Source organism: Schistocerca americana, chromosome 1 (assembly GCF_021461395.2).
Source record: "Schistocerca americana isolate TAMUIC-IGC-003095 chromosome 1, iqSchAmer2.1, whole genome shotgun sequence".
NCBI lineage: Eukaryota > Metazoa > Arthropoda > Insecta > Orthoptera > Acrididae > Schistocerca > Schistocerca americana.
Window position 1 is genome coordinate 350,904,072 of NC_060119.1, and position 72,089 is coordinate 350,976,160.

Sequence of the window (72,089 nt, forward strand, 5' to 3'; positions counted from 1 at the left end):
TACACCTCGTACAAAATAGATACGTGTTTCAAAGCTTTACTGACCTTCAATGTAATCACCAGAATTGTGTATAACCCGTTGCCAGCGATGTGGAAGTCGTAGGATACTCTCAGCAGTGCTAGTTGTGTTGACAGTTCGAGCGGCGCGGTCAATTGCCGGACGAATTTGTAACAGTTCTGAAGCGAATGCCGTGAAGTGTTTCCTTCAGTTTAGAAATCGAGTTGAACTTACGAGGGCTTAAGTCAGGGGAGTGCAGTAGGTGGTATAGCACTCAGCAGCCCCATCAGTCAAACAAATCAGTAACAGCTGGCACTGTACGTGGTTGAGCACTGTCCTGCAAAGTGATGGTCAGATCCTGCAGAAAGTGTCGTCACTTCTGTCTCTGTGCTGTTCTTTTTTGGAACACAACCTACTACCAGCTTAGAAGTAATGACACTTTCTGCAGGGCCAGACCATCATTTTGCAGGACAATGCTCAAGCACGTACATTGCAAGCTGTTACTGATTTGTTTGGCTGATGGGGCTGTTAAGTGCTATACCACCTACTGCACTCCCCTCACTTAAGCCCTCGTGAGTTCAGTTCGATTTCTAAACTGAAGGAAACACTTCACGGCATTCGCTTCAGAATTGCTACCAATTCGTCGGACAATAGACCGCGCCGCTCAAACTGTCAACATAACTGGCACTGCCAAGAGTATCCTACGACTTCCACATCGCTGTCAAAGGGTTATACGCAATGCTGGTGACTGCTTTGAAGGTCAGTAAAACCTTGAAACACGTACCTATTTTGCACGAGCTGTAAATAAATAGTTGCCACTGTTAAAGTTCCAACCCTCGTATTTCACTGAGATGGTATTAAGTCATTGTTCCGTGGTATAAAGGCAACAGCCAGCACACCTAAATATCTTCAAACAGTGCGTAGTAGAATGCGCTGCAGACCGGCGTCACCCCCTCGCTTAGCTGGTCCGAGCAGTCAGTGTTGTTCGCCGTCTGGTTCGCGGCACAGGCCGCCCACGTTCCCCAGCTGGCCAAAACCGCACGGCATGTGTGGAGCGCTGATGAAGTTGCGCAGCAGGTCTTCCCAATGCGGCAGGCCGACGGCTTCTTCCGTTGTGGCAGACCCCAACCCACGTTTCCCCGTTGACGCCACCTGCAAGAAGAGGCAAATACACTGAGGTGGCAAAAGTCGTGAGATAGCGATGTGCACATATACACATGGCGGTAGTATCGCATGCACGAGGGATAAAAGGGCAATTCACTCGCGGAGCTGTCATTTGCACTGCAATGATTCATGTGAAAAGATTTCCGACGTGGTTATGGCCGTACAACGAGAATTACCTGACTTTCAACGCGGAATGATAGTTGAAGCTGAAAGTTTGGGACACTCCATTTCGGAAATCGTCAGGGAATTCAACATTCCGAGACCTACAGTGTCTAGAGTGTGTCGAGAATGCCACATTTCAGGCATTATCTCTCCCCACGGACAACCCCTTCACTTAACGACCGAGAGCAACGGCGGTTGCGTAGAATGATTAGTGCTACACTGCATGAAACAGCCGCAGAAATCAATGTCGAAAATGCAACGAACGTGTCCGTTAAGACAGTCCGGCGAAATCGGACTATGCCAGCAGACGACCGACACGAGGGCCTTTGCTAAAAGCACGACATCGCCTGCAGCGCCTCTCCTGAGCTCGTGACCATATGGGTTGCACCCTAAACGACTGGAAAAACGTGGCCTGGTCAGATGAGTTCCGATTTCAGTTAGTAAGAGCTGATGGTACGTTTCTAGTGTGAAGATCACCCCACGAAGCCAATGGACCCAAGTTGTCAACAAGGCGCTGCACACGGTAATAGTGGCTCCATAATGGTGTGAGCTGTGTTTACGTGGAGTATACTGGAACCTCTGGTCCAGATGAACAGACCGTTGACTGGGAATAGTTATGTTTGGCTTTTTGGAGTCAATTTGCAGCCCTTCTTGGACTCCCTGTTCCCAAACAAACGGATCAAATGGCTCTGACCACTATGGGACTTAACTTCTGAGGTCATCAGTCCCCTAGAACTTAGAACTACTTAAACCTAACTAACCTAAGGACATCACACACATCCATGCCAGCGGCAGGATTCGAACCTGCGACAGTAGCGGTCGCGCGGTTCCAGACTGAAGCGCCTAGAAATGCTCGGCCACAGCAACGATGGAATTTTCTAGATGACAAAGCGCCTTGTCATCGAGCCACAATTGTTCGTGATTGGACGATGCGATATGAATGATTTGACCACCCTGCTCGCCATACATGAATCCCATCGAACACTTATGGGACGTAATTGAGAAGTTAGTTCTTATAGAAAATCTTGCACCAGCAAGAATTTCGCAGTTATGGACAGCCATAGACGCTGCATGGTTCAATATCTGTGCAGGGAACCTCCAACGACTTGTTGAGTCCGTGCTACTTCAAGCTGTTGCACTACGCCTGACAAAAAGGAGGTACGACACGATATTAGGAGGTATCCCATGATTTTTTTCATCTCAGCCGTATTAGGAGAGTAGCATGTTGGTCAGTAGTGCTGTAGTACGAGGGACGTTTATACAGTCTGCGGAAACATATTATGAAAATACACTCCTGGAAATGGAAAAAAGAACACATTGACACCGGTGTGTCAGACCCACCATACTTGCTCCGGACACTGCGAGAGGGCTGTACAAGCAATGATCACACGCACGGCACAGCGGACACACCAGGAACCGCGGTGTTGGCCGTCGAATGGCGCTAGCTGCGCAGCATTTGTGCACCGCCGCCGTCAGTGTCAGTCAGTTTACCGTCGCATACGGAGCTCTATCGCAGTCTTTAACACTGGTAGCATGCCACGACAGCGTGGACGTGAACCGTATGTGCAGTTGACGGACTTTGAGCGAGGGCGTATAGTGGGCATGCGGGAGGCCAGGTGGACGTACCGCCGAATTGCTCAACACGTGGGGCGTGAGGTCTCCACAGTACATCGATGTTGTCGCCAGTGGTCGGCGGAAGGTGCACGTGCCCGTCGACCTGGGACCGGACCGCAGCGACTCACGGATGCACGCCAAGACCGTAGGATCCTACGCAGTGCCGTAGGGGACCGCACCGCCACTTCCCAGCAAATTAGGGACACTGTTGCTCCTGGGGTATCGGCGAGGACCATTCGCAACCGTCTCCATGAAGCTGGGCTACGGTCCCGCACACCGTTAGGCCGTCTTCCGCTCACGCCCCAACATCGTGCAGCCCGCCTCCAGTGGTGTCGCGACAGGCGTGAATGGAGGGACGAATGGAGACGTGTCGTCTTCAGCGATGAGAGTCGCTTCTGCCTTGGTGCCAATGATGGTCGTATGCGTGTTTGGCGCCGTGCAGGTGAGCGCCACAATCAGGACTGCATACGACCGAGGCACACAGGGCCAACACCCGGCATCATGGTGTGGGGAGCGATCTCCTACACTGGCCGTACACCACTGGTGATCGTCGAGGGGACACTGAATAGTGCACGGTACATCCAAACCGTCATCGAACCCATCGTTCTACCATTCCTAGACCGGCAAGGGAACTTGCTGTTCCAACAGGACAATGCACGTCCGCATGTATCCCGTGCCACACAACGTGCTCTAGAAGGTGTAAGTCAACTACCCTGGCCAGCAAGATCTCCGGATCTGTCCCCCATTGAGCATGTTTGGGACTGGATGAAGCGTCGTCTCACGCGGTCTGCACGTCCAGCACGAACGCTGGTCCAACTGAGGCGCCAGGTGGAAATGGCATGGCAAGCCGTTCCACAGGACTACATCCAGCATCTCTACGATCGTCTCCATGGGAGAATAGCAGCCTGCATTGCTGCGAAAGGTGGATATACACTGTACTAGTGCCGACATTGTGCATGCTCTGTTGCCTGTGTCTATGTGCCTGTGGTCCTGTCAGTGTGATCATGTGATGTATCTGACCCCAGGAATGTGTCAATAAAGTTTCCCCTTCCTGGGACAATGAATTCACGGTGTTCTTATTTCAATTTCCAGGAGTGTACGAATATAACCCTAGCTTATTATTCAGCAAATACGAACTACTTCGGAAGCAGTCAACAATGGTGTAAAAAGCGGCAAGATTTTCGATGTAAGCAACACACAGATAACTCAGCACTTATCTTGATAAACTTTTTCAAATTCTCAGTTCCAATTATGCTTAAGCAGTCAAGTGGCTTTTTAAAATTATTATCTACTTATTAAATCTTCGCAGCTTTGAAGAAATGGAAGCCGTCTTAACATCTGATTCGAAGATGGAGACTGAAACCAAACCCCAGAAAGACAGAGACGGCTTACTTTCATTTATACAACAGAGTGGCGAATAGACAGCTCCAGGCCTATTTTGGTGACAGACTACTTGACACTATCAGCACCCAAAATATCTAGGGCTTACATTCGACAAGACATTCTACTACAACAATCATTTGGAAAACAACATTGTGAAGATACGAACTAGGAACAACGCCCTGCATGAGCCCTGCGAAACAACCTGGGGCGTCGCTGCTGAAACCCTGTACACTTCAGTACTCGGGCTAGTCTACTCTGCTGCGGAATCTGGTGCTCCTCTATGACTCCATAGCCAGCGCATACACACAAAACCTCGGCGCACAGCTGAACAAAACAATGAGAATTAGTAGTGGTGCACTAAGATCAGTCCCCGTCGAATCGCTGTCCATATTGACGCACACTACGTTCCCACTTCGACGAACAGCATCTCTACTCCGCGAATTTAAACGCTTACAAGGCAACCCACAACGTTCTATCAATCAAGATGAGATTGTCCTTGAAAGAAAACTTCTATACTCACACATCAAAACAAGTTTTGCATCACCTCGGTTCCGTGAGTTCCGGAACCTGTACAGAAAATTGGAATAGAGATCACACACACATCATTTCCGCCCGTTTCATTACTCATGATAAACACACATTGCATGTTGTACTACCATACAGCGAGACCTTGAGAGGTGGTGGTCTAGATTGCTGTACACACCTGTACCTCTAATACCCAGTCGTCCTCTTGCATTGATGCATGCCTGTATTCGTCGTGGCATACTACCCACAAGTTCATCAAGTCTTTGTTGGTCCAGATTGTCCCACTCCTCAACGGTGATTGAGCGTAGATTCTCAGAGTGGTTGGTGGGCCACGTCGTCCATAAACAGCCCTTTTCAATCTATCTCAGGCATGTTCGTTAGGGTTCATGTCTGGAGAACATGCTGGCCGCTCTAGTTGAGCGATGTTGTTATCCTGAAGGAAGGCATTCACAAGATGTGCACGATGGCGGCGCGAATTGTCGTCCATGAAAACGAATGTCTCGCCAATATGCTGCCAATATTGTTGCACTCTTTGTCGGAGTATGGCATACACGAATCGTACAGCCGTTACGGCGTTCCATGACCACCAGCCGTGTACGTCGGTCCCACATAATGCCGGGAACTTTCACCTTGTTGCACTCGCTGGACAGTATGTATAAAGCGTTCAGCCCGACCGAGTTGCCTCCAAACATGTCTCCGACGATTGTCTGGTTGAAGGCATATGCGGCACCCATCGATGAAGAGAACTTGATGCCAATCCTGAGCGCTCAATTCGGCATGTTGTTGGGCCCATCTGCACCGCGTTGAATAGTGTCGTGGTTGCAAAAATGGACCTCGCCATGGACGTCGGGAGTTAAGTTTCGCATCATGCATCATATTGCGCACAGTTTCAGTCGGAACACGACGTCCTTTGGCGGCACGAAAAGCATTATTCAACATGGTGGTGCTGCTGTCTGGTTCCTCCAAGCCATAATCTGTAGGTACCGGTCATCCATTGCAATAGTAGCCCTTGGGCTGCCTGAGCGAGGCATGTCATTTACAGTTCCTGTCTCTCTGTATCTCCTCCATGTCAGAACAACATCGCTTTGGTTCACTCCTAGACGCCTGGACACTTCCCTTGATAAGAGCCCTTCCTGGCACAAAGTAACAATGCGGACGCGATCGAACCGCGGTATTGACCGTCTAGGCATGGTTGAACTACAGACAACACGACCCATGTACCTCCTTTCTGGTGGAACGACTGGAACTGATCGGCTGTCGGACCCCGTCCGTCTAATAGGCGTTCCTTTGCATGGTTGTTTACATGTCTGGGCGTGTTTAGTGACTTCTCTGAACAGTCAAAGGGACTGTCTGTTATACAATACCCCCAGACAACGTCTATCTTCAGGAGTTGTCGGAACCGGGATGATGCATAATTCTTTTTTGATGTGTGTAGAAAACCATGCTTGAAAACAGCCATTGAACTGCATGTATCTTGGTTCGATCTAAAAGTCTCATGGGAACGAGACTGGACGGAGGCTTGCCCTCCACATTGCCAAAACATTCCATGAATAAGAAATAAACCTCCTGCCTTTGACCAATAGCCCACAACATGGACAATGTTTAACAGAATACGCACCAATCATGGCAGAAACATGGATTCTCTTCATACATGATATGAGGCTCCAGCTCCAAATTGCGATTTCGGAGCAGTCAGGCAAACTGTTCGTCAAGTAGTTCCAACAGGACCTATCGTGGTACTTCCGACGATTTCCTGATCGCAAGGAATGATGCAGTTGATTATATTAAAATTTAGATGTTTGTTTGTAAATTACATATCTTATTGTCTGTGTTATATTAACTTTTGTGCTTAAAAACCATGCGATATATCAATAAATACAGTAAAAAAATTACGACCTATTACCTTGAATGTTAACAATGGTCGCACAAGTAACATTTCTCTATATAGTAAAAGATGTACATTGTACAACGCAAGTTCAGAAAGTAAGTGTACTGTTACCATAAAGGGCGGCAGATTTTGTTTTTTGAGTGTTGGTAACACTGAACGATAGCGGGTGGACCCCTGAACAGATCAAGCGTGGGAGGAACACGGTAATATGTAAACTCGCGTTGTAGTATCCAGTTGTGTGAAAGATGTCGGTAAGAAATCCCACCAAGTGCGAGCTACATTCTGTAATCCGTTTCCAAGTCGTGAAAGGAATAACATCTACACAAATCTTTCGCCAATCAAAGTGGTTTACGGTGAAAGTGTTATGAATAGAACATGTGTTTTTAAGTGGTGTAGGGAGTTTAGCAGAGGCTGAATAAATGTTCACGATTAACATAGGAGTGGAAGACCTTTCATTTCGACAGATGAATTGGTCCAAAAAGTCGAGGAAACTGTTCTTGAAGAGCGCCAATTGACAGTGTATGAAATTTCTCTGATGATTCCGCAACTCTCCAGAAATCTCTACAGAAACGAAGGAACTTTGCACAAGACGTGTCCCAAAACAACTGGCAGAGCAGCACTCGAAGGTTCCAATCAGTAGCATCTGTGAGTTTCTTGAGCGATCTAAATTCCAAGGTGAGGAATTTCCGAGCTGTATTGTTACTCGAGATGAAACGTGGTTGGCTCGTTACACGCCTGAGACAGAAAGACAACCGTCACGGTGGCGTCACACCAATCCCTCCTCTCCCAAGTAATTCAAAACTACAATTTCTGTCTCAGGGAGAGACGTCAGTGTAAAATGATATCGAGATTCCTTTTTTTTAAAAAAAAGCAGTATTCAAAACAAAAGGAGAGGAATGCTGCTTGTTTCACGACAACGTCCGTTCTCACACAACCTGAGCCACCAAGGTGCTCCTGTACTCGTTTGGTTGGGATGATATGAACTAACCCCTGTATTCCCCTGACTTGACGCCTTTTAGGTTTTCATCTTTTCACCTTCCTGATGGCATACATGAGTGGAATTAAAATTTCAATCGACGAGCAGGTGCAGAAAGAGGCACTAAACCGCCGGAAAGAGGTGGCAGGTGAGTTCTTCTACCAGGGCGTGAAGAAGTTTGTGCCACCGCTCACCAAATATATGGAACGGAATGGCGTTTATGAGAAAAAACAGTCAACAAGTGTATCGACAATTTCTGTTTCATTTTTTTCAAATATAGTTTTTCTTAAAAAATATAAAAATTTAGTACACTTACTTTCAGAACATGCCCCATAATCATTTCTACAGACAACAGGAAAAATCAAGACAAAGTAGAAAATTTATGGGAAGATCTGCAAAACACAGTGTCGACGTTTCGCAAGAACAACGTAGTAATCATGACTTAATAGTATCAGATGCCAGACAAGGAAACGGCTTGTCATCATCATAATTCAACTGTGTGATGGGAAAATTATAAAAAATAGAGTAAGAATGGAACCCCAGAGAATGAAAAGAAAAAACTAGAACTTCTGAAATAAACAGCTTAGAAGATAGCTTTAGAAATATCGTTTTAAAAGACAGAATACATGATCAAAGTAACTCACCAAGAATTTTAAAAACCAGTTATGGCAACATGAAGAAAGCGGACAACTTTAAATATCTGGGTGAGAATATGAACATAATAGGAGAAACAGAACCAATTAAAATCAGAACTGAAAAAATTGAAAAGAGCGTACATGAACGTGAGAAATCCATAATTTTTCTAAAGAAGTTAAATTGAGGCATTATAATACTGTGTGAAACCAGAAGTCCTCTGTGGATCGGAAGGACTGTTTTTATACGGTTTTGGAAAAGACAGAAAGAAGTCTCGTGCGAAAAATATTAGGTCCAATCAAGAACAAACATGGCAACTGGGTTTTGAGACCAAATAAGAAAATATACTCATTCTGCCCTAAAAAAAACAGACGAGATCAGGAATCTAAAGAGAATGAAGGAAGAAATATTAACATAGAAGATCGACACATTCTTCCAAAACGGGAAAATACACTCCTGGAAATGGAAAAAAGAACACATTGACACCGGTGTGTCAGACCCACCATATTTGCTCCGGACACTGCGAGTGGGCTGTACAAGCAATGATCACACGCACGGCACAGCGGACACACCAGGAACCGCGGTGTTGGCCGTCGAATGGCGCTAGCTGCGCAGCATTTGTGCACCGCCGCCGTCAGTGTCAGACAGTTTGCCGTGGCATACGGAGCTCCATCGCAGTCTTTAACACTGGTAGCATGCCGCGACAGCGTGGACGTGAACCGTATGTGCAGTTGACGGACTTTGAGCGAGGGCGTATAGTGGGCATGCGGGAGGCCGGGTGGACGTACCGCCGAATTGCGCAACACGTGGGGCGTGAGGTCTCCACAGTACATCGATGTTGTCGCCAGTGGTCGGCGGAAGGTGCACGTGCCCGTCGACCTGGGACCGGACCGCAGCGACGCACGGATGCACGCCAAGACCGTAGGATCCTACCCAGTGCCGTAGGGGACCGCACCGCCACTTCCCAGCAAATTAGGGACACTGTTGCTCCTGGGGTATCGGCGAGGACCATTCGCAACCGTCTCCATGAAGCTGGGCTACGGTCCCGCACACCGTTAGGCCGTCTTCCGCTCACGCCCCAACATCGTGCAGCCCGCCTCCAGTGGTGTCGCAACAGGCGTGAATGGAGGGACGAATGGAGACGTGTCGTCTTCAGCGATGAGAGTCGCTTCTGCCTTGGTTCAAATGATGGTCGTATGCGTGTTTGGCGCCGTGCAGGTGAGCGCCACAATCAGGACTGCATACGACCGAGGCACACAGGGCCAACACCCGGCATCATGGTGTGGGGAGCGATCTCCTACACTGGCCGTACACCACTGGTGATCGTCGAGGGGACACTGAATAGTGCACGGTACATCCAAACCGTCATCGAACCCATCGTTCTACCATTCCTAGACCGGCAAGGGAACTTGCTGTTCCAACAGGACAATGCACGTCCGCATGTATCCCGTGCCACACAACGTGCTCTAGAAGGTGTAAGTCAACTACCCTGGCCAGCAAGATCTCCGGATCTGTCCCCCGTTGAGCATGTTTGGGACTGGATGAAGCGTCGTCTCACGCGGTCTACACGTCCAGCACGAACACTGGTCCAACTGAGGCGCCAGGTGGAAATGGCATGGCAAGCCGTTCCACAGGACTACATCCAGCATCTCTACGATCGTCTCCATGGGAGAATAGCAGCCTGCATTGCTGCGAAAGGTGGATATACACTGTACTAGTGCTGACATTGTGCATGCTCTGTTGCCTGTGTCTATGTGCCTGTGGTTCTGCCAGTGTGATCATGTATCTGACCCCAGGAATGTGTCAATAAAGTTTCCCCTTCCTGGGACAATGAATTCACGGTGTTGTTATTTCAATTTCCAGGAGTGTAGATAAAGAAAATGGGAGGAGAGGTAAGACGAAAAAGGACTTATATAAACTGCAGATTGAACAGGAGGCCTTATTCGACGGAGACAAATTCAGACTAGAAGTCAAGAAATACAAAGTTTTCAGTAAGCTAAAGCAAACAGAAAAACAACTGATGTGAAATGATCAAATGATAGGAAAAGAGTTTATTGTAAGAAAATGAATGAGTTTTGGAGGAAGATGAAAAAAAGCATTTGTATGTGGTACTTCTATGTTGCAGTATTAGATTTTTAGGTAGTATTGTTATAATATTATGATCTTTTTGGAATTGTTTGAAAGTACTAATGCAGAAAGATACTAATATGACAACAATAGTAGGTAATAAATCTAATACTGCAACAAAGAATCAAAAAGGCAAAAAAAACTACTTTCTAGTACTACTACTTTCTCCTACTATTACTCCCCTTAACCAATAACTCAACTACTAATTCTACTCTTGGTACTACATATCCCACGAATAAAATCAGTACGCTTCTGTTTTCAGCCTTAATAACTGGCATTATTAACAGTACTAGGTTGCTTTTTTCACTTTACAGTAAGAATTAAACTGTATTTCACACACCCACGGTATTTCCAGGCCAACTTTGTACAAAACTTCATCAACGGCGTCTGTATTATATAAGATAAAACTTCTTTTTCTTGGCCTGACTCCCGCATCTTCACGGGCTCGACTTGTTAATTATTGTCTTTGACATTGATGGCTGGCTGTCGTTTCTGTCGCAACCCCCTCTCACCCCCCCCCCTCCCCCTTCTCCGGACGGAATTTGTGTACCCATATTATGTTATACCATGTGAAAATGTAAGTACGTTTTCTAAACGCTTCGAATCGTGTGATTCAGATGAGACATGGGCAGAAGCGTGTTATTCACCTTGGCGGGTGCCGGAAGCCTCCTAAGATCCTCAGGCGGTCATCTTTAATTTGTCGGGCGGATTCGATCCGGGTCCGGGGCGCTTCCCTGAATCACGGGAGCGGGGTGCTAACACGCGTAGGTATCCGGTCAGGTTTACTTCTTACAATATGTTGGTTACGATATAGCGTTTTACGGATATGTGGTCTCCCATATTATCACAACCTGACTTGCCTTATACGAGGGTTATTCGGAAAGTAAGGTGAAGCCTCAATGAAAATTAGATGAAGCTTTACATAGATGTGTCGGGCAGTGTGTCTAGCATGTCCGTCGATCGCGTCACGTTGCTCTTTTCAGTTCTCAGCGCATAAAGAGCACGTAAACATGTCTAGAAAATGGTGTCTCCCGCCTAGTATGAAGGTCTGTGAGAGATATCGCTTGATTTCAGGCAACCCCAAACAACATAACTGTTAAGCATGTCCTTTTTCATGACACTTCTAGGCCGCACACTGCAGGAGAAACGAGGACGCTCCCTCAGAGTTTCCGATAGGAAGTGTTTGATCACGCTCGATATAGCCCGGATATGGCTGATTTTGTTCTCTATTTACATGAACCGCTGGCTATGAAGACAACATTTTGGCACAGACAAAAAGCTGCAGATCAGCGTAGAGAATTGGCAGAAAGCACAGGTGGCAGCCTTGTATGATGAGGGTGTTGGAAGGCTTGTACAATGCTACGAATGTCGCAGTCGGAGTGGAGACTATATAGAGAAGTAGCTGCAACGTGTAGCTAACTGTTGCAAATAAAACACTTTTGATTTTTCTTGTGGTTTCAATTCGCGACGATTGGTCCTACTTTCCGAATAGCCCTCGTCTGTACTCTTTTATAGCGTATGCCAATAAAATGTTTTGTAAGAAATTTTTACGAGAATATGCACTTGTCTGTACCAGTTGCTGTTCATGTAAATACAGAGATAATACAAACTAGAAGAAATATTATATATAGCCCATAGTAAACAAAACATGATGGTCTTTGCACGTACAGCAGTCGCCACTGACAGCTGCATATTCTCATAAAAATTTCTTATTCTGATTGCATATATATTCGCGTATACATCACACAATCGTATTATTATATGATTACAATGAAAGATCGTCTTTGGGATACGCTAAAAAAGTAGTGCATATAAGGCAAGTCACATAATGATGATATAGAAAACCAAAACGTCATAGAACAATACTGTAGGGCCGCCAATAAATTTTGGGTGGTGCCACGGAAAACGGCAGCAGCGTCACAGTGGCCGCAAGATGGCCGCGAGAACAAGCGAAGTCAGAACGTGACTGCAACAGCAGCCGGCCCGACACTTGTTACATCGCGGACAGCTGCACATCCCCAGTCTGGCGAATCAGCTGAACTACGAGCCGGCGTCTGAAACAGTGACCTCTTACCATTCCCACGGGCTGCCGTAGTATTTCGAGTTGGTTGGTTGAGTGATTTGAGGGAGAGGACTAAACATCGGTCCCACCGGATTAGGGAAGGATGCGGAAGGAAGTCGGCCGTGCCCTTTCAAAGGAACCATCCCGGCATTTGCCTGAAGCGATTTAGGGAAATCATGTAAAACCTAAATCAGTATGGCCTGACGCGGGTTTGAACCGTCGTTCTCCCGAATGCGAGTCCAGTGTGCTAATCACTGCGCCACCTCGCTCGGGGTGTTTCGATTACGTGAGGGCAAACGACATCTCGGCACATTGAGTAGGTTACAGCTTAGTGTAAATGTTCTGCGATTTTAGCAATATATGGATCTGTCCGGCAGTGGGGCCTTGCAGCCCCTGTCTATTTCATTATATACTATAAATAACATACTATAAGAAGTATTTGTCTTCTTGCCCGAAACTAGTCCGACAAAATAAACTATATCAAAATGCAGCTTACGTAAAAAACCCTTTTTATGTGATAATTGCAATTTCTCCAACTGCAGAGCACCAAACGCACAAGAATAAGTAAGATTTAATGTCCCTTCTCTGGCGGCGATGTCATTAGACGTTACGCAACCTCGGATTTGGGAAGGACGGGATATTTGCCTTCAACTTTTTAAGGAAACCATGTAAAAATCTAAATCTGGAAGTCTGAAAAAGACATTTGAACCGCCGTCCTCTCTAATGCGAGTCCAGAGTCGTCTCAGCTGCGTCATATAGCCCGTTGGCTTTCACGTACCCGCAGAAAGTGTCTCGCTATCCCTTCATTTCATACACGAAGTTCCGAACAATGAAGTATATTAATCAAGATTTATATCTAGTGCGTACATTTGGTATTGCAGTACCTTAATGTTTCGGTATAATATCTGCAGCATTCGCAGATTACTTTTAGTTAAATTCACCGTAAAAGTTACCCAATGCAACGCTAATACGACCGACCATAATTCTGTCAATTATCGTAAGTTCAACTAACCTACATTTCCCAGACATATTTACACGTAGGGCATGCCTTGTAAAACGCCTCGTATGCATATACGCACCGGTAGCTGCTAAATGGGGTAATACAGCCGTCATGACAGCAGTTTTCAACTGCTAAGTACTTCTAAAAGTGCAGCTGTATGTCCAAGACAAAAGTGACTTTGCTCCTTAGCCACACGCCCGATGTTCAGATCGCTTGACGGGCGTGGTTAGTTCAAATGGTTCAAATGGCTCTGAGCATTATGGGACTTAACATCTTAGGTCATCAGTCCCCTAGAACTTAGAACTACTTAAACCTAACTAACCTAAGGACATCACACAACACCCAGTCGGCGTGGTTAGTTGTTCAAATAGCTCTGAGCACTATGGGACTTAACACCTTAGGTTATCAGAACCCTAGGACTTATAACTACTTAAACCTAACTAACCTAAGGACATCACACACATCCATGCCCGAGGCAGGATTCGAACCTGCGAACGTAGCAGTCCCGCGGTTCCGGACTGCAGCGCCTAGAACCGCACGGCCACCACAGCCGGCTTGGTTAGTTGTCACAGCTTCGATTGTTGCTTGAAAGTGCTGTTGTTAGTGTCTTTTCATCGTTATGTGGTTTATTCAAGCAACTTTTGTCGTATTCAAACAGATAGTAGTTTCATTTCTTATTTTACTGTTTTGCAAGAAAGAATATTTGAAGTTAAGCGATTTTCACAGTGAAATCAGTTACCTATATTTGTTCTGGTATGTATGAAATTATTTGTGAGTAAAATGCAAAATGGTTTGTTTACTTATTATATACTACACTTTTGGAACGTGAAATCACTATTTTTGACATAAAACGCGTTGAATACTGTGATGTGCGTGAAGCATCTGCTGTTGCAAATAGAGTTCATGAAATGGCACAACAGACGAACTGTCATCACCTGACGTTTTCAGAAGATTTTCGGCAACTGCTCACTCCATCAAACGCCACATTAGGGGAGAAGACCATAGGACGAGGTGTGTTAGAAAAGTAGTGAGACTGATAACACTGCGAGCTGTGTGGAACGCGTCGTTGTCCTGCTTGTGTAGACCGGTGTGTTCATCCCTTCCAGAAAGGGCTTCTGAATATCAACTCAATACAGCCATCAGGTGATTTTTGAGAGCGCCATCAGTGAAGTTGTGTTTTTGCTACGTATTACGCAAATGGAACAGCGGAATTTAGAGCAATGTTGTGCGATCACGTTTTGTGTTAAACTTGGGGAAATAGCGAGTGTGACCTTTTAAAAGTTGAAACAGGCCTTTGGGGGAACGTTCCTTATCAAGAGCACAAGCTTTTCGCTAAGAAAAATCATTTTTGGAAGGCCGACACCACGATGAACCTCGCTCAGAGAGATCTTCAACTTCAAAAACCGACGAAAACGTCGAACGTGTGCTTCCTTTTGTGATATCAAAACGATGTTTAACAGTAAGAAGGATGGGTGACCAGGGAGGCAAAATGGTTCGGAAAAACCTCTCAGCTCAGAGGAAGGGTAATCGAAGAAACGTGTGTTGACCTTCTTGAGAGAAATGCCAATGACCACGAATGGTTCAGCCGTGTGAACACAGGTGGTGAATCCTCGATTTCTGAGTACGATCCTGAGACAAAGCTGCATCTCCTCGTTCGAAAGAAGCTCGAAGGAGCAAGTCAAAGATTAAAACAATGCTGATTTGCATTTTTGAAAGAAGTGGCGTCGTGCACAAACTATTTGTTCCTCAAGTACAAACTCTCAATCAATCTTTTGCAAAGATGTCCTTGGAAGCCTCAGGAAAAAGGTGAATCGAGTGAGACAAGAGGATGCCGCATCATGACAACGCTCCATGACACACGCCTACTTCCATCACGGAATTTTTGACCTCAAAAAGCATTCCTGTTGTTCCACAGCCCCATTATTCACCTAACTGGAGTCCTTGTGACTTTTTTCTTTTCCCGAAATTGCAAAATGTCGTAAAAGGATGTCATTTTGGGACTCCGGAGAACATTCAAAAGATTGTGACCGACATGTTAAAGGCCCTATCAGTTGAAGAATTGCAGAACTGCTACCAAGACTCTACCGCTGTACAGCCGGCGAAGGGAACTACTTTGAAGTGGAAAATACTGTTGTCTGAAAAAAACAAAGAGTTTGGTAGATTAAAAATCCGTCTCATTACTTTTTTCACGTACCTCGTACAAGTTTTACATTGTAAAAATATAACTGACGTTATTGACTGCTTGGTGTTGCTTTTTTATTAGTTTCAGTGTTAGGCTTAGCTGAGGCTCTGTTCCACTGCGGTTGATAATAGTTGTTCTTATCAACATGATGAATATAACTGAAGTAGAAACTGAAGAAGAAGGCTGCGAATGTCGATAATACTATTACTGCCTGCCAATCATTTTCGTCGTAGACCTACTGCACGCAGAAAATGACCTCCACCCAACTTCACAGGACAAGAAACAATATGAAATTCAAGAAAAAGGAAGTGTTTAGTTGAAGCTTACATGTGTATTGTTTCAGTCAAGATTTGTGAAATTTTTCCTGAACAGTTCATGAACTCCATTATTTCTGCAAAAATCTGTGTTCAGAAATTGATATAATGGCTATTCAGCGGCGATGTCCCTAATTCTAAGCGTTACTGCAAACCTTCATTTCGAACTTAGGTAGCGACTGCAAACACTTCGCTGAAAATTACTGCTAGCCAGAAAAATTATTTCAGGCTGATTTCGAACAGACATACGTCAAAAGTTCAAATCCTCACTCTGTACTGAAGGTCTTACACCTGAAATCTTAGTGCGTTTCATGTGGTCAGACACTCCTTCCAGAACATACGGAAAAGACGGTTAAGTATTGCGAGTGGTCCCTTAAAAACATTGTGGCTGCGCGAACTTGACCTGACACTGCAATTTACACTACTGTCGATTAAAACTGCTACATCAAGAAGAAATACAGATGATACACGGGTATTCATTGGACAAATATATTATACTAGAACTGACATGTGATTACATTTTCACGCAATTTGGGTGCATAGACCCTGAGAAATCAGTAAACGGAACAACCACCTCCGGGCGTAATAACGGCCTTGATACGCCTGGGCATTGAGTCAAACAGAGCTTGGATGGCGTGTACAGGTACAGCTGTCCATGCAGATTCAACACGACACCAAGTTCATCAATAATAATGACTGGCGTATTGTGACGAGCCAGTTGCTCGGCCACCTTTGACCAGACGTTTCCAATTGGTGAGAGATCTGGAAAACGTGCTGGCCAGGGCAGCAGTCGAACATTTTCTGTATCCAGAAAGGCCCGTACAGGACCTGCAACATGCGGTCGTGCATTATCCTGCTGAAATGTAGGTTTCGCAGGGGTCAAATGAAGGGTAGAACCACGGGTCGTAACACACCTGAAATGTAACATTCATTGTTAAAAGTGCCGTCAATGCGAACAAGATGTGACCGAGACGTGTAACCAATGGCACCCCATACCATCACGCCGGGTGATACACCAGTATGGCGATGACAAATACACGCTTCCAATGTGCGTTCACCGCGATGTCGCCAAACACGGACGCGACCATCATGATGCTGTAAACAGAATCTGGGTTCATCGGAAAAAATGACGTTTTGCCATTCGTGCACCCAGGTTCGTCGTTAAGTACACCATCGCAGGCGCTCCTGTCTATGATGCAGCGTCAAGGGTAACCGCAGCCATGTTGTCCGAGCTGATAGTCCATGCTGCTGTAAACGTCGTCCAACTGTTCGTGCAGATGGCTGTTGTCTTGCAAACGTCCCCATCTGTTGACTCAGGGATCGAGACGTGGCTGCACGATCCGTTACAGGCATGCGAATAAGATGCCTGTCATCTCTACTGCTAGTGATACCAGGCCGTTGGGATCCAGCACGGCGTTCCGTATTACCCTCCTGAAACCACCGGTTCCATATTCTGCTAACAGTCATTGGATCTCGACCAACGCGAGCAGCAATGTCGCAATACGATCAACCGCAATCGCGATAGGCTACAATCCAACCTTTATCAAAGTCGGAAACGTGATGGTTCGCATTTCTCCTCCTTACACGAGGCATCACAACAACGTTTCACCAGGCAACGCCGGTCAACTGCTGTTTGTGTGCCACCGGCGCCAACCTTGCGTAAATGCTCTGAAAAACTAATCATTTGCATATCACATCATCTTCCTCCTGTCGATTAAATTTCGCGTCTGTAGCACGTCATCTTCATGCTGTAGCAATTTTAATGGCCAGTAGTGTATGAAGGCTGGTTTCGCCTTTCTGGCTACTGTGCATCAATTTCCTCTTTGCGAAAAAAAGAAATTGGTATTTGGTGCTCGGTTTCTGGTAATCGAACTACAGGCCAGATGTTCTTCGGAATCATTGTCGTTAAAGACATTTATTTTCAAATGTTCTTGAACTTATACAGTGGATTAAAGTAACATCTAAGGCAGCGCTGTTTTTTCCTGCAAAATGAAGCTGCGTGCCAGTCGCTGTCTCGCACTCATGATGTCTTCTCTGGAGAATAGACATTTAGCAAAGGTTCTAGCCGTCTCGTTTGTCTGGCTTGTCTGTTTGTGATTTTTGTACCTATGGTCGTACTTAAAAGAAAGATTGTACGAAAAAACCGCGTAACGTAGACCAACGGATGGGAAAATACACTGGGATATAGAAACAATCGATGTTACAATTGTGCATAGTGTGAATCTGAACGAGATTTCACGAGTACAAACAATTCATAGACGAAGGGGGCTACTAGTCTCAACTAGTAGCATTCTTGTTTTGCTTGTTCGTTTTTCCGTTGTTATGGCTCTATTTATCAACTGTTATTTTTAATTGCTGTTGCAGTTTACATATAATCGTTTTGTCTTTTGGAAGTAGTGAGTGGAACTGTGGCGGTAGCAAATGGAGTGTCAAATGCAGAAATCGGAACATTTCTGACGTACTCCACCGTCTAAGTTCAATGGAGGGGTGACATCCGCGGAGGCAGCCAGAAGCATTTGAGCCATGTATGGGAATAATGCCATTGGACAAAAACGACAAGAAAACGGTTAAGGAGGATCGCTTTGACGTTAGTGATTTTCCACGTTCAGAAGACTTTCGGGGTTTATGAAGACCGTTTAGTCACATTAACCCCCAATGATACACGTCAGTATACTCGAGAACTGGCAAATTTGATAAATTGTGATCATTCCGCCATCGTGCAACATTTGCATGCAGTGGGGACGTTTTGGTGGGTCTCAGAGACAGTGAGTCTTGAGAAGTCGTGAGACACGGACGATTTTGAGAAAGGTCGTGTTGTTGAACATTTTTGAGACAACGACTGACGTTGGAAAAGTTTATATTGGTGAACTACTGATTATTATGAAGATGATATTACGAAAATATATAATATGGAAGGCTTTAACAGTATCAGTCCTTACGTAGCATATTACAAACCCAAGGACCCATTGTAGTAACAATTGCAGCAAATCCAGAAGTTACCCATAGACAACGAGCAAGCAACAACGAGTATTCAAGGTGAGGTCATGAAATTATTTCATGTTCGTACTGTGAAGTCACCTTCTCTTTGTCAAATACTTCAGTCTCTTATGCTCTGTTAATAGAGTGAACAGACTGACGGGGACTTGTGATCCACTACTGAAACCAGGAAGACCACACAGGTTTTTAAACACGTGTCATAATTTGATATAAAATAATTGATGATATTTAATATTTGTTCCCCGGACGAGAAACGTACAATACATATGGGTACCGCATGCTCTAAGCCAAAATCACAAAAATCAGTGCGTGGCCATATGTATATCTCTGCTTGTATGTCATCAATTGGCTCGTGAACAGTACCGACCACTCCTATTCTGTATGGTTACCGGTAACGTGAACTGGTGTCCTTATGCTGACACGACGAGAAGAAAGGAATGGTTCAGCCCAAATGGCGCAACAATTTCCCGTACAAAGACCTTCACCATCCACAAAAGATAATGTAATGCATCTGGTGGAACAGCGATGGCGTGGTATACTATGAATTGCTTCCCCGAGGTGTAACCATCACTTCTGACATTTATTGTCAACAACTGAGACTCTTGCAAACGCATTCCTAGAACAGCGACCAGGAAGATTGCGTGAAGGGATGCTAGTCCGCGGTAGCGCTCGCCCGCATTCTGCACTATCGACAAAAACATACTCAGGAGTTGTGTTGGGAAGTCATTCCACACCCACCTTATTCACCGGATCTTACACCCCCATATTTTCACCTTTCTGCTTTCTAACGAACAACCTTTAATGAACTGCCCTTCCACATGAAAACGCGCTCCGAACTCGGCTCGACAAGTTTTTCGCCTCAAAACCACGTGATTTTTACGGTCTACCAGTCGAAAAGTTATCCCAGCGTTGGCAGACTGTGTTCGTTAAACTTGTGCAAAACCGCTACGAACTTACGCATCAAACCCAGTACTTCATTAGTCAGTCTCCTATTGGCGACAGAGATAACGGCTAAGCGATTATCCATTTCCCGTTATAAATTCTGAAGCATGTAGTGGAATCACTGCCGTGAGCGCCTTAGAAATGAGCACTTTGTGTTCCGAAATTATTTTTGACAAAGGAGGCACACACACAATGTCTTTCACCTGTTGTTGTTGTGGTCTTCAGCCAGAAGATTGGTTTGATGCAGCTCTTCATGATACTCCACCTTGTGCGAGCCTCCTCCTCTCCGACTAACCATTGAAACCTACATCTTTCTGAATCTTCTGAATCTGCTTCCTATAATCATCTCTTGGTCTCCCCTCTACGACTTCCCCCCCCCCCCCCCCGCCACACACACACACACACACACACACACACACACACACACACATACACACACTGCGCTTCAATATTAAGTTGGTGATCGCTTGATGTCTCGGATGTGTCCTATCAACTGGTCCTTTCTTTTGGTCAACTTGTACCATAAATTTCATGTCTCCCCAATTCTAATCAGTACCTCCTCATTAGGTACGTGATCTACTCATCTAATCTTCAACATATCCGTGTAGCACCACATTTGCAATGCCTAAACTGTTTATCGTCCATGTTTCAATTCCATACATGGCTATACTCTATAAATACTTTCAGAAAAGACTTCGTAACACTTAAATCTACTGCGTGATCAAAAAGTCAGTATCAATTTGAAAACTTAATAAACCACGGAATAATGTAGATAGAGAGGTAAAAATTGACACACATGCTTGGAATGACATGGGGTTTCATTAGAACCAAAAGAAAATAAAGTTCACAAAATGTCCGACAGATGGCGCTGGATAGCAAAACGTCAGTGATTGCGCATGACAATCGTGTATAAAAGGAGCTGTAATGAGAGAGAGAATCAGATGCGCCAGCAGTCGCAGCATGTTGACGTTACCTGATAAGGCGCTTTTAGTGAAGCTGTATTATCAGACGCGTGAAAGATCTCTTGCGCGCGTCATTTGGTGATGATCGTGTGCTCAGCCGCCACTTTCGACATGCTTGGCCTCCCAGGTCCCCAGACCTCAGTCCGTGCGATTATTGGCTTTGGGGTTACCTGAAGTCGCAAGTGTATCGTGATTAACCGACATCTCTAGGGATGCTGAAAGACAACATCCGACGCCAATGCCTCATCATAACTCCGGATATGCTTACAGTGCTGTTCACAACAATATTCCCCGACTACAGCTATTGTTGAGGAATGATGGTGGACATATTGAGCATTTCCTGTAAAGAACATCATCTTTGCTTTGTCTTACTTTGTTATGCTAATTATTGTTATTCTGATCAGATGAAGCGCCATCTGTCGGACATTTTTCGAACTTTTGTATTTTTTGGTTCTAATAAAAGCCCATGTCATTCCAAGCATGTGTGTCAATTTGTACCTCTCTATCTACATTATTCCGTGATTTATTCAGTTTTCAAATTTATACAGACTTTTTAATCACCCGGTATATTCGATGTTAACAAATTTCTCTTCTTCAGAAATGCTTTTCTTGCCATTGCCAGTCTACATTTTAATATCCTCTCTACTTCTGCCATCATCAGTTATTTTGCTACCCAAATAGGAAAATTCATCCACTACATTAAGTGTATCGTTTCCTGATCTTATTCCCTCGGTATCACTTGATTTACATTTCATTATCCTTGTTTTGCTTTTGTTGATGTTCGTCTTATATCCTCCTTTCAAGACAATATTCATTCCGTTCAACTGCTCGTCCGAGTCCTTTGCTGTCTCTGACAGAATTACACTGTTACCTGCAAACCTCAAAATTTCTATTTCTTTTCCACGTACTTTAATTCCTATTCCAAATTTTTCATTTGCTTGTTCAATGTACAGACTGAATAACATTGCGGATATGCTACAAACCTGTCACACTTCCGTCTCAACCACTGCTTCCCTTTCATGCCCCTCGACTCATTACTGTCGTCTTTTTTCTGTACAAGTTGAATATAGCCTTTCGTGCCCTGTATTTTATCCCTGCTACCTTCAGAATTTCAAATAGAGTATTCCCGTCAACATTCTCAAAAGTTTTCTGTAGGTCTACAAATGCTATAAGCGGAGGTATGTCTTTCCTTAACCTATCTTCTAAAATAAGTCGTAAAGTCAGTATTGCCTTGTATATTCCTACATTTCTCCAGAATCCAACTCGATCTTCCCCGAGGTCGGATTCAACCAGTTTTTCCATTTTTCTGTGCAGAATTCGGTTTAGCATTTTGCAACCGTGAGTTATTAGACTGATATTTCGGCTTGTCAATTATAGATTGCAGCGATCAGTCGTCCTTTTTAAATTTTATTGTGCAAATCTATATTTCGGCTAGAAGTTAACCATTCTCAATGCACTATTATTTTCGCTCAATGCATGTAATGCCTGTTGGTCGAGCTTCATCCATAGTTCATTGAATACAAGTCAATATAACAGTCGCTGAGTGCAACAGCCTTCTGACTGGAAGGTAACCTGATGATATTTCGGCTGTTTTCACAACTGGCAGCGCCTGCTTTCTTCAGAATCGGAATTATTATATTCTTCTTTACGTATGGAGCTATTTCACCTCTCTCATATGTCTTTCTCACCAAATTGAAGAGTTTTGTCATGACTGGCTCTCCCAAGGCTATCAGTAGGTCTAATGGAATGTTGTCTATTCCCGGGGCCTTATTCCGACTTAGGTCTTTCATTGCTCTGTCAAACTCTTCACGCAGCATCGTATCTCCCATTTCATCTTCATATACGTCCTCTTTCATTTCCATGATATTGCCCTCAAATACATCTCCATTGTATAGATCCTCTATATACTCCTTCCACCTTCTTGCTTTCCATTCCTTGGTTAGGACTGGTTTTCCATCTGGTCTCTTGATATTCATACAGCTGCTTCTCTTTCCCCAAAGGGCTCTTTAATTTTCCTCTAGGCAGCATCTATTTTTCGCCTAATGAAATATGCTTCTAAATCCTTACACTTGCACTCTAGCCATGCTTGCTTACCCATTTTGCACTTCCCATCAATCTGATTTTTTAAACGTTTGTATTCCCTTCGGCCTGCTTCGTTCGCTGCATTATTATATTTTCTCCTTTCATCAGTTAAATTCAATATCTCTTGCGCTATCCAAGGATTTCTACTAGGCCTTGTCTTTTTACCTATTTGATCCTCTGCTGCCTCCACTATTTCATAACTTAAAGCTACCCATCGTCTTCTACTGCAGTCCTTTCCCTTGGTCTACTCAACCGATGCCTAATGCTCCCTCTGAAACATTATCAATGTCTGGTTCCTTCGTTTTATCCGAGTTCCATCTCCTTAATTTCCTATCTTTATGCAACTTCTTCAGTTTTAATCTACAATTCATAGCCAGTAAATTGTGGTCAGAGTCCACATCTGCCTCTGATTATATTTTACAGTTTCCCTAAAACTCTCCTCCACGCAGACAGCCTTATTTCATGATTCTGAACCAAGTGTTAGCAATGATTAAATTATGCCCTATGGAAAACTTTATCAGGTGGCTTCCTCTTTCATTCCTTTCGCCCAGTCCACATTCACCTAATGTGTTTCCTTCTCTTCCTTTTCCTACTATATAATTTCAATCCTCAATACTATTAAATTTTTTTCTCTCTTAACTATCTGAGTAAATTCTTTTATTTCGTCGTACATTTCTTCAGTCTCTTCATCATCTGTGGAGCTAGCTAGCATATAAACTGGTACTAAAACTGTGCGTGTGGACTTCGTATCTATCTTGGCTGCAATAATGCGTTCACTATGCTATTCGTAGGAGCTTACCCTCATTCCTATCTTCTTCTTTATTATTAAACCTACTGCTTCATTAACCCTATTTGATTTTACATTTATAGCCCTGTATTCACCTGACAAGAAGTCCTATTCCTCCTGCTACCGAATGTCACTAATTCGCCTCTATATCTAGCTTCAACCGATCCATTTCCCTTCTCAAATTTTCTAACCTACCTGTCCGATTAATAGATCTAACATTCCACCACGATCCGTAGAATGCCAGTATTGTTTCTCGTCATGACGACATCCTCCTGAGTAGCCCCCGAGCGGAGATCCAGATGGGGGACTATTTTACCTCCGAAATGTTTTACCCAAGATGACGCCATCGTCATTTAACCACACACTACAGCTGCATGCCTTCGGGAAGAATTACGGCTGTAGTTTCCCATTGTTTTCAGCCGTTCGCTGGAAAATGGTTCAAATGGCTCTGAGCACTATGGGACTTAACATCTATGGTCATCAGTCCCATAGAACTTAGAACTACTTAAACCTAACTAACCTAAGGCCATCACACAACACCCAGTCATAACGAGGCAAAGAAAATCCCTGACCCCGCCGGGAATCGAACCCGGGAACCCGGGCGCGGGAAGCGAGAACGCTACCGCACGACCACGAGTTGCGGGCCGTTCGCAGGACTAGCATAACTCCATAAAAAGAAATCCGTTGGTGTCAGGTCCGAAAATCCGGGTTGGAAAGAGCAGTACACAGCGTCGCCATGTCCACACAATCGATCCAACAGTTGGGAAGAGGTTAATTCGGAAATGTGCGAAGGTCCACACCCCAATATGGGGGTGCTCCATCTTGCTGAAAGATGTAATCCGTGGAAACCGAATCAAGCTATCCACGTGAATGTTGAAACACTGAGTGCAATGAAGAAAAATAAACTGTACACTGTTGTGCTGACTTCATACACAACACTTAACTTTCCATGAGCCACGCTTCCAATTTACTGTTCCTGCACAGCGATGGAAATTTTAAGTCTTCTTTTACGTTTTCTGTAATTATCATTGATTTATCGTTATGCACTACACAGTTATAGGCGTTTGGATTGCTATACGCATTTTGAGTCATCCTACATTGTCTGATTTTAAACAAAATATGCTTTCTGTGGTTTCCTTTGTATATTATTGCCACAGGGTCACTTTTATCTTGATATGATATATTTTAATTATTTATTTGCGTATTTACTTCGCAAGCTAAACCATCTCGATTTTTTTTTCAGTCAACATAAAAGGCGCCCACTGTTATCAGCTATGAAAAACGTCTAAATATTGTTAATTGCCACTACGGAGGGACACTCTTTTGTCACATGACATGGGTTTTTTGTATCCTTGAGCTTCCTACCGAAGAAAACAGTGCTTACTATTCTTTCAATTGTTCTAAATGAAAAGACGTCTGAAGTCACATAGACATTGATTGATTTAGCCCTATATCCTATCATCAAGAAACCGCGCAATGGAAATTTAACCAATAGACTTCGGATCGACCTACCAGGGATTTACCTTTACCAAATTCTTACTGGTATCTTTCTCTTACATGGTACACGAGGTTAATGACCACATCAGGGGCAATGTTGTACTTGCAGGCACATTGGGAAAAAGCTTAATGAACTATGTTGATTCAAAATCGAGTTTTAATCACAAACAGGAGAACACTCCACAACTTAACACGTATAAACTCCTATTGGTGGGTTTTAGTAAAGGGAAACTGATGGTCGTAGTCGTTATTTATTGAAGATTGGATTTACTGAGGAACGTAACATGGACGCTGAAATGTTCACTCACAGCATAACCTAAAGTGAAATTCACCATTGTCCGGTAATGACTGAGTCGTCAAAGCTGGCTTACGACTCGCAGCGATGCGTGGCTTGCATCGTGACCAGATATAGCTCAAAATCGACCCCATCTAAATCTACTTAGACGAATTCCGTACTGCTCCTAACGACTGACTTTCAAAATCACAGGGAATCCTAACTCTAAAGAAACTGAACTATCTCATCGAGCAAGATAGCGCAGTGCTTAACAAAATGGATTCACAGTCGAGAGGACGACGGTTCAAATCTGGGTCCGGAAATCCAGATTTAGACTTAACGTGATTTCACTAAATCGCTTAAGGCAAATGCCGGGATGGTTCCTTCGAAAGAGTACACTAAGTGACACTTCATACTCACCTGACCGCAGAGCAGCGCCTGGCTACTACTGACTATGTACAAAATCCAACCTTTCTCACCTCTGAGGGGGCGAACTGACCAGACTGTAAAATGAAGTTTTCAGCCGTGCCAAGAATCTCCTCCATTCAAAAGACAGGAGAGAAAACGCTTGTTTCCCTCGCTCAAAATCTTCCATCGTTTCAATGTCCAAAAATTGAAATATGTCGTGTCTTGTGTGTGAATCTGAACGAACCAGTTGCAAAGAGTCACGTTTAAGAAAGCGCGTCAGACATGGTGCTGCCGGACTGGCGTCCCGAGGCAGCTTCGAAATTAGACTCAGTTACCGTTCCCAGGACTCTGCCACAAGGCTGAAGCCGTGTGCAAGTGTTTGCAATAACTCCCACAGTCATACCATCCAGTAATTAACGATGTCTAAGAAAGGGGTTTAAACGTACGTGATGTGCTGAATATTAAATGCAATAAAAATAAAACCCTTTGAGTTCGGTTCCCAGCGTGATCTTCCGTCTAACATGGTAAAAATTATGAGAACTCATGGATATAGGAAAGACATTAAGCCGAACTTGACGAAACTACAAAAATCACATGAAAGGTGGACTGAATTCCACAAAAATCACACGAACCATAGATTGACTGTCTCCGTTCAGTTAGTCCTCTGACAGATTCGATGCGGCCAGCCACGGCTTCCTCTACTGCGCTAACCCGTTTATCTCAAAGTAGCGCATGAGCCCAATGTCTGTAATTATATTCTAAACGTATTTTAATCTCAATTCTAATACGTTCTGATACATATCATTTATTACTCTGTACAACTTATACCTATTTTTCTGAGAATTTCGATGGCCTCACACCGTTTTACATCGAACGTTTTTTCTAGGTCGACAAGTCGTATGAACATGTCTTGATCGTTTCTTAAATAGTGCCCCCATTATGCAGTGCAACGTCGTAACTGTCTGTCATACGCCTTAACCTTTCCTAAAACAAACAGTCTCCTAAGAGATTGTCAATTTTCTTTTCTATTCTTCTGCATATCATTCTTGTCAGTAACTTTAATGCATGAGCTGTCAAGCTAATTGTATGGTAGTTTTGGCACTTATCAACTCTTGCTACCTTTCGGAGCGTGTGATTGATATTTTTTTGAAATTCTGATGGTACATCTTGCGCCTCATTGACTCTATAAACCAACTGCAGTAGTGGTTTGATTCCTGCTTCCCCCATTGATTATAGAAATCACTTTTTAACGTTATCTCCGCCTTCCGCCTTATTTAATACCAAGTTTTCCAAAGTTCAGTTAAACTCTAATACTCGCTCCACAATATCTTCCATGTCGATTCCCACTTCTTCTTGTGTCATGTCTTCAGACATTTCCTCTTCCTCGAAGAGACCTCCGCTGTATTATTTCCACCCATCGGCTGATTCCTCTGCGTTTGACAATGGAATTACTCTTTCCCTCCTGATGCTGACACCTTTTTCTTTTAATGTCATCGAAGGTGGTCAGAAAAAGCCTGAAAAGGTTGTAAGGGTGTTGCAGGCAGGTTGTGGTGAGAAATAATAGCTAAGAAAAAAATTCGGCATGTTGCGCTATTTCCGAGTTTATCAGCATTGAAGTTAGTTGACGAGGCCGTTTCGCGCGCAAAATGAAGCGGCGCATCAGAGACAGTATCGTCACACATGTTCTCCGTTTGGATTCCTAAAACCGAAAAAGAGAGCGATACAAAAATTGGGCATGGAGCGGAAGTAAGGATCGAACTCTTTAACGAGCAAGTTCATCAATTATGTCTTCAAAATCCAATTTTAAAACCATGCCGTGTTTCATTGCCCGCATAGCAAGAGAAGACAGGCCTTCTTGCGAGGTGCAACTTCTGAAATAATTCTTGATAAGCATTAAACGTGAAAATCTCCTTTCAGTGGAGGCGACAGTCATTGGCACGGTTAGAAAAATTCTGTAAGCAATTAAAATGTTAGGAAGTGGGTTTCCAATGTCATTCAAGTATTTCAGTATTAACATAGGGGTTTTCACATCCTCTGGCAGCATTTCTCTGAACACTTTATTTTCTGTCAAAAGATCTGATGCAACAATGTCTTCCGAACATTCACCATTTATGTTTACACTTAGCTCTTTCTCAACCTTTTGACACAGTATTTTTGTTTTTCATCCTGCATGTGTTTTAAACTTTCTGCAGAAAACAAAAAGCGGAACATTTCGGAATACTTTTCCTGTTGGCCAAACCTTTCTTTCAAACTTTTTAACACTGTATCAACACCAGGGCAGGAGCAACAGGTTTTCTATCTCTTCTCTGAAGGTTGAGCTCTGCAAACCACGTAGTCACCTTGATAATCAAGTTGCTTCGCCTTCTTGCCAATTTTCTTTTTTCCAAATTTTGGTTGAGACTGTAAACCTTCAGCTATCTCTTTCGCTGTTACCTGTGCATTAATAAAACCTTCTTCACGAAAATTCTCAATACATTTCACTAGACTTTCGAGGGATTTAGTTGCTACTTTCACGTTCTTGTTTTCTGCTTGAAGTGCCTTAATTGCTGCGTTAATAGCAAAGAGAAGGTCATACCATATGACAACGCCTATAATAAGCTCCAAGCTTTCTACAGGGTGAAACGCGGTAAATTGCTGATTTGGGAATGAAATAACAAATCAATGAACACTTAGAAACTTACATTTTTACTTTTCTCATATTGGACAGTAATGGAAGTTTCTAATTACATGGTTTAAACAGCATATCTGGCAAATTTATATCTTCACACACTGCCACAGTCGTTTTATGAAATTCTCATGCTATCTTTCGAGCATATCTTCTGGTATTCTTGCAATTTCAGCGTTAATATTGTCCTGCATGTCTTCCAGGGTCTTGGGACGGTTGCAATACACTTCCGACTTCAGGTAGCCCCCAAAGAAAAAAATCGCATGGTGCTAAGCCCGGTGATCGTGCGAGCCAGTTGAGATCTCCCATACAAGAGATAATCCTTCCAGGAAACGTTTGCCACAAAAAATTCATGGTAATGCCTAGTCAGCAACCTAGGCCTCTTTGCATCCGAGCTTGGAATCATCACTACCTAGATTTTCGACGATTGAGCCATGAGTTCACAACGAGACCAGCGTGGGAAACACGAAAAGATGAGTGCCTAGTTTATCCATTATTTCATGAAATGACTTTATTAACTGTGCTCTAATGACACCTGCCACGTAATATAACGTTTTTGTTGCCCGAAAATGCAATATTTAGTAGCGTGAGCAACACTACAATCATAATTAATTTTTTACCTTTGTTGTGATAGGGTTGTTAGAACATCAATAAGGGCACCTCTGACTTCTCTTTCCGGTACCTCATAGCTTCGACACTCCTCACCCTACTTTCTCATCGAGTATTTGACAGCTTCTTCACTCTTGTAGTTGGTATCCTGTTCAATAATGCCTGCAGTGGCACCATCTTGTTGAAACCAGGCACCCTGTAATTGCATCGTCTCGAAAGCCGGTTGGAAAACCTCTTGCACCATAGTTAAGTAACGATCCCAATTCACAGCACGACTATTCTCCTGGTAAAAGCAAGGGCCAATGATGCCTACTTTTGATACGGCGCACCACACAGTGACACGGTCCGAGTGCTGGAATTACTGGAAGGTGCACATTTTACACGGGTCAAAATTCGGTTCATTATGAAGAATTCATTGGAGAGAACGTCTTGAAATACCAAGAGCAAGTGCGTGTTTCTCAGCTGAGGCTTTCGGAGACTGCAATACTGCTGCTCTAAGTCGTTCAGCATTTTGTGGTGTTGTAACGCTTCTCTCAGGTCCTATTTGTACAGATAACACATCCCATGTTGTTCTGAATGCATTTACTCAATTTAAAATTGATTGCCGTCCACGAACACGTCAGTGTGGGGGTACTGCATATCGCAAAAGAAAAGCCAGCTGCACTGCAATGATTGAGTGGGAATTCGAGAAACACACTTCAACACAAAATGAGCGCTCCTTACGTGTCCACTGCATTATCGCAACTGAACAACAATTGAATACAAACCTCCAGTCCGTCTCTATGAACCACGCCCACACTCCCCTCTATTCGACCAACAGTGCTGCCACAATGTGAATTCTAAAAACGCAATTTACCGCGTTCCATCCTGTAGTTCGTTCACAACAAGCGAGAGAGATCGCTCTTTGTTTTAGATTCAACATTGCTGTTGCTCACATTGTAATGGTACTTGAATTACGTAATCATTACGGCACCTCACCTCAACCCCTCGATACCAGCAATATTCAACTGTGTTTCTGTAAAGTAGTTAACATATTTCTGAGACAACATTCAGATTTGATTTCATTAATGTAGAGGTACTTTGATACAGCGATAATTTATATTGCAATGATATTATTCTTATGTGAATTCTTTCTTTTGTCGTTATGATCTTTGACGTACTTGTAACTCTGATTTCTGGGCGCGTAAGCGGTTAGAGAGTCAAGTCTTGGACGTCATGTTGAAAAGACGCAAATTGTAGTCAGTTTATAAAATGTGAACTTTAACAGTGAGGAAGATATTTTCAAGTATGTTTTATATAGTGAAGTGCTGTTTTGTGATTTACGTGATATTGCAACAAAAGTAATAAAAAAGAAGTGTAACTTAAATTCGGAGCGCTGATTATTTTTTTTTATATTACCATTGTGCTAACTTGAAAAAGTTTAATCTTCAAGAATGGTTTATGAAACACATCTATAAAACTTTTGAATACCGCAGAATAACACCTAGGCCTCTTTGCATACGAGCTTGGAATCATCACTACCTAGATTTTCGACGATTGAGCCATGAGTTCACAACGAGACCAGCGTGTTAAACACGAAAAGATGAGTGCCTAGTTTATCCATTATTTCATGAAATGACTTTATTAACTGTGCTCTAATGACACCTGCCACATAATATAACGTTGTTGTTGCCAGAAAATGCAATATTTAGTAGCGTGAGCAACACTACAATCATAATTAATTTTTTACCTTTGTTGTGGTAGGGTTGTTAGAACATCAAGAAGGGCACCTCTGACTTCTCTTTTCCGGTACCTTATAACTTTGACACTCCTCACCCTACTTTGTCATCGAGTATTTGAAAGCTTCTTCATTCTTGTAGTTGGTACCCTGTTCAATAAGGTTTCCTACATCTGAGTGGATGCACTCACAACAATGTATATTCTTTGAATTACACCAAAAAATGTGAATGCTATTACTGTAGATTTTGTCGCACCTGATAACACAAGACTAAGACTGTGGCTGGCACATAGCAATAAAATACTCTTGGATTGCGCTTTAGGTTTCTTGCTTGAGCGCCACTTCGGGTAACTTTCCATATTTGCGCCATTATCGTAACTTTGGCCTCTGCAGTCATGAATAAAGAGTCCTAGTTGATCTAGTTTCGACAAAAGGGCTTCAGTCAAACTTTCTTCAGTTGTTGAAATACCGTCCAGAACGTCTAGAAAGTGTTCTTCTATAGTCACTGGGCCTTCTGATAGATTTACAAACCTAACAATCAATGACATTTGTTCATTGTGGCTTGTATCAGTACAGTCAAGTATGACAGAAAAATATTTACTTTCTTTCACAAAATTAACAATGCCATTTTTTACTTTGTTGGCAAGCAAATTTAACAGTTCATTTTAAACGTTTTTCTCAAGATAATGATCATGAGTTTCTTGAGTTTTTACCCTCTTAAATGTTCCTGCAAAACAGGGTCATATTCTGCTATCATTTCGATCAAACCAAAAAATTACCATTATTTTCTTGATAGAGCTGCCTCTAGTTTCCGTTAAGGCCAAATAATGCTGAGGTAGGTGCCTGATGGTGGGTATAATTCTTTTTAGAACCTCACATCAATGTTCCTTCTCTTTTTTCAGTTGTTCAAGTTCAATTTTATCAATACTACTTTTTTGTTTCAAACGTAACTCACATTCTATCCGTGTTTTGGACAGTTTATGTGTTTAAATGACCTGTCACGCTCTTGAGCCCGATTTCTTAAATGAAACCAATTACAGCGTCCGTCACTTGACAGCTTGTTTGAAGGAGATCCAAAAAGTTTACAACAAAAACAAAAAAAATCTCTCGGTAGATGTCGAACACACAAGCCATTTACGATTCCTTTTCTTCTTCATTTGGTAACGTTCTTGGGTAAAAATGAGTCCAAAAATTTTTTATGTCCTTATTTAAGGAATACTCAAAATTTTCAACTTCAGTAGGGCCTTTCTGTAGAATTTCATTTATCATGGAGAATGTTAACGTATTTGACCAAGTGCCTGGGTCTGAATTTGTAATTACTTCACAATTGCTACTACTAGGCCCAACTGAATGTGCGTTTGCAGGAGATCCGCATTCCAATGTTTCAAGTTCACTTGTATCTAAAGCACCACATGACGAGACGCTACTGTTAATGCCACCGTCCTTTAAGCACACTGTCTGAAGTTGTTGTCGAAGAAAGTTTTTGAAAGCGCCTTGTTGTGAGTTCAAAAACAATTCATGTAGTAGCTTTCTCTTGAGCTTTTGAGCATCTGAATTGTATTTTCTAAACGGTCCCTTTCATGAAACATTTCCCTGTTGCCGTTTTGAACTTCACAAGACAGGCAAAAAACACTCTATCTTCACACAGAGTGCACACACAACACGTAAAACGGCATGAACTGGAAAAGTACCGTACGTTTAGACGGACGACAATGAACAAATCATTCTGTAGGAAACACCTGCTGACGGAAGAATGTAAAGCTTGCTTCTTAGCCACATGGCGCGGAGAACGCTGAGAAACAATGAATCGCGTACCTTTCAATTTACTCTTGAGCAACAGTCATGTGTTGGCAAGAGATATAGCTGCATCGCATCAGTATGATAGCCCCTAGTCCGCTGGACTCCGAAGCAGGCATAATTTCCTGAGATGCGGTGACAGTCGGGGCACAATGGGTCCATAATTGAAATACATTATATTAAAAGTAGTTTCAGAAACACCTTATTTTATTTCTTCAGTTTATCTGTAATAGCAAAATCACGGGCGACAGTTTTCAAATTACCTTCTAAAGTTTTGCGCGGGCTTTTAGAAGGACCGGGTCCCGTGCGGTTGCACCGTTTGCACATGCCTAAGGCCGGCCCTGGTCAAGAGTGTGCCAAGAATACCAAATTTCAGGCATTACCTCTCACCACAGACAACTCAGTGGCCAACGGCCTTCACTCAACGACCTAGAGCAGCAGCGTTTGCATACAGTTGTCAGTGATAACAGACAAGCAATATTGAGTGAAATAACAGTTGAAATCGATGTGGGACGTACGAGAACGTATCCGTTAGGACAGTGGGGCGAAATTCGGCGTTAATGAGCTATCGCAGCAGACGACCGACGAGAGTGCATTTTCTGACAGCACGACATCGCATGCAGCGTCCCTAGGCTCGTGGCCATATCGGTTGGACCCTAGATGACTGGGAAACCGTTGCCTGGTCAGATGAGTCCTGATTTCAGTTGGCAAGAGCTGATGGTAGGTATCGAGTGTGGCGCAGACCCTAGGAAGCCATGTACCAAAGTTCTCAATAAGGCACTGTACCAGCTGATGGTGGCTTCATAATGGTGTGGGTTGTGTTTACATACAATGGTCTGGGTTCTCTGGACCAACTGAATCGATCAGTGACTGACAATGACTATTGTCAGCCATTCATGGACTTGATGTTCCCAAACAACGACGAAATTTTTATGGATGACAATGCGTCATATCCTCAGTCGTAATTGTTAGCGATTGGTTTGAAGAACATTCTGGACAGTTCAAACGACATGATCCTCACCCAACATTTATGGAACATAATCGAGAGGTCCGTTCGCGAAGAAAATCTTGCACCGGCAATACTTTCGCAATTATCATCGGCAATAGAGACAGTGGCACAGTGTTATGCAGAGGACTTCCAACGAATTAATGAGTGCACGCCACATCCAGTTGCTGCACTACGCAGGGCAAAAGGAGGTCCCACGGGGTATTAGCAGGTATCCCATAACTTCTGTCACCTTTGTGCATGCTCAGTCTGTCCTTCTGAGGACCATTTCTTTTTCGAATTCTTCGCATTTACCCTGTAGCCATTTCACCTAGTCTTCTCTGCACTTCCTACTTATTTCAGTCATAAGTAACTTATATTGCTATATTTCTGTCTTTTTTCTGTGCATCTTCCTTTCATACACTACTGGCCATTCAAATTGCTACATCAAGAAGAAGTGCAAATGATAAACGGGTATTCATTGGACAAATGTATTATACTAAAACTCACATGTGATTACATTTTCACACAATTTGGGTGCATAGATCCTGAGAAATCAGTACTCAGAACAACCACCTCTGGCCGTAATAACGGTCTTTATACACCTGGGCATTGAGTCGAACAGAGCTTGGATGGCGTGTACAGGTACAGCTGCCCATGCAGCTTCAACACGATACCACAGTTCATCAAGATTACTGACTGGGGTATTGTGACGAGCCAGTTGCTTGACCACCATTGACCAGGCTTTTTCAATTGGTGAGAGATCTGAAGAATGTGCTGCCAGGGCAGCAGTCGAACATTTTCTGTATCCAGAAAGGCCCGTACAGGACCTGCAACATGCGGTCGTGCATTATCCTGCTGAAATGTAGGGTTTCGCTGTGATCGAATGAAGGGTAGAGGCACAGGTCGTAACACATCTGAAATGTAGCGTCCACTGTTCAAGGTCCGTCAATGCGAACAAGAGGTGACCGAGACGTGTAACCAATGGCACCTCATATCATCACGCCATACTCGCTTCCAATGTGCGTTCACCGCGATGTCGCCAAAAACGGATGCGACCATCATGATGCTGCAAACAGAGCCTGGATTCATCCGAAAAAAATGACGTTTTGCCATTCGCGCACTCAGGTTCGTCGTTGAGTACACCATCGCAGGCGCTCCTGTCTGTGATGCAGCGTCAAGGGTAACCGCAGCCATGGTCTGCGAGCTGATAGTCGATGCTGCTGCAAACGTCGTCGAACTGTTCGTGCAGATGGTTGTTGTCTTGCAAACGTCCCCAGACGTGGCTGCACGGTCCGTTACAGCCATGCGGATAAGATGCCTGTCATCTGGACTGCTAGTGATTCGAGGCCGTTGGGATCCAGCACGGTGTTCCGTATTACCCTCCTGAACCCACCGATTACATATTCTGCTAATAGTCATTGGATCTCGAACAACGCGAGCAGAAATTTCGCGATAGGCTACAATCCGACCTTTATCAAAGTCGGAAACGTGACGGTACGCATTTCTCCTCCTTACACGAGGCATCACCACAACGTTTGTGTATGCGAAATCGGTTGTAAACTTTCCTCATGTCAGCACGTTGTAGGTGTCGCCACCGGCGCCAACCTTGTGTAAATGCTCTGAAAAGCTTATCATTTGCATATCACAGCATTTTCTTCCTGTCGGTTAAATTTTGCGTCTGTAGCACGCCATCTTCGTGGTGCAGCAATTTTAATGGCCAGTAGTGTATTTCGTCGATAAATTAAATTATATCTTCTGTTACCCAAGATTTCTTCGGAATTTCTAAGCTTGTACCGATATTTGTCTGTCCAACTCATGTGACTGCCCTTTATAGAAATGCCCATTTCTCTTCTTTAAACAAAAACTTAACACAGCCAGTTAGTATATGCACTCACCGATGCTTGCAGGACTGGTGCGGCCAACGCAGGCGCTCCATCAGCGAGCTGCTGCGAGAGGCACATGTGTATGTACCACGGCACGAGGACGATGATCCCACGTGGGGGCAGCAGCATCAGCCGCCACGGGGAAGTAGCCGCCGCCTGCTGCTGATGTGGGCACGAGGCGGGACACGGCATCCCGCTTGCTGAGGCCGCCAGCACAGCCAGCACCGAGAGCAGGCGCACGGCTCTGGCCATCTGGACAGTAATCGCACAGGCTCGAGGCTGGGATTGCCGCCTGAGGCGTCCCTCCGGCTCTTTAAAGGTCGGCCGCCGGCTGCAGCTGGATGGCAACAAGGACGCCCACCCGTGTCGCACACTCCGTTACCTGCAGCTTTCTGGGCAAGATGCCACCTCTTGTGAGTCAGCTTCCTCTCACTGTGCCAGTGATGAAGCGTTTTACGAGGACAATCAGAAATTCACGTTTGTCAGTAACGTTTCTCAATCGAATCAATTGGTAATTTGCATTCTGCATTATTCGGAATTGTTTTGAAAATTTTCTGTCATATCTGTCGTTTCGCGAAGTAAAAAAACAGCTAAAATACTTTTAAAAAAATGTTGTCTGTGTACTTGTGCACTGTTTATACACTGAGATGACAAAAGTCACGGGATAGCGATATGCACATATGCAGGTGGAGGTAGTATAGCACAGACGAGGTATAAAAGGCCAATGTATCAGTGGAGCTGTCATTTGTACCCGAGTGATTCATGCGAAAAGGTTTCCGACGGGGATTAACAGACTTTGAACGCGGAATGGTAGCTGGAGCTAGATGCATGGGACAGTCTGTCTCGGAAATCGTTAGGGAATTCCACATTTCGAGATCCACAGAGTCAAGGGTGTGCCGAGAATACCAAATGTCAGTCATTACCTCTCATCATGGCCAAAGCAGTGGTCGACGGCCTTCACTTTACGAGCGAGATCAGTGGCGTTTGCGTATAGTTGTCACTGCTAACAGACAAGTAACTCTGTGTGAAATTACTGCAGAAATCAATGTGGAATGTATGACGAACCTATCCGTTAGAGCGGTGGGGTGAAATCTGGCGATAAAGTGCTATCGCGGCAGACGACTGACGAGAGTGCTTTTTTGTGACAACACGACATCGCCTGCAGCGCCTTTTCTGGGCTCGTGACCATATCGGTTGGAACCTACACAACTGGAATACCGTGGCCTGGTCAGGAGAGTTCCAGCTACAGATGGTAAAAAATGATGTTAGGGTTCGAGTGATGTGCGGATCCTACGAAGCATGGATCCAAGTTGTCAACAAGGCACTGTGCCAGCTGATGGTTGCTGCATAATGGTATGGGCGGTGTTTACATGGAATGTACTGGGTCTTATAATCCAACTGAACCGGTCGTTGACTACAAATTATTTTCGGCTACTTGGAGACCATTTGCAGCAATTCATGGACTTCATGTTCCCAAACAACGATACGCCATGTCATCAGGCCACAATTGTTCGCCATTGGTTTGGAGAACATTCTGCACAGTCCGAGATAGTGATTTGACCACCCAGATCGCCTGACATAAATCCCATCGAACATTTATGGGGTATAATTGAGAGGTAATAATTTCGGAATTATGTGTGTCTATCGAGGCAACATGGCTCAGTATTTCTGCAGGGGACCTCCAACGACCTGTTGAGTACTTGCCATGTCGAGTTGTTGAACTACGCCGGGCAAAAGCGGGTCCGACACGGTTTTGTGCAAACAGCCATTGGACCTGCGAACGTCTTTCATACGACGGAGAGACAGCGAAGAGCAAACAGCGCTGACACCACGATTCTGCCGAACGGAAGAGAGCTGTGGTGACCGAAAAATGTCACGCCGCAATACTCAGTGAAATGTCACACTGTTCCGGGTACTTCCGAGAAGGAGCGAGCAATGGCGACGCAGGACGAGCTCCGCGGCCCGCGCACCCCGCATGCGTGATATTTGACACACCGTGGCCAGCCGCAGTGTATGATGGTTCAAATATCTCTAAGCACTATGGGGCTTAACATCTGAGGTCATCAGTCCCCTAGCCTTAGAACTACTTAAACCTAACTAACCTAAGGACGTCACACACCTCCATGCCCCAGGCAGGATTCGAACCTGCGACCGTAGCAGTTGCGCGGTTCCGGACTGAAGCCCCTAGAAACGCTCGGCCACAGCGGCCAGTCCCGTGTCTGAGTTAAACATGTATGCACTGTGTGCCTCTTAGCTTCTGCACGGTGGGACGAGGCGAGAGCGGTAGCGCTGACGTCACCGCTGACAGGCCAACAGCAGGCGACCTCCGCCAAGCAGGGAGTGAGCGCTGGCTGTCCCTGGGACTTCAGGACACGAGGCGGCTGACCCGGCTGCAACCAGGGGTCACTCCTTGTTGTCCCGCTGCGCTGAGGTGCCAGTCGTGCGTCTGCTAACGAGACTGCGGCTTTCCTCCGTCGTATGCGTATTGTGAAAGGCAGGTATTGACAGGGCGCGTCGAGCAGCATCAGTGAGACGTCGTGTGAAGTCGACCTCGGAAAAATGCGAATCGTGTGCGAAAACAAAGCATATACTGATTACTAAAAAAAAAAAAAAAAAAAAAAGCCCTCCGTCTTCAGGCCACAAGTGGCCCGTCGGGACCATCCGACCGCCGTGTCATCCTCATTGGATGATGCGGATAGGAGGGGCATGTGATCAGCACACCGTTCTCCCAGTCGTTGTGATGGTTTTCTTTGACCGGTGCCGCTACTATTCGGTCGAGTAGCTCCTCAATTGGCATCACGAGGCTGAGTGCACCCCGAAAAATGCCAACAGCGCCTGGCGTCCTCGATGGTCACCCATCCAAGTGCCACCCACGCCCGACAGCGCTTAACTTCGGTGATCTCACGGGAACCGGTGTATCCACTGCGACAAGGCCGTTGCATACTGATTACTGAAAGATTGAAATTCGTTAACTTCAAAAAAAAATGGTTCAAATGGCTCTGAGCACTATGGGACTTAACATCTATGGTCATCAGTCCCCTAGAACTTAGAACTACTTAAACCTAACTAACCTAAGGACAGCACACAACACCCAGCCATCACGAGACAGAGAAAATCCCTGACCCCGCCCGGAATCGAACCCGGGAACCCGGGCGTGGGAAGCGAGAACGCTACCGCACGACCACGAGATGCGGGCGTTAACTTCAAACCACGCCACTTGTCAGTTGCTACGGTATGACAAGATCGGTAGGTGTTGCTTGCAGATGTAAAAAATTGTAGAATTCGAATCAGAAAGAGCCGTGTAGCGAAGTAACTTAAATCACGCAATAAAGGAAAGGTTTCTGCTGTAGACTGTGTACTAATTAGGTTCCTTTCAGAGTATACAACCGCTCGCTCGACACCGGGCACATGACAAATGAAAGTAAATAGAAGTGATCACAGAATTGAAATCACGGAGCGAGGTGGTGCAGTGGCTAGCACACTGCACTCGCATTCGGGAGGACGACGGTTCAATCCCGCGTCCGGCCATCCTGATTTAGGTTTTCCGTGATTTCCCTAAATCGCTCCAGGCAAATGCCGGGATGGTTCCTTTGAAAGGGCACGGCCGACTTCCTTCCCCGTCCTTCCCTAATCCGATGAGACCGATGACCTTGCTCTCTGGTCTCATCCCCCAAACAACCCAACCCAACTACCACAGAATTGACATCGATTTGTTACGGCAATTGGGAACACATTCTACGTTCCAACAAAATGAAATATCACTAAGCAAACTGTCTCTTTGCACACAGCCCGCATATATTAAAAAAATATCGTTCTAATGAAATACAGCTGGCTCTTTTTTCGCACAATGAGTGCTATCGAAAGGGGATCTCAAGTTGATTGAATATTTCCAGATTTTTCAGAAGGCTTTTGATATCATCCTCACAAGCGACTTATAATCACACTGCGCCAGAGCTGCGCGACTGGATTAATGATTGCCTGTCAGAAAGGGGAAAATTCGCATTAACTAACTGGAATTCAGCAAGTGAATCCGAAATAATGTCTGAGGGTCGCCAAAGTAGTCTTATAGAGCCCTTGCTATTCTCAACTTATATAAATGATCTAAAAGGCAGTCTGAGCAACCCGTCTACATTGTTTGCAGTTATACTGTCGTTTACATGATAACGTCCGCCACCGGTAGCTGAATGGTCACCTTGGCCGATTGTCAGTCCTCTGGGCCCGGGTTCGATTCCCGGCTGGGTCGGGGAATTTTCCCCGTCCTGGGATTGGGTGTTGTGCTGTCCTCATCATCATGCTACCACCCTCATCGACTGCAGGTCGCCGAAGTTGCGTCAAATTGAAAGACCAGCACCCGGCGAACGGTCTGCCCGATGGGGGGCCCTAGCCATACGATTAAAAAATATATATATATTTGTACAATACATATGCGAAAATTGGCAGTTGACCCTGAATAATAAAAAAAATTTAAGTTCTCCTTTTGACTTTTAAATAAATTCTAAATTACCTCGGAAACGACTCCTTTCGATACTGTCGTATACTTTCACCCACGTCAATTTTCACTATTGTGATATACCCTGTATAGCCAAGTTGTGGAACGACGTAGCAGACGTCGTGGGTATGTGATAAGAGACTGATGCAGCGACTTCACAAGAACGCCACTGACGGTTCGTTTACTACAGCGATAGCCGGTTCGATGGTATACATAAAATCGGAATGAGAAATCCGAAGGCTTCAGGTACTATGATCTTTCATCTTATGCAAATGATATTATTGTAAATAGCACGTTGGAATACAAGATACAGTCTGTAGGACTAGTGTCCAGTATGAATATTCCCACAAACTGGTTTCGAAAGGAGGAGAGGATTGTCTTTAAGTTTCTGTAAACTATTTTCTAGCTATGGTCGTTGATGTAATCCGCGTGACTTTGAAAGTCGTATCTGTCATGAACTCTATTGCGAATATGGTTCAAACGAGTGAAAGCTCCTTTTTTATGCTTTTTGGATCAATAAATGTCGTCTCGACTATGGATGTAAATTTTTCATCTAATGACACACAAGTTACGGAGTTGAATACAAGATAGAGATGAAAATCAAACATGTGAAAACCATACCGAATGTTGTAAATGTGCTCGCATTAAAAAGTTTTATATGTTATCTCTGTGCTCAGGAACATTAGGAAATTCCTGCATTTGATTGGAATCATCAATAACGACGGACTCCTCATTCCTTTCTCTATCTTCTTTCCTGCCCTCATTGAGACCTGTTTCTACTCATGAATAGAGCTATGTAATACCTAAGTACAGAAACTCGAGCAACAATTTTCCAGGTCCTCTATAAAACATATTGGAACTACTAGAGTACAAAGCACTTTAAGGTCTCTCAAAGTTCTAGACATTAAAAGAATCAAGTAAGGTCGTCGGAACCTGTCAGTTAATGGGAACAGTAATACGCTGGTCTTGAAGGTCTTCATTCCTCAACAATTTACTTTCTCGTATAAAGTTTCCGCTCTATGAGGGAAAGGCGAAAATTTCGTAGGTCGGCAGTGTTTGGTCTTATATCCACGAAATTTTGTTGTTATATTGTTTCAGGTTGCGCATAAATGTGAAGCAAGTGTCAATATTATCTGCAAAATAGTTCTCTCCATACAACTTTCCAATTTTATTGTACGAATTTCCTTCAAATGCGTAAACTGGGACACTGTGTTCTAATAAACTACTTTATTTTGGATGATTTGTTACCAAGGCACGTTTGTTCACTAGTTTCTGAGAATTCTGTATCTTGTATTTCAACACTTAAGAGCGGTGTAACATGACGTACTGAAAAAGATCAGAGGTGATCTATTTTGACAGTGTGGTTCAATTGTTTACGCGATCAGTAGCGCAGAGGCAGGCTGGCACTGCACTGACGGCACACAATACGGGCCTGGTGAGGCTGCGAGGATGCAGAACTGACAACTTCCTCACGCTGCGCAGACGTGACGTCACGTCCGCCCAGCGGTGCTCACAAAGAACTATATAGTATTGTACATATTTGGTCATGATCGACGTAGGTCTTCAGAACTTACAGTACAGCAGAGTGCACTATCCTAAAGAAGAAAATGAGGCAATTCAGCGGACATATAGACAGCCTATGAGAGCGATGTGTATTATTAGATACAGATACATGTATATTTCTGTAAAAGTGTGTGAAATTACTGACGTTGTAGGCGTATCGGGAGAAATAGTGAGTTACCTTAGACATGAATAAGTAAGTAGCTTTGAGAAAGCTTAGATGAAAGCAGACGAATTTGTAGAACGCTGATCAAAAAAAGTGCAATAACAGATCTTTTGAATAATCTTTGGAGAGTTCTATTTGCGGCAAACTGTCAGAGTCAACGTGCGCCCACAATTTCAGAAAAGAAATAGTAGTAAGAATGGTGGCTGGAGCCTGGTGGTCCAGACCCAGAAGGCTGTAATCCATTCTTCTCCTGGAAAAATTACGATCAGTGTTTGCTGACACTGATTTACTTGCAAAGGGTAAAGCAACAACTGAGGGAATTACTCATGCATTGTAGGGCAAGTGTAACAAGAAATAAATCATAAGTAGTCGGTACTGGAATACAATTTTTTTTATTTGTTGTGATATGATACCAGCCACAAAGATAGAATGCAGAAGATTTTGAACTACAAATGATCATACATGCATTGTTCACCAGATTTGGCCACCTCTGACTTCCACGTAGTCCAAATCTAATTAATTCGTAGATGAAATAAGTTTTTAGTACAAAGAAGAGGGCAGGACAGTCGTGGATGGGTACTTTCCAGACATTCAGAAGTCGCACATCAGTTATGGAATCTTGGTTCAAAGTCGGTAAAGTACATTGTTTTAAAAAGGTCCTCAGTCGAAAACAAATGTATTTTGACATAAAAATACATTATTTCATTACCATGTCGTCAACTTTCTGCAGTCGTCGGCTCTCTATTCTGCTAAAATAAAAATAACATTTTTTTTCTTCTGCAAGAACTTGGCGATGATTTTCTAAGTCCATCCTTCAAGAGGCAAAAATTTAATTATCCAAACAGTTACTCTCCAGTTTGCTTCATAGGACTAATAATTTCTACATGAAGGCCATTGGATTCCAAATGTGTCTCCCTTTTCTAATAGCTGGTTTCTTAAACTTAATATAGTAAACAGCAGTACCCAATTTTTTGTCAATAAACAGAATACCACTATGATGCTCTAACAACCAGCTGAAAAAATAAATTTCCCAAACAGCTAAATTCATGTAACAAAATTAACATAAACACATCAGAAATAATTCTTACCTTTAAGTGCAAAAATTGATGTTCCTTACACCACAACATAATTCTAGCACCAGTGTAAGTAAGTTCAACCTGAAAAACATAAATTCGCTGCATCATCTTCAAACAGTAATGTCCTATTCATTGTACAATGTGTTCCTCTGTATTTTATAAATAAAAGATGATCTCCCACAAAACGAAAGAAAAAGTTTAATCACAGTGTCTAAAGGCACCAAATTCTGCTGACTCCTTGCACTACATCTCTTTGATTGTCAGTATCGCATCAATAAATGATCAAGGATATCTTGCATTTTCTATTCATACCAAACATGAAAATCAAATTTGACTCACTAAACTTCGCAAATACAGTGTATTCAATCTCAATAATTGCCCCCACAAGATGTAGATAAAGACGTTATTTCTCATTGGATTATACGTCAAATATGACTGTAAGCATACATGTCGCGATTGTATGAAAGAATGTCTTCAATGGTAATCAGAATACACAAGAAAGTGAAATTCAGTTAAAATACCCCAAAATTATAATCGGCAACACTGATATGAAAAACATTAAATGGAGTGACTTATACTAACAGTGAATAAGAAAGTTAGCGGATTTGACATGAGAAATATTAAATGAAATCAATTAATGAAAGACGACACAGCATGAAAAACATGAAATTACCAGAAAGATGGAGTCTCGGAACATGACAGGTGAAGCCAAAAATTAAAGGCCTGTGTCTACGTGAAGAAGCATAGAGTACCTTCAAAGGGAGTGAGCAATAAGCTGTGATACTTTAATGATATTTCTGATGCCTAAGAGAACATTTCATAAATTCAGCTCAACGAAAAGAAATTTTAAGCAGCATGTGAGAGTACTTATTTTTGAATCCAAGAGATTATTTTAAACATGTGTTAGCTTTACACTTGTAGCATCTAGCTGTGCAATGAGGCAGTCTCCTCGCTTGTGTTACTTAAATTCAGAATGTAGCACAGTTAATAATAGAGAGAGCATTTAAAAATCCAAATTCTCTTTATATGAGATGCGTTCAGTTATTAATGCAACAGATGTTTTTTCTCGGTCAATTTCACTTGTATTGCAGTGTATATTTGTCGAACATCAGATATACAACCACCCTGCAAGATTCCTACCCCAATCACTATGGCGATGAACTTTAAAATGATAAAACTACTTCCTTCTACAGTATTCTGGTGTCCTAGGAAGGCATCAGAGTGTATCCGCCGCTCGAACTGCTTATAAACGGACTAGAACTAAATCAGGAGACCGCTGTTCCGCCTCCTAGGAAATTAATAGATTTTTTATAGCCTTTTAAAGACGGAAACATACATACCCACAATCACACTTCCGTAGCAGTCATGCTTGTTATTAGTATTAGTATGGGTTTTGATAGATGTGTCCATGTCTCACTAGGAAACAGAGCGAGGAAAAACCAGCATGAATATTTTCGATAGCCGATACATCGAGGTACCTTCCACGTCCTGCTGCATGAAGATGTAGAGAGAGAAGCAGTAACTTCATATGAGGACGTAAGCACCATGATCCATAGCCAAAGGAGAGGTAACAGAGCTTTTGCTGTTTACAGTAGCATCATCACGGCTCTGGTAGCATTCCTCCTGCAGAAAGAAGTCCTGCTCTGTGTTAGGTAGTTTTGGCCATGTGTAGGATAATATAGCAATTTCGTCCTAACACCATGTCTCTTGAGTACACACTCCTCTCGCTATTAAAGATGATGTATGTGGCACTGGTCCGCTCTCCTACAGAACACTCTAGAAAACGGCCTAAGTCTGATAAACATGTTGATTCTCCTGCTTTATGCTTAAGGAATACCATTGCATGTGGGTGGGGAGGGGGGGGGGGCATCTGTAACTCGGTAATATCTATTTTCGAATGCATGTGTGAGAACACACTTATACATTAAGGTACATATATTTCACTCGCTTTAACATAGAGCTCCGTGTAATGCTTACGTCACCTCTTTTGAAGTATGTGGTAGAAAAAGCCATGTAGTTTACAGGGAGAGGGGAAGAGTTAAAACTGAATGCACCCAGAGCATAATTTTTAAGATCCTCTTGGTCTTGAGTGTCTGAGTACCCAAAACCCAACGCAATTCCACGCGTTTTAATGGTACTATTTCCCTAATTTAATGTATTCTCAATCAGTTTACGTAATTTTGCTTGTTTTTTCGTGATTTTATATATTTCGTCCTATTTACCCCAATTTTACGTATTTCCCATTAATTTGTCGTAATTTTACCAGGTTTTCCTCGATTTCATGTCATTTTCCATACATTTCGATAGTTTTGCGGATGTATGTGGTCATATTGATGGCATACCCATGCACTGTTTGCTTTTATAGGGGATATTTACATGTCCTATGCACAAGCCCACCGAAAAATCCTAAGAATTCCCCTCTTCCCCATAATCTACATGTATGCATTTTGGCTAATAAGATCGTTAAATATATAGTAACACTTGCCTCATACCTAGATAAGACGCAACGAGTGCTGCAGATTGGAAACTTGTAGTCTGGAAACAAATCCACATACTGCTACACACAGCAGAGAGATTATATGCAGACTCATACAGACTCATGTAGCGACACACTTGATGGAAATTCTAAGTCTCGCACAGTTCTACGCGTTCGTTTGACTTCCACTATATTGTACTGGGATCTGCTACATAGAGCTGACAAGTGTACAGAGTTGATTTCTGCTGCTGCTCTAATATTTTTTCCCAATAGTATATGCTCTTATTACTTACCAGATGAGATTCGCTACTATTGTTTAGACCTTCCAATTCTGATTCATCCAAACAACCAAGTCAGGACATCTACAAACTATATCTTTTGGGTACTTGTGATACTAGTAATAAATATTCGTTAGTTGACAAAGTGTCGACTGCACTTAGCATCCTGTAACGTGAGAATTTCCCTTTCCCCATATCTACAGAGTGTGCAACCCTGGCAAATTAATTTATAGATGAACAGTTAGCAAGTTATGCATTCGAACTGCAACCGTCTGCCCCTGGCAAGCACATTTAAATTCTTCTAATAATTTCCGGGTATGCAGCCGGATCCCGTCGACATTCTGCCACGATACTGCGGCCCAGAGACGTCCGGCCATCATCAGGTGAGTACACAACTACTGAAGAGCCCAGGTGCAGTCGCGGTGGACATTTAAATTCATCCTGCTAAAGAACATAACATCTTCGATGCAAGTTATGTCACCGATATTTAGTTGAGAGGTTCCATGCCTTCTTTTGCATGTCTCCTCTCATTTTCATAAATTTTAGCAATGTTCTATGTCATTGCACGGTAGTAACCGACCGAATAAAGTTATTGTAATGAGAGTATTTGTACTGAGAGCTCAAAAAAATACTATTCACTTGATTCCTAAACACGTTGTTTTGCTTCCTTGGGTGACCTGTGCGAGGCGAGTATCGGAGGACGCGGCACACTGCGTTTCCGGTTGGAGGCTGCAGTTACCTGAATTCTGTGGTGCTCATACAATAGGCTTAAACGTCTGGCGGAACGACTGACGTCGGTCGAGTTTCGCCTATTGTATGCAGGGCGAAACGACCTACGAGACGTCTGAGAGTCGCTGCAGTTTCTGTGTTTACAGTTCCGGCGCGTCCGGAACGAAGATTACTGGCACCGACTGACTGCATTGTCCTCTTGATTCGGAGAAAATTTGTGGACTGTGCTACGCTGAGTGCGACTGTCTGGCACCAGATGGCCAGTAGTCTAGGCAGGTTGTTTTAGTAGCCGGTCAAACGGCACGTTCAGCGCCCTCAGCTGAATAGCAGAGGCATGATTGGTCAACTTAAACTGAGGCTAGTTGACGCCATAAAACCCTGCTCGAAATTGGAGGGAACGGTCGCTATTGGCGCGAATGATGTTCTGAGACAGTGTGGAGGAATTTTGGAATCAGAACTGAATGCTGATTCGCAGTTTTCGAGGAGAGTAGCGAGTAGAGCAATCTTGGCTTCGCTCTTGCATTGCGTGGACAGAAGGGATTCGGGATCTGTTCTTTCTCAGAGTTGGATGGTCTTGCTACTTGGTCGCTCGTTTTCGGAAGAACTGAGAGTTCTCGGACAGCCTTCGAGGCCTGGGGTTGACATATAGTTGCTGCACAGCAGAAGTCGGCGCCTACATCATCAGGACGCTGCCTACCGACGACGTGCTGCAGATTTCAGTACTGGTACAGTATTTTGCGGCTACGGCATTGTAGGACCTTATCAATTTCATACTGAACCCCTCAGCAGCAGGCGCGCTCGCTTTGCTACAAGTCCACCTTGCTTGTTTCTCCATGTGATCCCATTTGAGCTCTCACTACTAATTGCGATATTGCTATATAGTCGGGAAATAATATTTGATTCATTATGACCTCCGGTCATTATCGCCAGTCTATTGCATCACAGAGGGTAGGAGCTCCTTGTTCTCGAGCCAGCTCTTATTCTCATAATATTTCAGTTACCCTGTCCTTTAACCCACTGTTTGTGTCGATAATCATGTACATTTATGTTGTGATGTATAATAAATCTCACTGTAATATTTAATCCGCATATCATTTCGTAGATATATGCAGAATCCCATTTAATGTTGTTTATTATGATAAACTCATTTTTTCTGAGTAGATCACGATATTTATTAAATTATTGTGAGTGTGCACTCATTTTACCAACTAGCAGGGTCCATCATCATTTCTTCCGATACTGTTGCACACTTAATCAATTAGGTGGCATGTAAGGACCAGAGTTCGAGTCCCAGAAAGATCACCTCCATTTTTAAATTCCGGCCATTTTCAGACTGGGGGGGGGGGGGGGGGGGGCGAGACGTCAGTACAGCCCTGGCACAAAGAAATTCCCACCATTTCTGAAATTCCCGCCAAAATTCTATATTGCTGCTAATACGATAGGTGGGGGAGGGAGAGCAAGAGGGATGGGGAGGGGCAGGGGCCCACGTGCCGGCTGAGAAAAACTATGAAGTTGTCTGGATATGGGGATGGTGGTGGTAAGTTCCTATGGGACCAAACTACTGAGGTCATCGATCCCTAGGCTTACTTAATCTAACTGAGAGTAACTTACACTAAGGACAACACACACATGCCTGGCGGAGGACCAGAACCTCCGACAGGGGAGCCGCGCGAACTGGGCAAGGCGCCCAAGGCCAGGCGGCTACTCCATGCGGCGATAAACGTGAATGTGGCTATGTGTGGTGATGGGTAATTAATTGATCAATTTAGTTAAATTGCGCTCATGTCGACATCTCATGGTTACTTAACATCATTTACTTGCAACATTAATACGCTTTACATGGCTTAGTAATGACCTACAACTGCTTACTCGCTGGGCTTGTTAACGAAACAAGAAACCACTCACAAATATAAATTTAAAAGACCCGAATTGTTTCAGTGTATGACACTAAAATTTGCATAGCCATTTTAATTTTATTCTCATCTTACTACAGCACATAAACAATGGTAAGCATGGCACTTTACATTGTAGCCATCATACTGTCCCGTAAATGCGCATAAACCATGGTAAGGAGTACTACTTTATATTGTTTACTTGTTTAAATAATTAGTAACATTTATATGATTATCGGCAACTTTCGAAGCGCTTTTAAGTTCAGGAACATATTCAGAATCTTTATCAAAGTCGTAGTTATCCACATCATCTTCGGACTTGCACAAATCGTCCCTGATGTCCATTTTCCTGGAACGAATACTGCACACGTTATTGCTGCTGCCAGCTACATTTTTGGCACTTAGCACTGTTAACACGCACACATCCTGGCAAAGCAACCAGAAGTGAGAATCTGAAATTAGAGATAGAGTGGCTGTTTCTATGTTTATTGCAGAACTATCAGCTAATACGAGTAAAGCTCATCGCACATCATGCCATAACTCTTTTTCCCAAAGGGTGTCCCTTACCTCTGTTTACAGCTGAGGTCTTCAATTAGCATGCAGACAATTTCTATTCATAGCTACTATTTCTCGCTCGCGGCTCTGTAGGTGTATATCTATTTACCTGGCAGTACCAAAATGGCTTTAACTCATGTGATTAGTAGTTTACATAAGAGAAGAATATGGCGGCCAGCCAGCGTTCACTTTCAAGCTGATTAAACACAAGGACGTCTTCGGTAAAATGAAATCGCGAGAAAGGAATTTAACAAGCAGGATAGTGTCAGTCAACATATAAATTATGATTTACAACTCAGGAGATATATTTTGTCCTACGAACTGCAATCTACAAACCTGCAACCTACAATTTCAAGACAAATCAAAGCAACATAGTCTGTAATACGTGATTCTGATTCCTTGAAAACCTAATCTTTACACTACAGAAGAGGTCAACATCTCTCAACTTATTACAATATATATAAATGACCTAGTACACAGTGTCGGAAGTTCCATGCGGCTTTTCGCGGATGATGCTGTAGTATACAGAGAAGTTGCAGCGTGAGAAAATTGCAGCGAAATGCAGGAAGATCTGCAGCGGATAGGCACTTGATGCAGGGAGTGGCAACTGACCCTTAACATAGACAAATGTAATGTATTGCGAATACATAGAATAAAGGATCCTTTTTTGTATGATTATATGATAGCGGAACAAACACTGGTAGCAGTTACTTCTGTAAAATATCTGGGAGTATGCGTGCGGAACGATTTGAAGTGGAATGATCATATAAAATTAATTGTTGGTAAGGCGGGCGCCAGGTTGAGATTCATTGGGAGAGTCCTCAGAAAATGTAGTCCATCAACAAAGGAGGTGGCTTACAAAACACTCATTCGACCTATACTTGACTATTGCTCATCAGTGTGGGATCCGTACCAGGTCGGGTTGACGGAGGAGTTAGAGAAGATCCAAAGAAGAGCGGCGCGTTTCCTCACAGGGTTATCTGGTATGCGTGATAGCGTTACGGAGATGTTCAGCAAACTCAAGTGGCAGACTCTGCTAGAGAGGCGCTCTGCATCGCGGTGTAACTTGCTGTCCAGGTTTCGAGGGGTGCGTTTCTGAATGAGGTATCGAATATATTGCTTTCCCCTACTTATACCTCCCGAGGAGATTACGAATGTAAAATTAGAGAGATTCGAACGCGCACGGAGGCTTTGCGGCAGTCGTTCTTCCCGCGAACCACACGCGACTGGAACAGGAAAGGGAGGTAATGATAGTGGCACGTAAAGTGCCCTCCGCCACACACCGTTGGGTGGCTTGCGGATTATAAATGTAGATGTTGTAAGTAGGCTGAATTTGTAGAAGTTAGGTCTCCAAATCCCAATAACGACGCGGGCCAACAAAGAGACAGACAATGACTTGTACAGCAGGCAGCCACGTGCGCCAGCTGGCTCAGCGAAAAATAACATAGACGCTAACCTTGAGAAAAATTTTAGCATTCCTTACCGACGTATACAACATGCTAATTGCTTTGAAGTTGAAACTCTGCGCACTAGGAAGAGTAAAGGACTACACCATATTTCACATGTAAAACCGTTTGTTGAAAGATAATCTGCTTTTTAATTTCGTCTTTGCTACAAAATTTTTCACTTCATGTTACTAGTACGCTTCGTCAGACTTAGAAACTGTTAACATGCAACTATGTTTTAAAGTTAACTATCCAGTCTAGAACCTATGGAACATATTTAGACAGTAATTACGAATGCATTGTTATAGTGAACAGATGACACAGTGTTATTGTGTGTGTACATTCTTGCTTGTTAGTTGTATGATTACGTAACGACTATAAGGCTCACATAATTAGAGCATATACTAGTACTGTTGACGAGATTTTAATGCAACATTTTGGTTTATTTGAGAATACATTCTGGATCTAAAGTACTTTCTGTGAGATTAAAGATGACTTAGTATTTGGTTTCTTTGACAGCTACACGATTATATCACGACGCTACTAATGTGTGACACAATTTACATTATTGCTTTTGTGCTGTATCTGTTTTATATCTGCACAGTTTTTCTGTATTCTTCTGGAAAGTAAAATAAGTTTTAGTAGTAACTTTTGTGGGGTATAGCTACAATGAGACAGCATATTCCGTAGCACAACAATACGTTACAGCACAGTACTTTCTTCATCACGGCAATAAGCATAATAACTAAGATATCTATACACAAAGCATTTCACTTTATGAGGAGGTAAGTACATTGACTTCTACAGAACTTTGCTTACGGACGACGATAATTACGACACTTGGCACATTTTTTACCCTTTAGTAATGACAGAGTTTATCTTACAACAAGACGCCCAGTTTAGTCCTACAGTACACGTATTTGAGTGATTAATTTTGTACTCAAAACATTTATTTTTAAAGATTTTTGAATTACGAAGATACAAAGGTTTTCCGTGATACATTTCATTCCATTGCTGTAATCTGTAACACCTGAGGGTACAATTAAATTAATCCTCGGGGGGTACACGCTTACTTTGTGTACCATGTGCCTGCCAAGCACAAGGAGCCCTAGCTTATATGGTATTTGCTTATACAACTTTACACATCGGTACCATATTCCTCTAACACAGAATTACACAGCTATCTAATTATTTAACAGAGAAACAAACATTTTTTTACTACGTCAGTGACACATGTTTACGTAATTACACAATTGGATAACTTCACACTTATGAAATTGTATATTGTCTGTATTTTTTCGGAACCATTGTGACACTATGAGAGCTTTGAATGATGTATTTGGTATGGGAGCATGATTTTAAAGTACGTTTGAGGTAGATGACACTATTGAAATGAGCAGAGAATTTTTTTTAGGTTTTGAAATTATTGGAGGAAGCTACAACGATTTTGAGAACTGACTGAGATGTTATGATATTATTACGATGACGATATGTATTATGCTGTTGAGGTATGTTTATGATCAATAAGATCATGATACCGTATATGAGGAATTTGTTTATGCTACGTATTTCTTATGATGAAATATTGAAGAAGTGATGACAAATATGTATATGTATAATAAGGTAAGGAATAATGAGTAGTGGTTAGGGACTCTGATTTGTGGAAAAGGATGTTGGAAACCAAGAATCGTACATTAGAATTATGAAATGTGTGTACATGTGTGAATGTATCACAATGCGACTGAAAATTTTTTGGACACTGTTGTACTTATAGGATTTTGTTTCTACACATTTGTAACGCAATTTCTCGACCTGTGAAATTTTTTATATGAGACTGTCACTGTAGCGGAAACTGATGTTGGTAAGGAAGATAGGTGACTGTAAGCACACAGCTGCGTGACAGTCGCCTGGAAAAAAGCCATTAGTGTGTGCCTTTTATAGGCACAGGTGGAGAATAAAAAAAAGGAGGCCATTATCCTCGCTGTTGACATTCCTCTGTAGAAAGCATCGCAAATACGACACCCTCAAACTTAAAGACATGATTACACTGTAGAGTTCTTAATTTATGATATTTACTGAAATGAAATGATGAGAAACATTTCATGTCTATTGTCTTGCTAGTTGACAGATTGTTTACTGCATTATGAAATGCCATATGGCTAGTGAATGACGTTTCACGCCTTGCTTTGCCTATTTTGTTTAATATCTAGTTTCTAGCTGCACTGCAGCATTGGTTAAAATAAAATTTTATAGATGTACTAATATAAATATTTTCTGTCTACAGATCCAGTAAATAATAGTTTTGTGATATACTTCCAAAAAAATGAGGGAGCACAAAAAGACATTTCCCTTCACAGGAACTGCATACATAATTTTCTTTTCAATACTTGGTAATTTATTTCATAGAATAAGTTTTTGTGGTTCACCACTTTAATTACATAGGCATTAAGATGTGAATATACATTTCCCTTATCTGCGTTGTTGTCTTTAGTGTACTATTTTTTCTGCTTGTGGGTTTGTCATGTTTAGATATAAGTTATTGCATTTGCTGCTGCTGTTTTCCAGGCATAGTGCTACTGAATTTCACTTTGTATTACTCTGTTAAGCCAGTTTTACTATTGATTTATTTTTCTTGTTGCTGCACATTGGCTCATATTAGTTGTAATGTTGCATTTGCTTGGTAATTTAGATTTACTGCAGATTGCTTTGCAAGTTTGCATTTTTTTTCATTGCTGTTTGTATTAATTGTTTTTTGCTGCTGCATTACCTCGTCCTTTAGTTTAGCATCTGAGCTCAGTAGATTTAAGTTAGCTTAAGAGGGGGTAGACTGTATAAGAGAATGAGTTGCGATGAATTGGAAAAAATGCATTGAGAAGTCATACGAAAAAAGTGAAGGAAGCAGGTATAGATAGGACTTTTTGGAAATAATGAAGAACGAAGGGAGATCTCCGAGAAGTAAAGAAAGTTTTGTTTGCAAAATACTGCAGTAAAAGAAACCCTGTACTTTCCTTGTGTTATCCCACTATGTGTTTGTGTTCCCTTGTGTATTTGTGTTTTTCCTGTCTTTATGTGTTTAGCTGATGTTGTTATGTTGTAGAATTTTTCTAATACTATGTTATTTACTTTGTAAAGATGTTTAAACATTATTTGTTCTGTTTTGTTTTAATGCTCATGTGCGAAGTTGATGTTTCGAAAGTTATTCTGATCTTTTATGTATGTACTCATGTCATAATTCCTGTAACACTGATGTATATGTTATTTCGATTCTTTTGTAAAGCCTGTACTACAAATGTTATCTGTATTGTTATGTTCTTTAATGATGTACTTTGTACCTTTGCAATTGTATTCTTATGTTATAAAATTGTAATTGACACCAGTTCATCATATTATTAACTTGTAAGTTCCATTTCACTGCACACGTTTCTGTTGGTCATAGTATATGGACAATATGTGAGAAGTAGGGACTGTTAGTGTTTGCATGTGTGTTAATAATTCAGCAAGGGACTGGATAACAGCATTGCTGGTTCCAAGGACAATTCCAAAAACTTTGTGAGTGCACAAGTGGTGGTTATGGACTTGCTATATTGTCTGCAAGACTCTTCGATGGTGATTGTGCACCTCCACAGTCGCAGCAGACGACTGCTGGCCATCTCTACAAGGACTACAGTGGGTCTACACCTCTGGTGGCCCACCAATACCGTAATCTGTACCAGGACTACAGTGGGTCTACTCTGTGAAGACCTGCCTACCAATATTCTTCAGAACTTCGAATGACTCTGCTGTGGGTTTGCTCTGTTGTGACCCATTACTTGTCTGCATGTCGAGAGTCAGCACTGTCTTTCCGTTGGAAGGACAACACTACTTCTTCAAGACTGCATGGAAATCCACTACTTCCGTGTGCATTTTCTTTTACTGCTCAGATTTTGAGAAAAACACTGCAATTTTACTGTGATGAATGATCAGGACTGTCTTTATGATGGACTGTGAGAAAATTTTAGCTTTTGATCAACATTGTATCAATATGTGTGTGCATTTGATATCTTTGTTATTGTAATTATGAAAAATTTTATCAAATCATTATTGGCCACTGCCCAAAACAATTTGTAAATTTTTTTGTGGCGTGCATGGGGGCTATGTAAGTAGGCTGTTTATGTTTTCTTATTGGCAACGTTACGTAGCGCTCTGTATGAAAATCACTGGCTGTGCTGTGTGCAGTCTGTGGCTAGTTTGTATTGTTGTCTGCCATTGTAGTGTTGGGCAGCGGCAGCTGGATGTGAACAGCGCGTAGCGTTGCGCAGTTGGAGGTGAGCCGCCAGCAGTGGTGGATGTGGGGAGTGAGATGGCAGAGTTTTGGACAGAGACAGTAAATTTGTAAGACTGGATGCCATGAACTGATATATTATATTATGACTTTTGAACACTATTGAGGTAAATACATTGTTTGTTCTCCATCAAAATCTTTCATTTGCTAACTATACCTATCAGTAGTTAGTGCCTTCCGTAGTTTGAATCTTTTATTTAGCTGGCAGTAGTGGCGCTCGCTGTATTGCAGTAGTTCGAGTAACTAAGATTTTTGTGAGGTAAGTGATTTGTGAAACGTATAGGTTAGTCAGGGCCATTCTTTTGTAGGGATTTTTGAAAGTCAGATTGCGTTGCGCCAAAAAATATTGTGTGTCAGTTTAAGCGCAGTCATGTATAATTGCTCTAAGGGGTGTTTCAATGTAGATCATACCATCTTTCATTCCTTCTCAAGAATTCACACAAATAAACGTTCCGAAACTAATCCCACTACGCAAAACTAACCTTCGTCGCAGTAATCAGATTGAGTTGGTCTCACCCGGTTCCTTATGCTGTGTAACATCTACTATACATCCTGGACATCTGCCAGACTGTAACGTCTAGGAAGAAACAAAAACAACATATTATGTAGTAACGAGAAAATTATATGTATCATATTGTGTTATTGTATAAAATTATGTTTTTTTTTTTATTATTTATTTTTGAGAATATCTGCGTCGGCGAGTAATGAAACCGCCACAGACGATAAATGTCGAACAAAGATTAAAATAAGTAACTAGTATATAATACGTGACGAATAGCAATTTCTTTGCCTTCTTCATCTGGGAGTCGAGCGAGTAAGATATCCTGTGTCGTAGTAGCGAACGCTAGTGTAGCATTCTTTTGTCGAGACTAAGAGATGTACGCCATTACGTGTGAATTCATAAAGGTGTGTAACAATTGAAATATTTAAATGTTTTAATAGATTTATGTAAATGAAAACTTGCATTATTAATTGTTAAAGCTTGCTTGCCTATTATCCCATCCAGTTGAGACATTTTTCAGTTATATAAATATTATCTGTGGTGCCGAGCTGCGTGGCGAACGAAAGAGCCGCTGCCGCGGCGTATTCAAACGACTTCCAATATAGTCTATCATACCGCAAGGAAGCGGTAAAGTAACAGCAAAATAATATTATTTCTTTTAGCTTCCAGACTTGCAGAGCAGATCAGCAGATTTTATGATGTGTTGCAGGTTGACGCGGGCTGCTGATTGTATATAACTCACAGTACAAATAAGTTAATGTACCGTCAAAATCTAATAGGAATCTTGCTGTGCTCCGTTCTGGTCTGGCAAACTTTATAGTGAAAACGTATTTTTTTTTTTTAATAAGAGTCTCATGTTCTTGTGCTAGTCGTGGCATTGAATGGTGTTTTACCGAGAAACAAAATCCACTGCAAAATTTTGTTGTTGAACGACCATACGATCTGTAACATCAGTGTTCATAACCAAGTAATTTCAATTTTCAATAACTATAAAGTAGGGAAGATATGTTGATTTTAGAATGAGTTACGTTCATGAAAAAACGTTCCTTTAATTGTAGGCCAGATACAGAACAATAAGATCTCAATATATATATTTTGCTTTGTTAAAAGGTAATGATGATAAAGAAATTCAAAGCACGGCATTATTAACAGATATTTCGCGGATCTTTTCGTATATGAGTTAATAATAATAAAAAACGTGAAAAGACATAGGCGGCTTCCTTTTCAGCATCAGAACACAGCGAATTCCTCTGGCTTTTCCATATGGAACCTGAGCAAGAAGTGACCAATAAAAATGGCGAACTACTTTCATACGAGAAAGACTACATGTCCAACACACGCGAACGTATACTGTTGGTAGAGTTTATCTCGCCAAAGATCTACGTTTGTCATCGTGAAATAAGAGGTTGCCAAAAAGTTTGTATTGATAGATTTAAACTGGTAGAGCAAGTTCTGATAGAGTCTAGGAAATATAAGTATCGTAATCCACAAATATACTGTGAGGAAATGAAAGTTCTTAGTAGTCAGGCAACTTTCAAAGTGCCACAGTGCACGCTCTAATTAGTCTCATCTTATCTTCGAGGACTGTCTTCAAATTCAGTTTTTTACCACTTCATACGCTCTCTCGTGATTCAAATGAATCTGTGATCATACGTTCTGCCTTTTTTAAATATTTTCAGTATCATCTGTTAGTCCTGTTTGGTATGAATTACACACACTTGAGCTTTTTTCTAAAATGGGCAAAGCAGTCTCCTTTCTAGACTGATTGCATTTTCCCAGTATTCTACCAGTAAACGAAAGTAAATCACCTGTTTTAGCTACGAATGAGTTTATGTGATTGTGCCACTTAATATCAGTGCACATTTATGTTACCTGAGTGACTACCACGGAGCATCATTGACATTTTAGACATAGCGTCTTTTGAAGCGTATAATTTTATATTTCTGTATATTTAAAACAAATACTTGCACCGCTTTGATATCTTATCAAGATCACAGTGAATATTATTGCAGTTTTCTCAGATATTACTTCATTATAGATAACTGCGTGATGGGTAAAGAATTACTGTCAGTATAGTCTGCCAAATCATTTATGTACAACATGAATAGGAAGTGTCACAATATATATTCTTGGAACATACTCAAGTGTACTTCTAAATGTGGCAGTCCATTCACAAATTTGGCTAATTTTTTGTTATTTAATATTGGTGTGGTACGGATTCAGTGCTTTTCGGATGTCAAGAAAGACTGTATCCACCTGGTTATCTTAATTCATGGTTTTCAAAGTGTCATGTTTGGTTAGGGTCTTGTAGGTTTGGTTAGGTTATTTTATTTTAGGTTAAGTTAGGTTGCGTTATGTTGGGTTAGCTTAGGTTCTTTTTGGTTAGGTAAGATTATGTTAGGTTATGTTAACTTATTTAAGGTCAGGTTAGATTGAGCTAGGTTTCTTATAGTTTAGATCTTGTTAGGTTATCTTAGGTTAGGTTCTTCTAAGTTACATTAGATTAGGTTATTTTACATTATATTATTTTAGGTTAACTTAGGTTGTTTTCCATAACGGTACATCATGGTGCATTGCGTTGCTGTGGGTTGGGTTAATTTAGATTATGATGGGTTGACTTGAGTTATATTTAGCTAGTTGTGCTTGGTTTCGATTGGTCTAAGATGCGTTGGGTTTGGATGGATTCGTTTAGGTTGGGTTGGAAGATCATTCTGCTCGAGATACCTCCCTATGTTTGAGCACAAGAAAGGTCAAGAAATAATGTTTATTATCCGTTTTATTCAGGTTCTATGCTTTTCGAGCGCACATTGACGCCAGTAGGGAGAGTGTTCTCTGCTGTGCACGCGATGGGTCCGGTGTCAGGTCACCACTGCTCGCGACACATGCCTACTGCATCGCGGCGGAAACCTGGCAGACACATGGCGGATGTGCTGCCGCCCTCTTTCGGGTGGCTGGCCTGCGACAGTATGGTCCCATGTCCCGAGGGTGGCACCAGCGGTATGGGCGTCAGCGACACGTCACCAGTCCCGACCTGGTGGAAAGACAGAATTAGTAAATACGCGGCCATCGCTAAGACCGCTTCACTGCACCGTGTACCAGCTGTACCTGAACTCCACCAACAAAATTCTGGCGTCATTCAGAGATACTTTCTGAGTATTTTTACATTCAAGAGCCAAAGAAACTCGTACACCTGCGTTATATCGTGTAGGGTCCCCCGCGTGCACGCGGAAGTGCCACAACACGATGTGGCATGGACTCTACTAATGTCTGAAGTAGCGTTCGAGGGAACTGACACCATGGATGCTGCAAGGCTTTCCATAAATCCGTAAGAGTACGAGGAGGTGGAGATCTCTTCCGAACAGCACGTTGCAAGCCATCCCAGACATGCTCAATGATGTTCATGTCTGAGGTGTGTTCCTGGAGCCACTCTGTAGCAATTCTGGACGTGTGGGGTGTCGCATTGTCCTGCTGGATTTTCCCAAGTCCGTCGGAATGCACAATGGACACGAATGGATGCAGGTCATCAGACAGGATGCTTACGTATGTGGCACCTGTCAGAGTCGTATCTAGAGGTATCAATGGCCCCATACCACTCCAAATCCACACACCCCACACTATTACAGAGCCTCCTCCAGCTTGAACAGTCCCCTGTTGAGATGCATGGTCCATAGACTCATGAGATTGTCTCCACACCCGTACAGGTCCATCTGCTCTATGCAATTTGTAAACGAGAATCGTCCGACCAGATAACATGGTTGCAGTCCTCAACAGTCCAATGTCGGTGTTGACGGGTCTAGGCAAGTCGTAAAGCTTTGTGTGGTGTAGTTATCAAGGATACACGGGTGGGCCTTCGGCTCCGAAAGCCCGTGTCGACGATGTTTCGTTGAATGATTCGCACGCTGACACTTGTCGATGTCCCAGCACTGAAATCTGCAGCATTTTGCGGAAGGTTTGCACTTCTGTCACGTCGATCGATTCTCGTCAGTCGTCGTTGGTCCCGTTCTTGCAGAATCTTTTTCCGGCCGCAGCGATGTCGGAGATTTGATGTGTTATCGGATTCCTGATATTCACAGTACAATCGCGAAATGGTCGTTCGGGAAAATCTCCACTTCACCGCTACCTCGGAGACGCTGTGTCCCATCGCTCGAGCGCCGATTATAACATCACATTTAAACTCACTTAAATTTGTAGCAGCAGTAACCGGTTTAACAACTGCGTCAGACATTTGTTGTCTTATATAGGCGTTGCCGACCGCAGCGCCGTAGTCTGTTTGTTTACATATCTCTGAATTTGAATACGCACGCCTATTCCAGTTCCTCTGGCGCTTCCGTGTATTAATAAGGGGCCCTTTACCTCTCGTGATTCGTTATCTTCGTATCTGCATTTGAAAACGAACTTGTTCCATTTACTCAAGGTACTTACTGTACTGCTCGGTTCTTTAACGGGTTTGTTTTTTTCTTTCCGGTGGTGTTAGTTGTAATGTGACGCCGCACTCTCCAGAGGAAGCAAACTTTTGTCAGCATTGAGGCATCCTCGAAGACAAGGTCCCTTTATTGACAATTGACCTGACTGGTAGTTCATCACTGTAGGAGTACTGGTAACAAATTCACGCCAAATGAATGGTGCCCAAACAGTTGCTTCAGTACACAGTTCACATCTTCTGACGGCAAAACAGGCGTGTATTCTCGTATGTAAATGATCCTATAGGTGACAATAGCGTCCTGTGGTAGTGTCTCAAGCATCTGTATCTTTTGTTGCAATTCGGCAGTGGTGATTGCAGGCCCTGGAGAGCGTATAAGTTCACATTTCATCATATCCCAGACGTGTTCAACTGGCGAAACATCTTGTGATCCTGTTGGTCAGGGCAGCAGTTGTACACCAGAAAGAGCGTTGCGCCGCAACAGCAGTGTGTGCAAGTGAACAGTCCTGCTGGAAAAGCACACTACCTTCTAGTCAAAGAAATGGCTGTAGCACAGAGACAACTGCCTGAGCAACGTAGCGACCACAGCTTGCTTTACCCTGCAGATACCGCCAGTTGCACCTAATGGCTCCCCACACCATGAAGCCTGAAGTGGGACCTGTGTGTCGTGCGCAAATTCACGTCGGAATAGGTCATTCTCCGGGTCCACGCCATACTGGTGTACGTCCATCACTCGCATACAGACAGATTTTGCTCTGACAGAATTTTCTCATTTTGTGAAGACAGAATGGAGCGATCTGTTTTACATGCTAAAAACTTTCTAAAGCCAAGATCGCCTAAATACTTCTTTATTTTAAACAACCGTTTTCGACAGATTTTGCTGTCATCTTCACGTCTTAAAGAAATCTTTTTTATATGTAACGTGTTCATTGTAAGTTGGATCTCACGCCAAGTTGTCATGTGGATAAAAAATAGCACATTACAAAAGGTTTATCATAACTAAAATGTTTAAAAATATAAAGTACCTTGTGATTGCCGTTGTCCCTACGTATACCGCTCAGAGATGATTATTACGACACAAAATCACAACACACAGTACACTCTTTACATACGCTGGACAAATTCTAAACATTGGAAACCCACTTTAAACGGCGTATAAGATACATTATATGCCGTTTAAGTTGGATTTTAATCTCTCCCTATGTGATAGCTCCAATTCAACTTATTCGTAACTGTAATCTCTAAGTATTCAGTTGAATTTACAGCCTTTAGGTTTATGTGATTTATCGTGTAACAGAAATTTAGCAGATTACTTGTAGTTCTCATGTGGATGACTTCACACTTTTCGTTATTTAGGGTCAAATGCCACTTTTTACACAATAAAGATATATTGTCTAAATCATTTTCAATTAGTTTTGAACATCTGGTGACTTTAAGAGACGGTAAATGGCAGCATAATCTGCAAACAATCTAAGGTGGTTGCTCAGATTGTCGCCTGAATCGGTTACGTAGATCAGGAACAGCAGAGGGCCTATAACGCTTCCTTGGGGAACGTCATATAGCACTACTGTTTTATTTATTTATTTATTTAACATGCTCGTATGGGCACCATAAGGTCCTCTGTTACATCGGACCAGGTAGTCACAGAAGCGCCACTTTCTTTAGCTCATAGTTACCTAAGACATAACAACTTTAATATGACAAACAATGTTATAAATAATCTGAATGTCTGTAACGATAAATGTGGATAAATAATATTATGAACTAAGGCAGTGTTAGTACTGGCTGTACTTGTACTACAGCTGCTGCTGCCATTAATAGTAATGATGATGAGGTCCCATACTCCGAGGAGCGTAGGGGACGATGCGGGAGACCCGCACCGCCGTACTAGGCAAGGTCCTAGTGCAGGTGGTTTACTATTGCCTTCCTCCGACCGTAATGGGGATGAATGATGATGCTGAAGATGACACAGCACCCAGTCATCTCGAGGCAGGAAAAATCCCTGACCCCGCCGGGAATCGAATCCGGGACCGCGTGCGCGGGAAGCGAGAACGCTACCGCAAGACCACGAGTTGCTGACATTAATAGTAATAATAGCAATGATGACACTAATCAACAGCCATTTTGCATCTCGGATGTGATACATCAAATGGTGTGTATTTTGGTGTGTAGAATCCGAATATACCTTTCAAAATGTTCTTACACGTACCATTTTTGAGTTTTTAAATGGTTTTTTTTTTAGTTTTCGTATTTAGTATTTCGCTTTTTGCTCTTCTGTTTTGATGTTTAATTGTTTGTTTTCGATTTGCAGAGAGAGCTAGAAGATCTACATATCGTCAGTAAATAGCTGGTGTGGTAATCCAGTGGTGTGAAAGAGATCCTCAGTGAGTATTTCCTGTGAAAGATAGTGCATACTTTTTGTGTTTAAAACTTACACTAAGAGAAATGACAATTAGTAAATCTCGTTGCTGTGTAAACTTTTGTTATGTGTGTGTGGGAAATTCACTCCAAAAGCCCAAAGAAAACCAATCACTGATTTTGTTAAGACGGCATATAAATTGTATTTTGATTGTCCTGTTAGTGATCAAGATGAAAATTTTGCACCTCATATTGCCTGCATAGTCTGTACTACAGCCTTAACCGAATGGCTGAAAAGAAAACGCCGAGCCATGTCATTCGCTGTTCGGATGGTGTGGTGTGAGCCTAATGACCATTATTCAGATTGTTACATCTGTCTTACAAATATTTCCGGACATTCAAGGAAAACCAGACATATAATACAGTAGCCAAATGTGTCTTCAGTGCATTTGCCTGTGCCCCATGATGAGGGGTTGCCTGTTCCTGTCTGTAACTTGAAAGCCATGGAACCAGACACCATGTCAAGTGAATCAGAAAGTACAGAACATATAGAAGAGTACTGCCCTCAATATCATGACACTTCGCCTCAACTCTTTAATCAAAAGGAATTGAACGATTTGGTATTACGATCTAAAACGTCCGAAACAGCAGCTGAAGTCTTGAGGTCGAGACTGCAAATGCGGAACCTTCTAGCTTCAGGGACAAAAATTTCCTGTTTCAGATCGAGAGGTGCTTCCTTCGCTTAGTATTTCAATATGCAGAATTCAGTGAGTGTATGTAGAGATGTCAATGGTCTGATGATACAGCTAGGCGTACAACATAATCCACAGGAGTGGTGACTATTCATTGACTCCAGTAAAACCAGCTTGAAAGCAGTACTACTGCATAATGGCAATGCATTTCCATCGGTACCTTTGGCTTACGCAGTAGACATGAAAGAAACTTGTGTAACCATGGCTTTGCTGCTAGAGGCAATCAAATATAAGTGATTTAAAAGTTGTTGCACTCCTTACAGGTTTACAGGCTGGATTCACGAAACACTGCTGCTTTTTGTGCCTCTGAAACACCCGTGACACCAAGAACCACTGTACAGTTAAGATATGGCCTATAAGGAAGTCATATGTTCTTGGAAACGTAAATGTGAACAATACCCCATTGGTTGAGCCTGATAAAATCATTTTTCCGCCCCTTCAATCAGGTTGGGCTTTGTCAAGAACTTTGTAAAAGCTCTGGACAAAGAAGATGAGATCTTCAATCACTTAGAGGGAAAGTTTCCCAAATTAAGTGAAGCAAAGCTGAAAGAGGGTATATTCGTTGAATCACAAATAAGAAAATTGCTGAAAGATCCAACCTTTGATACCAAACTCACAGATATCCATGAAGCTGCTTAGTCTTCTTTTAGAGCCATTGTGAACGGCTTTTTGGGTAACAGAAAAGACAAAAACTATGTTACCACTGTGAATGATCTGTTGAACAACTATAAGAACATGGGATGTAGAATGTCGCTTAAAATTCACTTTTTACATTCTCACCGTGATTTCTTCCGTAAAATTTGGGAGCCGTAAGCGATGAGCATGATGAACGCTTTCACCAAGACATTCTTACCATGGAACACCGTTACCAAGGCCATTGGAACCCTTCGACGATGGGTGACTACTCAGGGGCCTTGTTAGGGAGAATGATGAAACAGCAAACAAAAGAAGAGCTCTGTCGTCACATTTTTCACGAACCAAAGACGATTAAAGGTGAAAATACACATCAAAAAAAGTTTTGTGTCACCCTGGTTCCCAGAACCTGAAGACAGACGACTGTGGATATTGTATCACAGACACAATCCCTTCAACTGTTCAGAGATGTCACTAAACCCGCCCAAAGATGTAAACAACCATGCATGAGCAGCGCCTATTATACGGAGGGGTTCTGAGAGCCGATCAGTTCCAGTCATTCCACAAAGAAGGCTCGTGTTGTCTGTAGTTCAACCGTGCCTAGACGGTCAATACCGCGGTTCGATCACGTCCGCATTGTTACTTTGTGACAGGAAGGGCGTTAAACAAGGGAAGTGTCCAGGCACCTCGGAGTGAACCAAAGCGATGTTGTTCGGACATGGAGGAGATACAGAGAGACAGGAACTGTCGATGACATGCCTTGCTCAGGCCTCCCAAGGGCTACTACTGCAGTGGATGACCGCCACCAACGAATTATGGCTCGGAGGAACCCTGACAGCAACGCCACCATGTTGAATAACGCTTTTCGTGCAGATACAGGACGTCACCGAGCGAAGTGGCGCAGTGGTTAGCACACTGGACTCGCATTCGGGAGGACAACGGTTCAGTCCCGCGTCTGGCCAACCTGATTTAGGTTTTACATCTACATCTACATTTATACTGTGAAAGCCACCCAACGGTCTGTAGCGGAGGGCACTTTACGTGCCACTGTCATTATCTCCCTTTCCTGTTCCAGTCGTGTATGGTTCGCGGGAAGAACGACTGCCGGAAAGCCTCCGTGTGCGCTCGAATCTCTCTAATTTTACATTCGTGATTTCCTCGGGAGGTATAAGTAGGGGGAAGCAACATATTCGATACCTCATCCACAAACGCACCCTCTCGAAACCTGGACAGCAAGCTACACCGCGATGGAGAGCGCCTCTCTTGCAGAGTCTGCCACTTGAGTTTGCTAAACATCTCCGTAACGCTATCACGCACACCAAATAACCCTGTGACGAAACGCGCCGCTCTTCTTTGGATCTTCTCTATCTCCTCCGTCAACCCGATCTGGTACGGATCCCACACTGATGAGCAATACTCAAGTATAGGTCGAACGAGTGTTTTGTAAGCCACCTCCTTTGTTGATGGACTACATTTTCTAAGGACTCTCCCAATAAATCACAACCTGGTACCCGCCTTACCAACAATTAATTTTATATGATCATTCCACTTCAAATCGTTCCCCACGCATATCTCCAGATATTTTACAGAAGTAACTGTTACCAGTGTTTGTTCCGCTATCATATAATCATACAAAAAAGGATCCTTCTTTCTATGTATTCGCAATACATTACATTTGTCTATGTTAAGGGTCAGTTGCCACTCCCTGCACCAATTGCCTATCCGCTGCAGATCTTCCTGCATTTCGCTGCAGTTTTCTAACGCTGCAACTTCTCTGTATACTACTCCGTGATTTGCCTAAATCGCTCCATGCAAATGCCGGGATGGTTCCTTTGAAAGGGCACGGCCGACTTCCTTACCCGTCCTTCCCTAAGCCGATTAGACCGATGACCTCGCCATTTGGTCTCTTCCCCCAAACAACCCCAACCCAATCCACAGGACGTCATGTTACGATTCGAACTGTGCGCAATAGGCTGCATGATGCGCAACTTCACTCCCGACGTCCATGGCGAGGTCCATCTTTGCAACCAAGACACCATGCATGTGGTACAGGATGGGCCCAGTAACATGCTGAATGGACAGCTCAGGATAGGCATCATGTTCTCTTCACCGATGAGTGTCACATATGCCTTCAACCAGACAATCGTCGGAGACGTGTTTGGAGGCAACCCAGTCAGGTTGAACGCCTTAGACACACTGTCCTGAGAGTGCAGCAAGGTGCAGGTTCCTTGCTGTTTTGGGGTGGCATTATGTGTGGCCGACGTACACGGCTGGTGATCATGGAAGGCGCCGTAACGGCTGTACAGAAAAGGTGTGATTTTTGTGGATTTCCTGGAAAGAGGCACTACAGTAAACTCTCAAAGGTATTGCCAAACTCTGCACAACCTCAGAAGAGCAATACGATACAAGCGCAGGGGAAAGTTGGGCTCAAAGATCTTGCTGATTCACGACAACGCCCTGGCCTACACGGCAAATGCCGCTCGTGAAGTTCTCGAATCTTTTAAGTGGGAGTTGTTTCCTCATCTGCCGTACAGTCCCGACCTGGTACCGAGCGACTTCCACTTATTCCCAGCAATGAAGAAGTGGTTGGCTATGCAGCGTTTTGATGACGACGCACAGCTTCAAGAAGAGGTAACCACATGGTTGAAGGCGCAGGCGGCCGAATTTTACGACGAAGGAATTTCCAAGCTCGTCCATCGCTACGATAAGTGCCTTAATTTAAATGGCAACTATGTAGAAAAGTAGTATTTAAGTGTGGCTTTCATCTGTATATAATTAAAAAAAATTTCCAATACTTTATTTATTTTTAATTCCAAAACGTAATGTACTTTGTGGATAGCCCTCGTATTTTGAACTTCTTACAGTGTCGATCTTTTACACATTATCGTGCTAAAATGGCTAGTGAACTGCGAACGTAAAAATTACTGACTATCGGACTGACGAGTCACAATCGATGTTAGCAAAAGGATGGTGAATGCCACTGACATTGTTCTTTAATTAACGTTATTAGTTCAGGGAAGGCCATCACTAAGTTGAAAGTGACTGCAGTTTGCATCGAGCGAGGTGGAGACATGTAAGAGATGTAACACGCAATATAAACGACATTTGGCCATTTCGGTTTATGTTTTCTCCTGTTTCCCTAAATCGTTTGAGATAAATCCCGGGGGTGTCCCTTTTAAATGTTCACGGCGGACTTCCTTAACAATCCTTCCTCAAATCCGAGACAGTATTCGGTCTCTAATAACCTCACAGTCGACGGCCGTTTAACCTCAACACTCCTTCCTTCCGTTTGAGCATTGCACACTACTCTCAAAAGAAACCTATATGATTTATCGTCACATGATACTTTTCACAAGAGGGAAAAGAAAATAAAATTTCATGATAACCGTATTGCCTGTTCTTGGATAATGACACAGTGAAATGAATGGAAACTTAATAATAATGATATTCAACTGTCTTCTCAAGTATCTACTAAGGTCGTTTCAAAACTTCTGCACATTGTAAGACAGAATTGAAGAAAATAATTTACTTTACAAAATATCTTTACACGCGTTCAACATAATCTCCATACTTGCTTACGGCAGCTTCCCAACGTTTTAACAACTTCTGTATTCCAGACAGAGCACCTTCATTTTTGACTTGTTTGACTACTCGGGTTGCCTCACTGGAAGCTTCAACAAATGTATCAAAATATTTTCCAGTGAGTTCTTTCTTCAATTTGGGAAACAAATTTAGGTCTGGTTGGGACATACTAGGACTGTAAGGTGGGTGGAGAGATATTACCCATCCATAATTGTTGAGCGTTTCTATCACTGGTGGCGCAATAAGCAGTCTTCCACTATCGCGCAAATTGAGGACACCAGCCGCAAGCATGACACGCCTTCATTGATGAATTTCCGGACGCAAAATATTTTGCAGAAACAATCTGCAGTACGCACTTTTTACAGAGCATTGAAGAAATCTATTTGTACCTATGTCATATGCAAAGGTCATCATCAGTTTCACCTCTGATTGTTGTTGGAGGAATTTTTTCGGCCGTGAAGTCGAAACTTTTCCATTGCAATGTCTGAGAGTTCGGTCCTGGGTCCAAATCTCGTATCCAGGTTTCAGTAACAGCAACAATTCTTTGCAGAATCCGTCCTTGAAGCAATTTGTCTAGGAGTATTTTGCGACATACTTTCTGCTTTTCACTCAGATCATGCGGAATCCATCCGGCAGCAATTTTCCTCATCTTTAACTTGTAAGTTATGATTCTATACAGTAATATCAGAAATTGAGTCCGCTTTGATGCAAAACACCTTGTTATTCGTTTATTTCTTTATTCTCCCAAACTAGTTTCGGCGAGAAATATCACCCTCATCAGTGGGGTTTTTGATCTTATTTATTGTATGTTACAGCATGTTTTAAGCAATTATTGTCGCTGTTTACGACATGTTTTCTGTGCGCTTTTTTTCTGTTGCCATTTTTTTACTTAGCGAACATCATGTCATGTTCGTTGGATGGTATGTGGCTGGTTTTATACACAGAAAAACAAAACTTTCGCACTTTGTTTCTGATGCAGAATATTACGCCACATGGCTGTTCGCGTGTTTCTGTTATTACAGTTTTCTATGCAAACACGGACCACATGGAAGAGTTCCAAGATAAAATCATTCTATGATTCTATAGACTGAATGACAGACATTTTGACCTCATATGCAATTACCCCACACGTTTTTAGTCGATCTTCTCTTAAAATCTCATTAACTCTGGAGGTGTAGTCTGTTGCAGTTGATTGTCGTCTACCTCTTGGATTGTCCTCAGCGCTTATTCGACCTTCATGGAAACGAACAGACCAACGTGGTACTTTACTAAGACCACTACGCTCTTCCTACATATCTGTCTCAAAGCGTTGTAATTTTCCATTGCGTTGTTTGCACGTAGGGATTCAATTTTGATGTAGTAACGCTTGTCACTACATTTATGTAATCCGATCCGACTCGGTTTCAGTGCCCACTTTTACAACATAATTACTCACGATACAGCCACGCGAACCAGAGTACATTTATAGGAGCGCCACGCTTGAAGACAAATCTGTGCTTCGAAATGTACTGGTGATCAAAAAGTCAGTATAAATTTGAAAACTGAATAAATCAAGGAATAATGTAGATAGAGACGTGCAAATTGACATACATGCTTGGAATGACAAGAGGTTTTATTAGAACCAAAACAATACAAAAGTTCAAAAAATGTCCGACAGGTGGCGCTTCATCTGATGAGAATAGCAATAATTAGCATAACAAAGTAAGACAAAGCAAAGATGATTTCTTTACAGGAAATGCTCAATATGTCCACCATCATTCCTCAACAATAGCTGTAGTCGAGGAATAATGCTGTGAACAGCACTGTAAAGCATGTCCGACGTTATGGTGAGGCATCGGCGTCGGATGTTGTCTTTCAGTATCCCTAGAGATGTCTGTCGATCACGATACACTTGCGACTTCAGGTAACCCCAAAGCCAATAATCGCACGGACTGAGGTCTGGGGACCTGGGAGGCCAAGCATGTCGAAAGTGGCGGCTGAGCACACGACCATCACCAAAAGACGCGCGCAAGAGATCTTTCACGCGTCTAGCAATATGGGGTGGAGCGCCATCCTGCATAAACATCGTACGTTCCAGCAGGTGTTTATCAACCAGGCTGGGCATGATGCGATTCTGTAACATATCGGCGTACCTCTCACCCGTCACGGTAGCAGTTACAAAACCAGAATCACGCATTTCCTCGAAGAAAAAATGCCCGATAACGGTAGATGTGGTAAATCCAACCCATACCGTGACTTTCTCGTCGTGCAATGGAATTTTCACGACAGTTCTAGGATTTTCAGTAGCTCAAATTCTGCAGTTGTGGGCGTTGACAGGCCCTCAGAGCGTGAAATGAGCTTCGGCGGTCCACAACACGTTACTCAACCAATCGTCATCTTCCGCCATCTTTTGAAACACCCACACCGATAATGCCCTCCGCTTCACTAAATCGCCAAGTAACAGTTCATGGTGCCGATGGATTTTGTACGGATAGCATCGGAGGTACGCCTCAGTGCCAACCAAACAGTAGTGTATGGAATGCCGGTGCGTCGTGCGACTGCACGACCGCTGACTTCCCCGTGCATAGACGAACCCGCTACAGTCTCCACTTCTTCCTGAACTGTCTTCAGCAGCATTACACCTTGTGCTCGGTCGGCCACTACGGGGTCTATCGTCTAAACAACCCGTGGCTTCGAACTTCGAAATCATTCTCGCCACAGCTGCACTTGTCAACGGACCTTTACCCGTTCGAATCCCCTTCCTATGGCGATAGGATCGTAACGCTGAACTAGCACATTCCCCATTCTGATAATACAGCTTCACTAAAAGCGCCTTTTCAAGGAACGTCAACATGCTGCGACTGCTGGCGCATCTATTTCTCTCTCTCATTACAGCTCCTTTTATGCACAATTGTCATGCGCAGTAACTGACGTTTTCCTGTCCAGCGCCATCTGTCGGATATTTTGTGAACTTTGTTTTTTTTTTGTTCTAATTAAACCACATGTCATTCCAAGTATGTGTGTCAATTTTTACCTCTCTATCTATATTATTCTATGGTTTATTAAGTTTTCAAATTTATACTGACTTTTTGATCACTCGGTACATTGGTGAATGAAATACTCCACTATTAAGTTGTCCGAAGACGAGTATGATCAATTGGACACTGACAGAACAGGCGTCATCTTCAGTGAACATCAAGCAAACGGTAGCGGTATGTAAGTGAAGACTTACTGTGTCATCCAGAGATGCGTGACCAGACTGGCTGGTGTGCCCTCTTTGTTCAGCAGGTGGGTGTGGCGAGGCGGCGGCCAGCACGCAGAGTGCGGTGACCAGCAAGCCGACCAAGGCCGCCATCCGTGCGCTGGCGCCGTCCAGTTCTCACTGACCCACCTGCTGCGCCTACAGCCGGCTCCGACGTCCACCTCACTCCTTTCCACGATTCGTCGCCGCAGCTGACCTGGGGAATTCCGCCGAGCCGAAAGGTTGCAAATCGCCGTCGTTACGTCACAGCGAGTCACCGGCAAGGCGACCGAAGCGCGCTACTCGGTAGCGCAACAACTCCAGTGCAGATTTCGGTACTGGGACCTCAACAGCTACAGAAGCTCTTCGACATTTGATGTTTTCAGAGAAAACGGGGTTCTAGGAGCAGTGATCTCCTGTAGTGTGTGGTTGTTTCCAAACTGGCACTATAGATCACACGCGGCGCTGTTTGAAACCACCTGAAATCTTCGTACTGCTGAACGCTTGTCCCGCTTTCTTCTCAGTTGCTCAACGTCAGTGTGCTAAATGACAATTCAGAAGGTATTTTCATGTCGTATTGGATTAAATCGTTCTGAAATCAGAGCTGCGTTTTGGCAGGTTTCGAAAGATAATTTACATGCATGGATACGTACAGAGATTCATTCCATGATGATGCTACAAACATTCAGGGACGATAGAGAAGGGTAAACGTATCAATTTGAGGTAAGGGACCCTTATCTGGAAACGACCGAGTCGAAAGTTAGGAGCGGAAATTCTTCCAATACCTCTGACAGAGGTATACGTGTAGCGGTGCTGTTGTTGCTTAGATTGCAGTGTAGACAATTTACAGATGCGGTAATATGGACAAAAAAAGAAAAATCACCTCGTAAACGTGGCCTTTAAAATGCCTACCTTAAGAGCTATGAGCACTTCTTCATCTTCGATACTGCGAAAGACATCTCTTTTACTGCAAGCTCTTTGGTTTCCACATTTTTGCGGGAGCTACTATGGGTAAAAATAAGAGAATAATGTCAAGTAAATATGAGCTCTAAAATGCGTACATTAAGAGTTATGGTCAGTTGTCCAGTAGAAGAGGTGTGTTTCACCGTAGCGAGGATGAACAAGTGCTCATAGCTCTCAAATTAAGCATTTTAGAATCCATTTTACCAGGTATTTTTTGCATTGTTTGTCTCATGCTACTGTCTCTGAAAGTTGCCTACGCTACAATCTTCGCAACAAGAATACATGCACGTGTATTCCACTGTGAGAAGTGTCAGAATGATTTTCGCTTATAACTTTCGACTTTCTCGTTTACAGGCCAGGATCGCTTACCTCATATTGATACAGATATGCTTTTTAATCATCGATGAAAGTTCGTAACATCATCACGGAATCACCCTGTATACATTTTCACGAGCTTCCTTTCGAGCAGCCGGCCGCTGTAACCGAGCGGTTCTACGCTCTTCAGTCGGGAACCGCGCTCTGATATGTCGCAGGTTCGAATCCTGCCTCGGGCATGGATGTGTGTGATGTCCTTCGGTTAGTTACGTTTAAGTAGTTCTAATCTAGGGGACTGATGACCTCAGATGTTAAGTCCGATAGTGCTTAGAGCCATTTGAGCCATTTTTTTTTTTTTTCCTTTCGAATGCTTCTTGGCTATTGTCAAATGGTAACTGAGAGGAGGACTCGTCCGAGATCTTTGAATAACTGGAAGACCGAGAAGATTTTATTCATCACCTAAGTGCTATGAAGAATAAGAGATATCAGAGTTTAACGTCTCGCCCTTAGAGCAAAATCTTGGACCGAATAGAGGAAAAAAATCCACTTTGTTCTTCGCAATGAAAACACACCGACATTTAACTTACTCGGTTTAGAAGAACGACGTAAACCCTGAATCTAGGTGGATGGGCGTGAAAGTGAAACCTGGTCCCTCTCGAACGCGAGTCCAAAGTCTTCATCACTGCACCAACTCGCACAGTTCTCCAGTGGAAATTATGCCT

At 42.9% G+C, this 72,089-nt stretch overlaps 1 protein-coding gene and 1 pseudogene across 1 annotated transcript; both read right to left on the reverse strand.

Moving 5' to 3' along the window:
* Positions 1-719: 719 nt before the first annotated feature.
* Positions 720-35,942, reverse strand: LOC124622571. The gene is made up of 2 exons (XM_047148322.1): positions 35,648-35,942; positions 720-1,149 (listed from the first exon to the last, which is right to left on the reverse strand). Exons 1-2 carry the CDS (start codon positions 35,885-35,887, stop codon positions 973-975), a joined length of 417 nt encoding a protein of 138 aa, XP_047004278.1. The 5' UTR covers positions 35,888-35,942; the 3' UTR covers positions 720-972.
* Positions 35,943-38,458: 2,516 nt separating this feature from the next.
* On the reverse strand, positions 38,459-38,576 carry LOC124555024 (annotated as a pseudogene).
* Positions 38,577-72,089: the final 33,513 nt, after the last annotated feature.

Bases quoted from the DNA above. Each gene is read 5' to 3' on its own strand.
- LOC124622571 (XM_047148322.1), bottom strand. From the start codon at position 35,887: ATGGCCAGAGCCGTGCGCCTGCTCTCGGTGCTGGCTGTGCTGGCGGCC. The intron at 1,150-35,647 runs GTGAGTGCATAT...CTCTTCTTGCAG, and splicing joins CACCAGTCCTGCAAGCATCG to GTGGCGTCAACGGGGAAACG.